This window comes from Pistacia vera, unplaced genomic scaffold, assembly GCF_008641045.1.
Source record: "Pistacia vera cultivar Batoury unplaced genomic scaffold, PisVer_v2 Contig78, whole genome shotgun sequence".
Taxonomy (NCBI): Eukaryota; Viridiplantae; Streptophyta; class Magnoliopsida; order Sapindales; family Anacardiaceae; genus Pistacia; species Pistacia vera.
This window is the reverse complement of record NW_022196645.1, coordinates 2,288,786-2,360,874: the sequence shown is the minus strand read 5'-3', so window position 1 is coordinate 2,360,874 and position 72,089 is coordinate 2,288,786. Positions and strand designations below refer to the sequence as shown.

General features: G+C 37.1%; 2 protein-coding genes across 2 annotated transcripts; both read left to right on the top strand.

Annotated features, from left to right (window-relative positions):
• The first annotated feature begins 14,080 nt into the window (after window positions 1–14,080).
• LOC116116708 (uncharacterized protein C6C3.02c-like) lies at window positions 14,081–16,328 on the top strand. The gene is made up of 5 exons (XM_031402767.1): window positions 14,081–14,221; window positions 15,014–15,064; window positions 15,220–15,303; window positions 15,432–15,610; window positions 16,089–16,328. Exons 1-5 carry the CDS (start codon window positions 14,200–14,202, stop codon window positions 16,185–16,187), a joined length of 435 nt encoding a protein of 144 aa, XP_031258627.1. The 5' UTR covers window positions 14,081–14,199; the 3' UTR covers window positions 16,188–16,328.
• Window positions 16,329–37,832: 21,504 nt separating this feature from the next.
• On the top strand, window positions 37,833–47,496 carry LOC116116652 (pentatricopeptide repeat-containing protein At1g63400-like). The gene is made up of 4 exons (XM_031402705.1): window positions 37,833–37,973; window positions 38,310–38,362; window positions 46,619–46,721; window positions 46,912–47,496. The coding sequence occupies exons 1-4, from the start codon at window positions 37,833–37,835 to the stop codon at window positions 47,494–47,496; spliced, it is 882 nt and encodes a 293-aa protein (XP_031258565.1).
• The last annotated feature ends 24,593 nt before the right edge of the window (window positions 47,497–72,089 follow it).

Genomic DNA, 72,089 nt, shown 5'->3' with positions numbered 1-72,089 from the left:
GGCCAATTGTAAGGCTCTCAACCATGAGGTCCTTGGTTTGAATCTTAGGTGAGCAAGAGACATATATATATATATATGAGGTCCTTGGTTTGAATCTTAGGTGAGCAAGAGACATATAAATATATATATATATATATATATATATAGCCCAAGCCGGTGCCGGGGCTAGCGTCTATTAAGAAGAGGATAACCGGCTTATTTCGCTCTTAAATCCATTTAACCTTTCTCCGGAACGACTTTGAATACCGATATGGGATCACCTTCCCAAATCAACTGCAACTGATTCAAGAACAGCAAGAACAGTTGCTCACTCGGTCGTAGGGAAAAGAGTAAGTGATAGTCATCCATCGCCTTGAGCGGAGCCTGGTTTGGGATCGAGCTCTTCTACCCTTCCTAAGGATCATGGGTCATGAGATTCAAATGAGTTCAAATCAAATTAAAATAGGCCATCTGCCTTGATTCAACTTCTCCCAAGGGGCAATCAAATCAAGCCTTTGAAACTAGGTCAGGTCAAATATAGGCTCCGTTTGGTTCACAATTTTGTGTTTTTGGGAAAAGTTTTTTAAAAAAAGTTAAAAAAAAAGTTGAATTGGGCGGGTATTACGATGTAGGATTTACAAATTCATAAAATACCCCCTATGTTTGTTTTTTTACAAAACACCCCTTATAATAAAACATTAAAAGTTAACAAAAATACCCCCAATCCACCCTCAAATACGGACAGCCGGCCACCACCGCCGGAGGGTGGCCGGAGTCGCCGTAACAAAAACATTAAAAATATTTAGGGGTATTTAATTGAATTAACAAATTTAGGGGGTTTAAAAAATATTGAATAAAGTTGAATAATATTGTGAGTTTTTGGGTATTTTACTGTTTAACTTTTTTGGGAATACTAAAAGTAGTATTCCCAAAATCCAACCAAACGAAGCCATAGCTATTTACACCTTTGAAAGTTGTCCAATCAGTTTAGTTTAGAGAGCCTAGATTCTCTTCTCCCCGTACGGATCCATGTTCTGCCTTCTTTCAGTCCTATCTTAGCCACTTAAGGTTTCACATCTCTCAAGTCCTGGTTAGCTATTGACTTGGCTTTGTTCACTCAACAATTATTGAATCTGGATCTGAAAGTACTGAACTTCCTTTTGAGCTAACTACATCAGCTATGCCGACAACAACATATTCTCTAGCAAAAGAAATGACCCAGACTAGATCTCTTCTACCAGGAAATCCTGATCCCACATTTGAGAAAGCTTAGCTATGCCCACAGCTCTTTCAAAGGAAAGCAGTCTTCTCAAGAAAAAAGTCATAGTCACACCGCTAATAGGCGAAAGAAGAGATTCCCAACTATCTAATAAGACTAATAGTTGTACCGATATATATTAACTCGATTTGACTAGCTCGTTGACCGATTGGGTTGGATGTTGACTGATTTGGTTTGATCTAGTTGACCATTGACTGATTGGGTTCGATGTTGATTGCGTCGGTTTGACCTTGACGAGTCTATTTGACCCATTGACTCACTTTGACCTGGTCATCTTGACTCGGTTTCTGTAAATTTTAAAGCCAGATTTTTGCAATTTCACAGTCCTTTTTGGGTCAAAATTCCAGTGTTTAAGAGAGAAAAATAAATGTGGACTTATGGCCTATGCCAGCGGCAGCACATATGTTCTTGCCGTTCCAAATCTCCGTAATAAATGGTGGTCGAATTTGCCCAAACGACGATTTCTCCCAAAACTTTAAACCACCATACCTTTGTAATCCAAACTCCGTTTTTGGCAAATAATATATTGATAGAAAGCTCTTTCAACAAGTATTCTAGTGACACCAAAAGCAAAAAAATATATGTTTTATACTAAAAGCTATGCTCTATTTATAGTTATGGGTTTTAATAAAAAAAAAATTCATATACAATTACGGGTTTCTCATGTAATATACTCCAAATTTGCATTTAAAAAATTATAGTATATATCACAGATCACCAAGGCATAATACACTAAATAAAATCATGGCAAAACAACATGTAATAAATTAAACAGGGATTATGAACATGCTCTTACACCAATGTTGGAAAATAGAATAATGTAGTCAGACAGATTATCAAAATTAATTCCCAAGATCTTATGAACTTGTACCTAATTGCAATCACATTGTTTGCACAAAATGTAATGAATTGCAATACAAATTCACATCATAAATACCTCTTGTAGACCCAAGTTGTAGTATAGCTTTGCATAGAAAAATTTCCCAACCCAAATCCTCCAAATTGCAAAAACAATCAAAGAAATATTTCTATATTTCTTCTTCTTCTTCTTCTACGTATTGTCATTTACAATTCTACAAATGATATATATGTGCAGTTACCTTGAAGTTATCAAGGTAACTGCTTGGAGTTAGGTTTGTGTAGTAATTGTTGAAGTAGTTAACACATTTTTATTTTAGATAAAAACATAGGTGGGTCCCATCATGGGTGTCCCACCAGAGGTGTTTAACATGATCCAAGTGCTTCTTCTCTCAAGTTATCAATTGATTCATTATTTTCCAAGCATGAATTAAGTATATTAAAGGTATAAGGGCAAGGTTATGATGGAGTTAGTAACATGATAAGTGAATTCAATAGGTTAAAAAGTTTGATCATGAGGGAGAATGAATTAGCATATTATATTCATTATTTTGCTCAATAGCTTCAACTTACACTTGTTGCTATTGCAAAAAATGATGTTCAAGTTAGAAGTCATTTTTAACACGGTAGTTGATCTAGTAAATGTTGTTGGAGTGAGATATCCTTCAAGAACGTCAAATTGCTCATGTTTTTGAAGCATTAGCAAATGATAAACTTACAAGTGGACGTGGATTGAATCAAGAAGCTATGCTTAAAAGAGCAAGAAATACACGTTGGGTTTCACATTATGGTGCTTGCATCTTTGATTGTTATGTTTCCATATGTGGTAGATGTTCTTGATAATGTTGTTGAGAATGGTTCAGATCCTAAACTAGAGTTTATACACTCTTTTGATTTCATATTTAGCTTACATTTAATGAAGACTGTGTTAGACTTTACAAATGAATTATCAAACGCCTTACAAAGAAACGATCAAGATATTGTTAATGCAATGAAATTAGTGAAGTTATCAAAATAAAGGCTACAAATGTTAAAAGATGATTGATGAAATGGTTTGTTAACTGGAGTTTCTTCATTTAGTAAAGAAAATGGTATTATTGATTCAAATATGAATGACAATTTTCAAATGAAAGGGCGACCGCGATGCAAAGTTCATCAAGTTACAAATTTACATCATTATCAGGTGGAATGTTTTTATGCTACCATAGATTTACAACTCAAAGAGCTTAACAATCGTTTTAATCAATTGAATACAAAGTTGCTTCTTTGTGCGTGTTTAAATCCAAATGATTAATTTTTTGCTTTTGACAAGAAGAAGTTGATCCGTCTTGCTTAGTTTTATCCATGTGACTTTTCACCAGTGGAGCCTGTTACAACTGCAAGTGTTGACAGAACATTTTCTACGATGAAGATTGTGAAAAATTGACTGTGAAATCGAATGAAAAATCATTTGTCAAATGATTGTCTATTACATACATTGAGAGAGAGATATTTGATGGCATCGTCAATGAAGCAATTTCGCAACGTTTTTAAAATATGAAAAATTGTCGGGGGCAATCATAGAATTAATAATTTAATTTTTACTTCAGTATATAATTTGAAAGTTTTTTATAGATAATTTGTGAGTATTGCTAGAAAAAATAAAAAAGAGAATTAGTCTATACATGAGTTATGGATATGTTCAACATATACAGTGAAATAATTTTTGATAGAGTATTTATATAAAGTTCAAAGAAAACATGGAATAGCTAAAGTTTCCCCAAAACCTAATTATTCTATAAAGCTCATATATATATTACTAAAAATTAAGGGTTTATTTATTTGGAATATCCTCTAAAATTAGCGAAACCACTTTAGAAATATCATAAAACACTTAAAAATATCAAAACCCTACTTAGGTATTTAATAGTTTTTAATATTCATTATGATATTTTAACTTAAGCATTTTTCAAAGGGTGTATTAAATTAACCCAATAATTGATTGAAAGATGAAAAATGATAGACGGTTTAAAAAGAATCTATATATTAATATAATGCTGAAGCAAACTGCTTCTTCTGACGCCACGTAGGATTGATATATGATCGCCATGTAGGATGTTCTTAATTGGTCCACGTGTTTGTTGTTTATTGGGCTTGCTCTAATAGTCGTGGTTTCAATTACCAGTAATAATTTCTCAAAATAATATTTTAAAGATATTCACTAAATGTAACTATTTATCACAATCTCCTAACTATTGATATTCTACATATGTACATTTAATCTGAAAATGATAATATTCATCAACCCTTCAGTTATCACAACAATTTAGTGGAAACTATGCACTAAATATGTTCAATAAATGTAACTATTTATGAGAAACAGTCTCTTGCGATTCTGCCTTTTCGCATTTTGTTGTTCCTAATATTTTAAATATATTCACTAAATCTAACTATTCATCACAATCTATTAACTATTGATATTCTACATATGTACATTTAATCTGAAGCAGACTACTTCTTCTGACGCCACGTAGGATTGATATATTATCGTCATGTAGGATGTTGTTAATTGGTCCACGTGTTTGTTGTTTATTGGGCTTGCTCTAATAGTCATGGTTTCAATTACCAGTAATAATTTCTCAAAATAATATTTTAAAGATATTCACTAAATGTAACTATTTATCACAATCTCTTAACTATTGATATTCTACATATGTACATTTAATCTGAACATGATAATATTTATCAACCCTTAGTTATCACAACAATTTAGTGGAAACATGAACTAAAATGTTCAATAAATGTAACTGTTTACGAAAACAGTCTTTGCTACTGCCTTTTCGCTTTGTTGTTCCTAATATTTTAAATATATTCACTAAATCTAACTATTTACACAATCCTTAACTATTGATATTCATATATGTACATTTAATCTGAACATGATAATATTCATCAACCCTTCAGTTATCACATCAATTTAGTGGAAACTATGCACTAAATATGTTCAATAATGTAAGTATTTACAGAAACAGTCTCTTGCTATTCTGCCTTTTCGCATTTTGTTGTTCCTATATAAACATAACAAAACACAATTTGAAATATCACACGTCTTTGGATTAATATCTTTGCAAGATAGTTATGACAGTTTTGATATTTTTTGTTTAAATATATTAATCATTGCGAGATGAGGATATTGATTGTCAGGTTTTCTAGATTGTGGGAATGTTTTAGTTTTGAAGGGACAACGAGCTGATTAGTCTTGATATGATTCTTATGATGAAGAGGTTTATATATTTTTGTTAAATTATATAATTTTACCAACATTGAAATTGTGTAAGTTCGTTAACCTTTTTTATTTGTAATTATTATAGCATGATGTGATGCATGGGACTATACCAAAAAATAGAGTTGTAAAATTAAGAACCGAATTCGTGAAGGCCATATATATCTGATTAAAATGTGAAGGTCATACCATGTGCTGCTACTTACAAGCCTGTTGAAGGTGCTTATCGTTTACAATTTCTCAGAATACTTGCATCGAGGAGATCAAGGAAGTAACAGTTGCTATTCCATAGTTTAAATTTCAATTTGCTGGTATCAATGACCTGCAAAATAGAAAAATGACACATCTTTGTTATCAGGTAACCTTTTATTACTATTCATGTTGTACATCTATATTATCTACTGTAATTCTAAATACAGTAAATGGTTTACATGTTATAGGTATTTTGAATGGAGTAGGTGAGATTGAAAAAATCGTATCAACAAACGTTATAACACAGATATAATTTTGCAGATTGAACAATAAGTTCTTTTCTGAATATCGTAATAATGTGGTACAATTTGATTATCTTCCATCGATGTTATTTTGGGAGACATTTAGAGTTTCATTATGGGAAGAAATTTCGAAAAAAATTGATGAGAGCTTGCTAATGGAGATGACAAATCAGTTGTCATATTATCACATTAACAAACGTTAAAGAGTTTCAAGGTATTTTAGGCTTTTGAATTGGATGAAATTTATGGTTCAATATTCGTGATTTTAAATGTACAGGTAAGATATATCTTAATAGTACTTCGGAATCAAGAATCTATATCAATCTGGAATTGACGTCCATCTTTTGCAGAGAAGTACGTGTTTTAGCAGCCTTTCTACAATATTTTAAGAAATAATTATACAATTTATGTCTCATTTGCTGTATGATTTGCAGTAATGAAAATATTCCAGTTGTTAATTGCAAAAGAAAGCTAAATGAGATATCGGTTGAGGAGGAGATGTTTCAAAATACAGTATCTTGAAATATCTTACCACACCTTATGTGGTATAACTGGGATCGATTATAGAATATACAATAAAGGCAAAAATAATGAGTCAATGCAGATTTGGTTGGTGTTATTTATTTGCAGTGTTTGTAAGAAGAAAATTCCTGATATGACAATAGCAATTTCTACTGTGTTAATACAACAAGGAGATAAAATTTCCACAATGAGGTGAATCAGTTTTTTATTAAAATTAATAATTGTTGTAAGACAATGCATTATAACGTTAACATTTGATATTTATTAATGAATATTGTTTGTTATAACAGGTATAAAGTTGATATTGCAGTCACAATGACACTATTGAAGGGCTTTTATAATGTTTGATCAGTATGCCAGAAATTGGTTGTCATGTTCCCAGTTATTGAAAACCTAGGAAAACAATCATGAAAGAATTCTAGATGTTGTAAATGCTTTTTGTGGAAAGATTTTGTTTTCAAAATTAAGTTGTTAGAAACTGTTTGAAACAAGGATATGAGACTTATATTTGTATTAAAAAATTTTCCATCAATGATAACTAGAAAATGATTACAAGCTACAGCGATTGGAAGAGGTCAGTATATTTTATTTTTTATTTAAGTCCACATTTAAAAATTCAAATGATAGCAATAGTTGCTTAACATTACATGCCACTAATAGTTTATACAAAAATTACAGGCTTGAAGAGGAAGATGGAAATGATTCATCAACAGCAGATGCGATTCAACATCAGGCTTTAACACCAAAAATTACTAACAAAACATCAACTACCATCATCCGTCGAAGAACAAGAACATGCAGTACATGCAATCTTCTATTTCAGGTACCTCAAACATAAGTAAAGAAAGGGTGAAGGAATAGAACACCAAGAGCCAGAATACAATGAACAGGCAGAAAATATTATTGATGAACCTTCAGCTGTTGGTAAAAGATATCAAAGCTCTAGAAGGAAAATTGAGATTTTGAGAAAATTGTTGTTCTTTTCTTCTTTTTTTTTGTGTTTTAAATATATCATGTAATATTTATTACATAACACGCAAAGTAGATATTCGTATCTATTTTTAGCAACATTTTTTGACAGAATACAAAATTTCAATTGTTAGTGAAACATAAATATTACAACAGTTTCAAAAATCAAAGCAATTAACAGTTTTTTCCTGCGAACTTTATATAAGTTAATGTTTGAAGATTATTGACATCAGCAGAGATATTGTCTTCCAGCTTGGCTTCTTCTAAAAAATCTACACCGACTTCTGGAAAAACTCGATTTAAATGCTTCACACAATTAAAAGTTGACTACCTCTCTTTCTTCAGATAAATCATGTAACAAATTGTTAATATATCCACTATATATAGGATTCAAAGCAACGAATCCTTTAAGTGATACAACGCATCTCATCAAATTCATGAAATTCAACAATACACCTTATCATATATAATGCTCGCATTTATTCATGCATATTAATTATGAATATTATTTATATATTATTACCCTTTCACGTTCTGTACCCCTCCACATTCAATAGACAATTAATGAAAGATATATAATCATCAACATTTATCATGAAGTGAAGATTTTCTCTTGATCTAATTTAATAATAATAAACAGTTAACATTTACAAAACATTGATATATCTGTTAGTAAATACAAATAGTATAAACCAATAACATCAAACACTTGCAGCAATTATAGCCTAACCAATAGCATGTAGACACTTGCTTTTCGGGTTTTGATAAACATGTCTGTCACAATATCAGCAGCTTGATCTCTCTGTCTTTGTTTTTGTCAAGAGCAGGTTGTAAGTCTGCGTTTTCATCCAGTAATCTTTTTCCTGTTTCTTAAGGACATCAAGCTGTTCCTGAGCTCTTGCACAGATTTTCCAATGACTTTTATAATTTCCTGTTTGTCTTTTAATTCATTTACTGTTTTCTTCGATTCTTTTTGTACACAAAATTAGTCCCCAGTAACTTTTCCTTCTCAAGTTCTAGAATCCTCTGATTTCTTTCTAATTGAGTAATCACATTGGGTGATCTAGCCATCGTTGCTTTATTTCTAAAACCCAAGAAACCCTGTCAACAAAATATTATATTGTAATTAGAAGACAATATAATTAGAAACCTATAATAAAAAATGACGTAACAGACTCCACTCCATAACACTTGAACTATTAATATCATTATGCTTTCAACACAACTTTCAGAAACTAAAAGTCTAAGAAACCTAGTGAACAGAGAATTAACGTATGCGTACAAAACAAGTAAAAATACGAAGCCTGTAAATACAATAGTATAATAGACTCTATCCCCATAAACCTTTGATTATCATACAATATAAATGTATACTAAACATATAATACCAGAATTGTACTATAAAATGGACAACTATATTGACTAATTATACGCATAACGAATAATTTCAAACAATAACCTAACAAACTGCACCCCATAAACACTTTGAACTGTTTATATTATAATGCTTTCAACTTCAACCATTTCAGTTACCATGGGTAACATTCAAAATATAATTATTGTATTGATTAAATCATGACAAACAAACTATTAAATGCATATTTTTGTGCTCACAATTTAACGGTCATAAATTTTTCTATTTTAATTCAAACATGAGAGGAATACAATGAATCTGCAATTCACTGAGGGTCACTTGGGAAAATGAGGCAATTTAGATTGACTTTCCAAAGTGAATTAGTTAGTGGACAAGAAAGCAAGGAAGAGGGGTAAAGATATACTAATATTAGTAATAATTATGAATGTAAGGGGTACAAATACATTAATATTAAAATTAAATAATAATAATAATTAATGCATGATTATATGTTTTGTTTGATGAATTTAGTCTGATTCATTGTTTATCTATATTTATATAATGCTGAAGCATACTGCTTCTTCTGACGCCACTAGGATGATATATGATCGCCATGTAGGATGTCGTTAATTGGTCCACGTGTTTGCTGTTTATTAGGCTGCTACAATAGGGATTATTCACATGCATTCATAATAGCTGAAGCATATTGCTTCTTCTAACGCTACGTAGGATTGATATTGATTGCCATTAGGATGTCATTAATTGGTCCACGTGTTTGCTGTTTATTGGGCTTGATAATAGGGATTATTCACATGCATTCAATTGATGTATTCAATACAAATCTTTCACATTCTTTTAATTTGAGATCTTTCACATTCCTTTTAATTTGATAAAGATACAACATATCTTTTCACATTCGTGAAATTCATAATACACTTTATTAATCCATTAATATTCAACGTTCATTCATGCATATTAATTATTATTATTAATTAATATTAATATTTTTGTACCCCTTCACATTCAATTAATTATTATTAATAATAATATATCTTTACCCCTTCACATTCATTAAATTTTTTTATAAAACGTATTATCATTTAACATTTAATATAAATCTGAATATAATGCTGAAGCATACTGCTTCTTCTAACGCCACGTAGGATTATATATGATCGCCATGTAGGATGTCGTTAATTGTCCACGTGTTTGCTTTTTATTAGGCTTGCTATAATAGGGATTATTCATATGCATTCAATTAATGTATTCAATACAAATCTTTCCACATTCCTCTTTAATTTGATAAATACACACATATCTTTTCACATTCATGAAATTCAATAATACACTTTATTAATCCACTATATTCAACGTTCATTTATGCATATTAATTATTTTATTAATTATATTAATTTTTTGAACCCCTTCACATTCATTAATTATTATAATTAATATATTTTACCCCTTCACATTCAATTAATGTTTTTTATAAAACGTATTATCATTTAACATTTAATATAAATCTAAAAATTTTAAACTCATTCAATAACAATAAAACATTTAAATCAAAATAACCATAACCAATAACATGCAAACACTTTCTAAAAAATATCAAAGTCATATTAATTAGCAATAATCCAATTACATTGAAACATACACAACAGTTGTTGTGATCATTAATTATCATATAATATTACTTAATGACATCTAAAGCTATATAAGTAGAGAATTCAACAATCCATACACCTTCAAATATTCTTTCATTTCAACACGATACCATTAACAAATGGAAGATAAAAGACCAACTATTGTCAATCCAAATCCAAACAAACAGAAGCGTGCGGTAAATAACATGAACTGATTGCTCTTATATTCCTTCTACATATGTACTTTTACATGTCGATTTTTGATTTTTAGCAGGTCAAGCACAACGTCAGATGGTTCGCTTGAACTGGAAGGTATTCTACAAAACCTTAAAGTCATGCTGGACAAACTCAACACTGCCAGAGTCATGAATAGAGATATAATGAATGCTTTATTAGAAATAACAGGCTCAACCATACATGTAATATTCGATTTACGAAACGTGAATCCCTGATTATTGCCAAGAAAAGAACTTGGTATTCCTCAAGGAAAAAAATAGAACTATATATATAATAGTTCTATTATCAATAAAATCAATAAAAGTTCCAGTTTATTGTTTCCCACTGATGATGATACCAAAAGCTAATATAAAACTATTTATTCTACATATTAACGCATAATTCTACATTACTATTTTACACCTTTTAATCCATTTCTTAAAGATTCCATTTCATTGTATAACTAATGGGTTGGATTTAAATTTTAATAGTTTTTTAATTAAGTAGTGAATAAGTTTCTCAACAATTGAACTTAAACTTATTCTATATATGTTGAATGATTCATTTCTTTGTATAATTCAATGACTTAGATTTAAATATTGATTTTTTTTATATGTTCCTTAAATGAATGAGAACTAAACGTCTACAGTTGTTTTTGTTCTCAGAATGATCCAAAATTGTCTTTTTACAGATTGGCTATATGGCGATATGTGGATTGGTTCCAGTCCGGGTTTGGAGGGTGTTGAGAGATAGATTTAAGTGGGGATTTGTCAACAAGGCTGATTAGTAGGCAATTTGTGGAAGTCAAGAGTCATGTGTGATGTTTCAGAGGAGAGTTTTGGAGTTCAGTGTTCATCTTCGAGAAGGTTGTTTCTCGAGTTGAATCTAAGTGTTTTCTGTGGAGGAAGAAGAGTCAGGGCATGTTATGAGGTTCAAGATGTTGTTTCAAGATTCTTGATCGTGTTAGCCTTGACCTTGCTGAGCAGGTAGTTTGTGTGAAGAATTCAAATGTTATTGGAAATTTGATGGCGGTGTTTGATTTTTTTTGTGATGTAACTGAATTGAGATTTCCTGTAGGTTGATGAGTTGTTTTTGAAGCCATTGTGAATGATTCTAACATGTTTCATTCTTTTTTGTTTCCTTCCATTATTTTCTTATGATATGTTAGACTAAGGCGTGAACTTATGATGTTTGTGTGAGATTGCAGCCCTTTGTATAACCAAGAGTTGTGCTAGAAAACTAGATGAAACGTAAGATCAATTGAGGAGTGAGTAACTTCTATTGCTACTGGTAGTGCTTTTGGGAACCAGCATGGTTATTAGTGATGGCATTCTAACTCCGTCAATGTCTGGTATTATTTCTTCATACATTACAATATTTTCCATGTGAAGTTATAGATTGATTATGGTACACATCATAATGGTATGGTTTTGTCCATAGATCTCCATCAAATTGGATATGATATGTTTTGGCTACTGCACAATGTATTAGCTTCCGAGAATGCACAACTTTCCCTTACTTTGTCACATTTAATGCATATACAGTATGTGTTTATGTGTGTGCATGTGCATGTTGTGTGATGGGATAAATGAGTAACATCTTTTATTGTTTTTTTTTTTTTTTTTTTTTTTTTAATGAACTTGATTAGTTCTCAAACCCAGCAGGTAACATGATGGAAAGCAGAGACCATATTGAAAGGTAATCTTTTCTTTTATAGAGTAAAAATTTGATGATTTATGTGCCAACTTAGTGTAATCTTAAAAGCACTTACTCTTTAAGTTTTCTTAATGTCTAAATACAGTTGAAATTTTTTTTTCCTTGGTGTTTTTATGCAACCAGACTAAATTTAGTAACTCATTATTTTCTTTGAGTATAAACTCAAACTTTTTGCAGAAAGAGTTTTTCAAATATAAATTTTTAAGTTTTTAGTGAACTTTTGCGTAGAACTTAAGTTTGGATTAAAACACATGCGGATGTTTGACAAATTCTTGGATATTCATATTCATATTTGGCTAATTTGACTAACCTCTTAACTTGAGGACAAACTAAGCTCCAGCATCAAGCTCTTTGGAGAATCAATGATGCCTATTTCATTATCAGTTTTTGATATATTCATGGAGCTTGGAACTACAGTTCCCATCTTTCTCTCTGTGCTTGACTAAGAGTTGTTCCACTTACAAGAACAACCTATACACCACCTATTGAGCAACCAGAAGTGGTCATTCCAAGTGTAGCCAACCATTGCCCCACTCACAGGTGCTTACTTTAAACCATTGTTTGTTTATGAAATTTCATATTATTACTGATTTATTTGTTAAAGTAAATTGATTCAGTTTTGATTCCTTTATTATGCAGCCAACCTTTGGCAGTGATGGTCACGGTGAGCATTGATGGGGGTGACATTCGGAATAATTTAATGAACACTTCATTTTTGGCGTAGACACAGTATGAACCATTTAAAAAAAAAAATATATATATATTGTCCATTTATTTTATTTTTCTGTGTCTTATAAACAATGTTATACTGCAAAGTGTTTATCAATGAAGAATATTTTATTATCAAAAAGCTGCAAACTTACATTCTTAGATAGGTTATACATGTTTTTGTTGTGGACTCTGTAGCCAGTAATAGTTTGTGTTTTGTGGCGAATAGAGTTTGTGTTGGATGATGAAGGATGACAAGTTTTATTTTATTTTATTTTTGCTCATTTCACGGTGCTGGACAGCCTTTTAAAATGGTGAAAGATTAACTGTTGGACCTCAAAGTAATGGTTATATTCCATGTAGGAACTACTAATTTTAAGAAGGGCAAAATTGTCATTTCAATTATATTATTATGTACCAGATTGTTGTAAGAAAAATGTTGCAACTCTTCTTTTGCTTTGAAAAGGGAATATATTCCTATCACTAAAATGTTCTAGTATTATTTCATTATTCAATTAATTAATTTATTTGCATCAAAACCACTTTCATAAGTTGCGGGACTTTCAACTTCTATGTATTGAATTCAATTAATTCAATTCTTATTGAATTACAAATTAGCCATTTTAATCTTCCGTCACTTGCATTTTATCAAATTAAAAGAGGAATGTGAAAGATCTGTACTGCATACATTAATTAAATGCATGTGAATCATCTCTATTTTATAAACACCAATTAGTAGCAATACGGAGACCAATTAACGACATCCTAAATGACAATCATATAACGATTCTCAGCAATCTATAAACATAAAAACCTGATTAAAAAAAAAAAAGAACAATAACAAAATGTTCTATTATAATCAATATTTGACATATTTTTTTGTGAAACAATAGTTGTTTATAATTTCTTAAAATATAAAAATTCGATAATAAAATAAAAACAATATAATAAATAAACTCGCGCAACGTACGGGTGTGCCATCTAGTGTTACATCATAGGGTGCTAAAAGGATTATTAAAAACAGACTAACGTGATATTGACACGTCATTAGTACCAGTGGTCCTGACCACACCGGATTATCGACAGGATTATATAAACAGATCTTCAGGTATTCTTCGAGTCCTGATAAGCAAACACTCAAACATTTTCTCTAGAAATTTCTATCTTTCGTTGTTCAGCCGACGCTATTAAACAACATGCCTCGCCGAAGCTCCGGAGGTAAGTGGCCGTTCAGATCTATTTTGATTTTTATGTTCATTTGATTTGGTATTTTTGTTTGCTGCGAAATAATCATGAAAATGTTTTGGGGTTTTTTTTTTTTTTAATTTTTTGAAAGGAAAAAAGTGAATTAAGTCTAATTATTTTGTTTAGAATGATAAAGTGAGTTGCTTTTAGGGTTCAGAATGATAAAGTTTGCTGCTTTTAGGGTTTAAAATGGCAAAGTTTGATGCTTTTAGGGTTTTCAATGACAAAGTCTATAGTTTTTTTTTTTTTTTTGGGGTAAACCCAGTAATTGCCGAACTCGAACACAAGACCCCTGGGTATGGCTAACTCCAGTGGCTGCTATCCGAAGTTTATAGCTTTTAGGGTTTAGGATAGAAAATTTTGTTATTTTTAGTGTTTAGATATTTGTTTGTGATTGGGATGTTAATTGCTTGCAAAACGATAGGGGTAAGCGTTTAATATTGTCAAGCTTTGTCGTATGGTTAATGTCTAGAGTATATTTATAGGTTAGTATAGAAGTATTTGGGTGTGTTATTTGAGATATTTTATTTGGTTATGATATTCTGCATTGAATATTGAGGTAACTGGGTCCAAGATTTGATACTGTGGCTGTAAATTTTTCTTGGTTTAGGTTATTGGTATGTATATTAAACCCTGTTTGTTTAAACTATAAAAAGGCTTTTGGGTCTAATGTTCTTGTGAGAGACTGCTCAAGGTTGTATGTGTCTACTGCTGTGACGGGATATTCTTTATTGATTCTAATGGTGATTTTACTTTCTTCTGTAGGAAGATCTGCACCCCGCCCTGCTCCCCGACGTAGCGCACCCCCTACACCAGGTGCTTTTTTTGTATATTTCAAATAAACACACAACATATTGTTTGTAGTTTACAGTGTGTAAATAAATGTACTTTTTCAATGTGTTTTTTCTTACCATATTTTAAAATTGGATAAGCACTTGGTTTTAATGCCTGATATTTCTTGTTTTATGCAGTTCAACGTGCCCCTCCTCCAGCTCCGGCTCAAAGTGGTGGTGGTGGATCGCTGCTTGGAGGCATTGGCTCAACCATAGCTCAGGGTATGTTAAGATTATCAGTTTTGTCAGATTTTTTACATATACAATTTTATGAAAAGGTTTCTATGACATGTTAAATTCTGATTTGAGTCATAGCAATTCTGAACTTTTGTCCTCTGTCTGTGTTTCAGGCATGGCTTTTGGTACTGGAAGTGCAGTGGCACACAGGGCTGTGGATGCTGTCATGGGTCCTCGAACCATCCAACATGAAACTGTGGTCTCTGAGGCTGCTGCTGCTGCCCCAGCTCCAACTACAAACAGCCTTGGCAGCCCTGATGCCTGCGGTATTCACTCCAAGGCATTCCAAGATGTATGTATATTTTCTTCATTCCGCTATTTATTATTAGATGTGTTTTGATATGCAGACGGTTTAACTGTTTAAGTCTGTTTCCTAGAAGAACTTAGTGAATAAGTTGGAAGCAAAAGAATTACTTTGCTTCTAGTTAAACCAATGTATTGAAGTTTGCTGCACAGGTTTTGAAAGCATAGAACTTACAGGAGTTAAATCATTTTCTTTGGCTAGAAGAATTGAAACCAATTTTTGAGTTTGTTTGTTCTTGTTGGTACTGTCAATAAGTTGATTTTTAAATCAGTGTGATACTTCTTTGTTTTCTTATTTGAGGTACCGTCTAAGTTTTACTTTTTAAATTTCTATAATTGACTTGCAAAGTTATGTTTATATTGGTTTTTATTAGATTTACTTTTATTGCTTCCGGAATAATCTTTTGATATATATATGATTTGGGTCATTGAAGTATTCTAACTAGTATCCCTTTGGTTTTTTGTAGTGCATCAACAACTTTGGAAACGACATCAGCAAGTGTCAGTTCTACATGGATATGCTTGCCGAATGCAGGAAGAACTCGGGCTCGGTGTTGGGTGCATAAATGCTACCCTTTTGCTTTGCCATTTGATGTTTATTCAGCTATGAACTCTTATGATATTTTGATGATGATGTAGCTGTAATCCGGACGTGGTTGAGAATCTACAGTTAATAATTTTTTATTGGAAAGCCATTATTGAACCTTGATACTGTTATCAAAACGTTGTTATTTTTAAAGATCAATGGTGCTTGGATAAAAGATTCATATGATTACTGCTTGTGGCTTATATGTATTCTTGAATTGGACTTTAAGATGTGTATACATTTTCTTGATGTTTCAAAATCTGAAAGGTTTTTAATGGGGTTTGGGATTGGGTTAGGCTAGACTCTTGGATTGCAAGATATGAAATGGCATAAACATTTATAGCATTCAACTTTATCCAGAAATGACTTATAGGGTGCGTATGATTCAGGGAATATCAGGCATGTTTGATTTATTATTTTTATCCATATTCTTAATCCTATTCTTCAAATAATGTTTGGCACATTATTCAAGAAATATTATCTTATTTTTTTAATTACTTTTAGACCCCATAAGGTTATTAATTTTATCAAATACATCCTGAAAAAAAGTTTAAAAATTATCAAAAACACCCTCGTGACCCATACTTGCCAGATTTGGGCAACCATCGTCGGTGGCAGTCGGAATCTGTACAACGGCCTACCTGTCGACCAGAAATGGTTGGAAGTTCACCGATCTGGCCGTGAACGACGGCCAAAGACTTGACCATCGTTGACCGAAAACGACGGCCATATACTTGGCCGTCGTTTTGGCCTTTTTCGACCGTCGCGGCCACAACAGGTCGTAGATCTGACCTTTTTCGGCCAGATCTGTGGTGGATCTGGCCGGAAAAGGCCATAACGATGCATTACGACGCAGATCCGACCGGTCTGTGTCGTAACACGATTTTCTGACCAGATTCCGGCGATGGTGGCCAGAATCTGGCACTACAGGTGGTGGGGGTGTTTTTGTTATTTTATATATTAGGGTATTTAATTAAATTAGCAAACCTAGAGGCTTTTTCATAAATTTTTAAATTTTATCTTGTAATACTCCCTTATCCAACTACTCAATATTATTCCCAAAATCCTATCTAAAATAATAAATCAAACGCACCCATCAATATTTAGGAAAATGTGTTTAGTTAGGTTAGAATAAATTGGTAGGTATGTTATATTTATATATTTAGTTGGGAGTAGAGTCGACAGTGGATTGTGCTTTGCTTAAAAATTTAAGGTCTGTCGTGTCATGGGCTATGTCGTGCCAAGGCTATTGTTTTAAAAACCGGACCGGAGGGCAACCCGCTCTGATGGTTGGGTCACGGTTCAATCGGTCCAATCGATTGGACTGTCGGTTGAACCAGTGACGTCATCACGCATCATGAGAATCCTTTTCCCTACTTTTCATTTGTCTCATCTCTTCCTGTGACTCTTTATTTCTTCTCTAAGTTTCATGCATGTTATTGTTTGTAGCTTGAATCATTTGAATCAAGTCAAGTTGTATTCTTGCTATGTCATCATGCAACATCCTGTCTGTCATAGTCCTTATTCCATCTACAAACATACAATAGAAGTAAAACATAAACATTCAAGTACGGAATTCAAATACATAATCTGGAAATACATGCACATACAATAAGTATTTAGCAACAAACATACCACAAAATTGGTTGATAGTTGTACATAAAATAACTCAAGTAAAACATAAAGTATATCAATAAAAGTTCTGCTAACTACATAAGTACATATACGAAATTAAGCTCATAAAAGAAGAAAAAATCTTTCCTTCTTTTATGAGCTTAATTTGAGTTTCCTTTTTGTGATTTGCAAAATGCACTTCATGATTTTACTGCTATCAATTTCGTCCCGATCTCACTGCTTCCAAAACCAAACTTCAAATGGGCATGCAAACTTCAAATGAAAGGATTATCTACATGATAATTTTGGTTAAAGCAATATTTACTCACTGGCAGATTCTCTTTCACATCCCATAACTGTAGTGTGCTGTTTGTAGATGCAGAAGCAAGTTCATCATTTGACAAGAATTTCACATATGAAACAACTTTCTTATGCCCAGAGGTCACTTCAAAAAGTCTTTCTGCTTTTAGCCAGCAAAAGAAAAACAAAATCAGGAGCAGGAGCAGGAGCAGGGTGAATTCAAATACATAATCTGGAAATACATGCACATACACATACACATAATCTGGAAATACATGCACATACACATTGCTCCAGATAAAGTTTGCAAGGAAATCATTATTGATTATTGAAGGTGGATCGAGGAATGGCGTGTTTATTACCTGGATCGAGGAATTGAGCTGTCGTCAATGAATGGATCTGTCGCCGTCAATTTTCAGTGAGGAAAGGAGCTATCATCGTCGATTTCCGACGAGGGAGGAAGACGTCGTTGATTTCTGGCGAGAGAGGAAGACGTCGTCGTTGATTTCAGAGAGTTCAGTTGCGATTTGGGTGGAATTTCAGAAAGAAATTTTCGTAGAGAACAGAGAAGAAGGTGAGAAATTTTTGCAGAGATAAGAGAACAGAGATGAAGCTGAGAAATTTTCGCAGAGATGAGAGGAGCCAAGAAATTTTCGCAAGAAACTGAGAGAGAAGAAGATGAGAAACAGAGAAAGGGCTGCGTCTGCTGCGATGGGGTATTAGGGATTTAGGGGTTTCTCGACCGGTTTATCCGTCGGTTTGGTTGGATCGACAGTTCAGTGAAATTATTCGGTTTTGAAACGGTTTAAAATGGCTTATTACATTATAACTGTTTTGGTCTTAACTCGAACCGGACACGTGACCGGTTCCTGGTCCAACCGATTGGACCGGCCGGTCTGGTCCGGTTTTTAAAACAGTAGCCAAGGCTAGTAGAAATTCGTGTCTTGTTATGCTGTATTGGGCTTTCGACGTACTAAATTTGAAGGCTCACGGCACGACCTGTTATATATTGTGCTATGTCGTGGGTCGGCTTGCATGCTTTGTGGGTCGGCTTACAATTTTTTTTTTTTTAATATTTATAAATTTGATTTCTTATTAATAATTATTATAAAAATATATTATATGTTATATTTTGTGACATTTTATATTTGTATTATTTAAAAAATATATATAATCACTATGAAATATTAATTGAATTTCAATACTTTTTATACTTATAATTATAAATTACAAATACAAATTTAGAAATTAGGATTAAGAATTATTATATATCTTCATTTTTATTAATTTCTAAATTCTAGAATTAGGCTTTTGTCATGTCATGTCGGCCCACGTGCCTTTTATAAGGCCCACGACACGGTTGCATGATCGTGGGCCATACTGTGCCGTGCTTTTTTCGTGTCGTGCCTTGTCGTGCTATGGGCTGGCACGGTCCACTGTCGGCTCTAGTTAGGAAGAATAAATTGGTAGGTATGTTATATGAATTATTAAACTACCCATCCATTTTAATATTATTATTATTTTAAATTATTATTTTTTTAACACCCGACATTTATTAATTTAGCTAAACATCATCACCATAAAAGTTTAAAAATTAATTAAAGCATTCTAACTACCCAATAGGATAGCCAATCATTGGTCACCACTGTCGGACGGCAATCGGTAGTTGCCAAAACGACGCATGATCAACTGGATCTGGTCGGCCGTGCACCGATATGGTCGTTTTCGAATAGATTTAGATCTACGATGACCAGATAGTTTTGGCCGTTGTTAATAGCTAGATCTCGACCAGAATCTAGTTGTCAACGACCAAATCTCTAGCAGCAGATTTGACCATTTCTGGCTAGATTCATGGTGGATATAGCTGGATACGGCCAAATTGATGCATGACCGACTAGATCCAGTCGTGTGTGCGCTATTCCGATCACGTCAGTCAGCGGTGGCTAACGAGGGTTGCTAGCAGGTGGTGGTGGTCTTGGGTGGCTTGCAATTTGTTTTAAATATAAGGGCATTACTATCCAAAAACTTAATTAATTAAAGGTAAAATTGTAATGACAGGTTCATGTAAATTAATTTCTAAATAAGGGCATTATTGTTCAAAAATGTTATTAATAAGGGGTAAAATTGTAATAACATTAACATTACCAAGTAATCTTAAAATACCTAAGAAAATGGAGGTAATCAGATTACCATTTATTTAACCAACAATAATTACTAATTTACTATTGGTTTTGGAAAATTACCGGAATCTTAAGTAAAACCTTTGTATAATCATAATAGTAGGACAAACTAATTTTATTACTATGAAGAGATTATAACTTAATAGAGATGTAGTTAAAAAAATTATTGTTTTGATTTAGTTATTTTGTAATTCACGTTTTAGTAGTATGTATTGGGATTTCAATTCATTATTTTAGTAGTCATTGCTGCAATTAGATAAAAAGAAAATAATCTTGAGGATGACAGTAGGAAATACAAGAAGTTTCGTCCCAAGAAGCTCTAAATATGCTTAAAAAGGAATAAATATTTCAACTTCAACAAGAAGGTAATGCTAGGGAATTATTTTGTGCCTGCAAATTAAAAGATGTACTAACAACTCTTAAGCATAAATCATTGTCTCAAATAACTTTAGATAAATATTTTATTTCATCTTAAACCTTTAATATAGTGTAACATTTTTTTTTGTAAACAAATAATTATTATTATGTGGAAGCAACTTTCTTAAGACGGGAATTAGAAATATTGTAACTTATTACAATGTGAAGATTATTCTTATTTATAAGTATCCCAAGTTAGGATTGTAATGTTTTATTATTATATAGAGGTTATCAGTACGGTGGTGATTGGCTAAATCATGAAATATATCATAGCTATGGTGAATCAACAAAGGATTTATCAGTCTTGGTTATGAGAGAATTTATCTCACTGCACAGTTCGGTTAAATGGCAGCGACCATAAATCTATGGCTACATTGGAATTGAGTTGTCACTCAAATCCGATTTTATTTCGGTCGTTAGTTCGATAACCAAACACCAATTACATCAAGGGCACAATCTAAGGATGACACTTACCTCAGCCTTGAAGAGATAATATATGATGAAATGATTGGATTGCACAATATGTTAGGATTTAATTAAAGATATAGGCGGTGGAAAACAAAAATGTACCGATTAAAACCTAAAGTCCCAAGATCCATATATGAGAAATACATTGTTTACATGTTATAGAACATAAGAACCCATTTAAGGTTTTAGATTCTTACCCACGTTGATGACTCCACCGCTTGATCATTGAAAAACGCTCACACTTCAAGGATAAAAGTGAACCCACGATGTCCACACAAAGGCAAGAATCAACACACAATCACTTTACTAGTTTGATTTGTGATGTTTAAAGAAGAAGGGAGTAAGAAAATTCAAGAGAGAAAAATTCTCTCAACTCTTTCTCTTGGTTGGCAATGCATGAAATATTAGGGAAATTCAGGGAAAAGTGCCTTTTATAGGCACACCCTAGTTTCCCTAATTAGAATATATTACCAATATACCCTTTCACAATTAAATAATTAGTTTCTTTGATTTCCGAAGAAAATCACTAACGCGCATTAGGCCATTATTATTTGTTTATCTAATAATGATTTTTAGTATTTAATAATATATATAATATATATATATATATATATATATATATCTATAGCTATATATATATATATATATATATAATGACGTTTTATTTATTTACAATATATATTTATATAAATAATCAATCTTACATATTAAATCCAATACGGAATTAGATCCAGACAACAACTTTCTAGCAAATTTAATTGCTCCGTAAGATTTACCAAAATACCCCTTCTTCAATAAATGACAAAAATGCCCTTCACTCATTATCTTCTTTAAATTGCCTTTTAAATGTGTAACCCGTAGGCTCCTCATCATATCGGTAGTGAGTGATATCATAATCAACACCCTATTAATCATTTCATTACACACAGACTAGGATTGGCCTCTAGCAAGGCATCATGGACACACGACATATTCGGATCCAGCGTATTCGCCACCTGTTAACAGTATGGTTACCATACAATCAAATCATTTCATCATCTATTATCTCATCAAGGTTTGAAGTATAGAAATAATGTCAGCTTCAAGTATAAACCACCTTGACATATTTAGATTTGGTTATCAGACCAATAGACCAACCGAGCACCAACTTGATTCCACTGTGGCCACAGATTCAAGGTCGTTGTCTCTTATCGAATATCTCACCGAGATAATTTCTCCTGCACCTATGAGTGATGAATCCTTTGTCGATCTACCATAGCCATGATGTACTTCTCAATGCAGCCAATCACTACCACACTGATAACCTTATATAGGATTATGTTTGGCTAGTGTCAAACTACACCAATAGTTACACATGACGCTCCAGTAATCTCAAGTCTAAGGACCACATGCACCACCATTTGTTGGAGGATATATTCCATGGACATTGAGGTTACCATCTATATGGAATCCTCTTATGGGCCAGTCCAATGAACTCGTGAATAACAAGCATCCATGTGTCACACCAAGTTGTCATCAAACAACTTTGACATGTAAGAGCTGTCTATACCTTCCAGTAGGATCGTTCAACGCTATGATAACCGTACCGTATTATTTGTGCCCTAAGTGAGGATAATACTAGGATTATGGACGTTTCTAAAATGACCACCATAAGTGATCATAGGGATCTCACAATCAAGACTTATCACTGTTTGATTCCCTCATCACGGTTCAACTACTCTAAGAAAATATATTAATACATACATATGAGATATGCTTTACATAATATAAACTATGCCTTTTATAGATTGAATAATCATGATCCATAGAGTCAATATACGATAATATGATTGGCTCTAGAACACCTACTCTAACATAGTAACCGTACCGTTGATAGGTATCAGTTGTTCGATGATCTCTACTTGTTGGGTGGCCATGATGCCTTGCTAGAGGCCAATCTTGGTCGGTGAATAATGAGACTATTATTGGTGGTTAATCGTAATATTGCTAGCAGGTGGTGGTGGTCTTGGGTGGCTAGCAATTTGTTTTAAATATAAGGGCATTACTGTCCAAAAACTTAAATAATTAAGGGTAAAATTGTAATGATAGGTTCATGTAAATTAATTTTTAAATAAGGGCATCATTGTTCAAAAATTTTATTAATAAAAGGTAAAACTGTAATAAAATTAACATTACTAAGTAATCTTAAAATACCTAAGAAAATGGAACTAATTAGATTACCACCTATTTAACCAACAGTAATTACTATTGGTTTTGGAAGATTACCGGAATCTTAAGTAAAACCTTTGTATAATCGTAATGGTGGGACAAACTAATTTTATTACTATGAAGATGTTATAACTTAATAAAGACGTAGTTACAAAAATTATTGTTTTGACTTAGTTATTTTGTAATTCACGTTTTAGTAGCATGTATTAGGATTTTAATTCATTATTTTAGTAGTCATTCCTACAATTAGATAAAAAGAGAAAGGAAATAATCCTGAGGATGATAGTAGGAAATACAAAAAGTTTCGTGTGAAGAAGCTCTAAACATGCTTAAAAAGGTAGAAATATTTTGACTTCAACAAGAAGGTGTTTATGCTAGCAAATTATTCTATGCCTGCAAAATTAAAAGATGTGGTAACAACTCTTAAGCATAAATCATTGTCCCAAACAACTTTAGATAAAAAAATTATTTCATCTTAAACCTTTAATGCAACATAACAATTTTGTTTTTTTTGCAATATACGTATAATTATTATTATGTGGAAGCAACTTTCTTAAGACGGGAATTAGAAAAATTATAACTTATTACAATGTGGAGTTTATTCTTATTTATAACTATCCTAAGTTGGGATTGAATGTTTTATAATTATATAGAGGTTATTCTTATATAAAGTATCACTATAGAGATGTTTTACTGCATATGGACAAGTTTGTAATTTTGAAAAATTTGTGGGTCGAGTTGATATCATTATAAATTGAACGCAAAATTCATTAGTTGAGAGTTGTTTAAATCTTAATAAAATATATAAAAAATAAATTACTTTGAAGCAATAGTCGACACTGGACAATAACTCAAAATATTATCTTTAGATTAAATTTCAATTTTACTCTGTAATATACATTAAGTTTCCATTTTTAACCTTCACACGGTACATTTAAACCCTAATAAGTGAACCATTTTCGAAATTATGAGGCTGTTTTATAAATTTTTCAAAACGTAAGGGTTGTTTTAATTTACTAAAAATATTTCTCTCCTTAATGAAATTGTATTTTGCAAAACTATAATAATAAATATATGATGCAAAACTAGTCCACACATGACATTATTTTAAAAATTAGCTTGATAATCTAACCGGTTAATACCATGATGTATCATTGTTCACCTAAATTCTAAAATTTAAGAGACAACATCTTCAAACTTTTTAATTTATATTATTTGACACTATAAACTCTTGATTTTGACCATTTAAAATTTTGAAGAGCAAATAGATAAGAATATCTTAAAAATCATTATCAATTGATTCCTAATTCATTAGCAAGGATTTTTTAAATACTATAATATTTATAAAAAAAAAAAAAAAGGTTAAAGCAACAATCGATACTTAACGAATGAACCAAACACTATCTTTCAACCAAATGTAAATTTAAGCCTCTAATATTATCGTAGATTTTCATTTTTAACTTCTATGAGGGGTGTTTAGTGAACAATTTTCAAAATTGTGAGGTTGGAAGTTGTTGAAGCTTGATTTTGACACCAACTAATCGCACGTGGGAAATGCTGAGTTGACTCAAAAGATACACGTGTATATGGGGATATTGGGTTGAATAAGAGATGAAGAATAATGTTTAAAGTGGTTCAGGTGCTTAAACAAGCGAATCCTATGTCCACTGATATTGTATTAATATATGAGATCAGGTCGCGTTTAGCGAGCTGATTTATAGCTTAGAGAATACAAGTGAATACATGAGAGCGAGAGAGAATGTATGCTATTTCAGAGAAAAATTAGCTAATCCCACAAACGGGAGAGGAGCCCTCTATTTATAGTGGGATGAATTGAGGTAATGATTACTGAATCTATGAGTGGGTCAGGTTGCCGTGCAAATCCTTCTTTGTGTCCCGTTGCTCACCTGCTCAAGTAATTTCCTTGACCTCTGCGGGGATTGGACACGTGGACCTTTTCCAGCCTTTCCCAATCTGGTGCATACCCACTGCACTGGTGGGAGCATGTCGCTCACGTCAGCATGCGACGTGGCTTCGTCTGAATGGCTGCAGAGCCTACCTAAGCTCTGACCGCCCACGCTGACAAGGCTTGGCATCAGCCCTACTTTTTCAGGCATAACAGAAGTCCCTTAATTTTTTAGGTTTGAGGATCGAACCTTGAGAACTACACAATTATGCCTTGATTTGATGCGTGTCGGATGGACACTGGTTGATCCGACCTGGTTGCAAAGAGGTTGCGAAAACATTCCCGTGCAGGTTACCTGAAATGATCTTCTTTAAGGTCCGCGACCTGTTCTAGATCTTATTCAGTGCCATAACGATGATTCTAGTCTTCGATTGAGGTCCTCGACCTGATTACACTTGGTGAATTTTTTTGTTGAAAGCAAAGTCACGTCGCTTCGCGACTGACATGCGACGAAGGCAAACGGTCACGTCGCTTTGCGACTGACATGACGAAGAGTGTTTAATGTAACGACCTCTTCAGATGTTATCCATTGCACTTTTGTAGCTGATACATTAAATGAAACACCTTTTGCTCTGATAGACGTGTCCTACATGCAATAAGTGTTAGGAAACGACCCGGTTGCGCAGCGGAAAACAAAAAATTTACAACCACGGATCGTTCCTTAGAACCCAAAATCAAGGCACAGATTTTACAGTTTATGCATAATAAGAATCTGCAAAAATAAAATCCAAATTTTAGATTCATACCCACGTTTGGAGGCTCCACCAATGTTGCCCTGAATGTGTTTGCTACGATCCAAGTGTAGGATCGAACTGTAGAGGTCCACACGAAGACAATTAACAAAACCAAGGAGGGATTTGCTAGATCCTCCTTGGCCTTAAGAAATCAAGAGAAAAACAAAATGTTTGTTTTTCAATGGAACAGTGAAAGGGGCGTGGGAGTGTGGTAAAAAGGGTGTCTGTGTTTTTTATCAAAAGCAAAATGAATTAAAAATTATTAAATCACACAAACACTATTCCTTTTATAGGCAAACCAGTTGCCCTATTCCCACATGGAATGGGCTTGGGCTCCAACCCAAACACCCCAATTGCCAAACACTCCCAATTGATATTTTAATTTATTCATCATTATCTAATTAAAATCATTAATATTTAATTAACATTTAACATAATGATGATTTAATTTAAATATGTGCGAACACACATTTAACCGTAATTTCACTTATTTAATTTTTAACAAATTAAATAAAAGGCTACGACCTCAGCAAATTTAATTGCACTGTGAAATTACCAAATACCCTTTCGCCTAAAAAGAAGAAAAAAGCCCTTCTTTCTTCTTGCTCTTAAATTATCTTCTATGTGTGTGACCCATAGGCTCCTCATCATACCGGTAGTGTATAGTATCGCGATTACACCATCAATCGTCTCACTAATACACAGACCAGATTGGCCCCTAGCAAGGCATCATGGCCACCCGATAGATTCATTCAGCAAAGTAGCTACCTGTCACGTATGGTTACCATACAATTCGATCCTTTCATCATACGTTATCTCGACGAAGGCATAGAAATAGTGTCACCTTCGGTTACTCTCGATATTATATTTTCAGTTTCTGGACCAATGACCCTATATAATCTGGATAGAGCAACAACTCAATCCCACTGTGGCCACAGTTTCAGTGTCATTGCCATATACTGATTGCGCCGTGAGATAACTTCTCCCGTACCCGGAGTGATGAATCCTTTGTCAATCCACCATAGTCTTGATACACTTCTTGTATAGCCAATCACCACCGTACGACAGCTCTAAATAGAACTGCGTTAGCTAGTGTCAAACTGTACCAATTGGTGCACAAGGCGCTCCGGTGATCTCAAGTCTAAGGATCACATGCACCACCTTCGTTAGAGGATTTGTTCCATAGACACTGGGTTACCATCAATATGGAATCCTCTGGTGGGCCAGTCCAGTGAACTTGCTGCGGTATTCCCCTACAACAAGCACCCATGTTGCACCAGGTTGTCACCAAACGACCTTGACAAGTGAGATCCTGCCTTTCGACAGCGTCGTTCAACCTATGATAGCCTTACCGTATATCTGTGCCCTTACTTCAGAATAATACTAGGGCTACGACGTTTTCTAGAATGGCCACCTTATGTGCTCATAGGGTTCTCACTATCAAATTTGAAACACTGATACCCTCGTCACGGTTCTACCATTCTAAGGACATATATCAATACAATTGCAATAATAATGATTTACGAGATATGAATAATGCATTTTATTATTGATTAATACTTATTACAAAAGAGTCATTCTACAATAATTGATTGGCTCTAGGGCATCTACTCTAACAATCCTCCACTTGCACTAAGCCATCATTCAGTATTTAATACCAATGATTTCAAGTGCCTTTCATGCTTCTGCTGCGACAGAGGCTTTGTCAGTGGACTGCGAGATTGTCGTCGTATGCACTTTACTAATCTACACGTCTTTCCTCTCAACTATCTCTCTATGAGATGAAATCGTCTGAGTGTGTCTGGACTTCTGATGAGACCGTGGTTCCCTAGCTTGAGCAATTGCTCTTGTTGTCACAATAGATATCTATAGATCAACAATCGTAGGAACCACACCAAGTTCAGTGACGAACTTCTTAATCCAGACTGCCTCCTTAGCCGCATCTGACAATGCAATATACTCAGCCTCATTGTAGAGTCCGCTACAGTGCTTTCTTGGACTCTTCTAGCTCACTGCACCACCATTGAGACAAAATACAAACCCTGATTGCGATCGATAATCATCTTTGTCGTCTTTGGAAACTAGCATCACTGTATCCTCTTACAGTGAGCTCATCTTCCCCTCCATAAACCAAGAACATATCCTTAGTCCTCTTCAAGTACTTAAGAATATTCTTGCCCGCCATCCAGTGACGCTCACCTGATCCGATTGATATTTACTACAAGTGCTCAAAGCACATGAGACATCAATCCGAGTACATAGCATGGCATCATGATGGATCCAATTGCTGATGCATATGGGATCCTCTTCATCCTATCTCTCTCATCTTGTGTTTTAGGACACATTCCTTAGAGAGATAAACACCATGTGACATCGGAAGAAATCCTCTTGGATTCTTCCATACGAATCGTTTCAGTACTTTGTCAATTATGCCACTCTGACTTAGGCCAGCAACCACGCGATCTATCACGATAGATCTTTATACCAAGAGATATAGGCTGCTTCCCCTAAGTCTTTCATGAGAAGCACTGGTAACCAAGTTTTACCGACTGCAAGTTCGGTATATCATTCCCGATCAGAAGTAGCATCAACTACAACACTAGGAATGCTACTGCGCTCCCACTCACTTTTCTTGTAAACACCAGGGCTCATCTTCGTTTTTTGATAAAACGAATTCTTTTACGGCCTCATCAAACGAATGTTCCAGCTCCTTGAAGCTTGCTGGAGTCCTAAAATGATCTCTGCAACTTGCATACCTTATTAGCTTGACTATCAAGAACGAAACCTCAGTGTGTCATATACACATCCTCCTCAAGGTTTCCGTTCAGGAAAGCAGTTTTGACATCCATTGCCAAATCCATAGTCATGATATGCAGCAATTGCAAGCATAATCCGGATGGATTTAATCATGGCAACCGGCGAAAAGGTTTTCTCATAGTCAATGCCATGAATGTTTGAAACCTTTGGCAACCACCGTGCTTTATAAGTATGCCGTTGCCATCCATGTCAGTCTTCTTCTTGAAGACCCATTTACACCTATAGTTTTACCCCTTCATGGTTCCACCAGAACCACACTTGGTTCTGGTCATGGAGTCCATCTCAGATTTCATGGCTTCAAGCCATTTAAAACTGGATCCGATATAGCGTCTTCGTAGGTTCTAGGTTCATCGTCGATAACTAGTACGTCCACCATGTGATTCACAAGATAACCGTATCTCTCGGGCTCATGGCGTACTCTCCCAGATCTACGTAGCTCCTGTGCTACCTGAGGGGTTCACTTTGATCCACAATTTGTGGAGTAACCCTCCTCATGATGCTCAACCACTCCTGTGGTACATCATCCCGTCTTCGTCTAGTATATCTTGTGGTTTCAGAACTTCATCGAGTTCTACTTTTCTCCCACTAGTACTTTTTAGAAAAAGTTCCTTTTCTAGGAAGACACCAGATTGAGCAACAAAGATTTTGCGCTCTTCTGGGTGGTAGAAATGGTATCCTTTGGTCTCATTTGGATACCCCACAAATATACTTTTACAGGATTTTGGCCCAGCTTGTTTGAAGTCAATTTCTTAACATAAGCTTCGCAACCCCAAATCCTTAGATAAACAGTTGGCTTTCGCCCACTCCATAGCTCATATGGAGTCTTATCACAGACTTTACGGCACACGGTTTAAAACGTGAGTCGCAGTCTCTAGGGCTAACCCCAGAATGATGCAGGTAATCACTAAAACTCATCATGGACCTACCATGTCAAGTAAGTCATATTCCTCCTTTCTGACACCCCATTGTGTTGGGGTGTATAAAGGGGTGAGTTGTGATACTATCCCCCATCTTCAGGTACTCAAAAAACCCCGAGCTTAGTATTCACCTCCTCGATCCGACCGAAGAGCTTTAATACTTTTGCCCAACATATTCTGTACTTCATTCCTGAATTCCTTGAATTTATCAAGGCTTCAGATTTATGTCTCAATAGGTAGACATAACCATATCTACTGAAATCATCAGTAAATGTGATGAAGTACTATACCCCCTCTGGCTTCAATTGTTAGTGACCACATACATCACTATGGTTGATGCCTAAATTCAGTACCCTTTCACTTTGTCCTGTGAAAGAAGACTTGGTCATCTTGCCTAAAAGGCATGACTCGCATACCCAAATGACTGGAAGTCAAAAGGGGCCAAAACTCCATCCCTTTGAAGTTTTGCAATGCGAGTCTTATTAACATGACACAATCTACAATGCCAGAGATATGTTGGTTTGATCGCTTTGTTTGCTTTCTTGGTTTCAATATTGAGAATATCTTTATTGTTTAAATCAAGAACAATATCCATTATATAACCTTGCAATTCCAAATAGATACCATTCAAACTAAAGGACAACAATCCATTAGATCTCAAAATGATACCCCATATTCAAAACGGATACTGAAATAATATTTCTAGAAATAGAAGGTACGTGATAACATTTATGTAGTTCCAACAATAAACCCTAGGCAAGATAAATAATAGTCCCTACAGCTAATGCAGCCACATGTGCTCCATTTCCAACTCGTAGGTCCACCTCTCCCTTGGCGAGCACTCTACTCTGCCTTAGTCCCTGCACATCAGTATACAATGTGAGTACCACATCCTGTGTCCATGACCCAAGATGTTAGGGAGAGAAGTTAATCTCAATCATGAAAGTACCTGAAGTCGTAGCCTCTGACTTCTCTTGCTGCGAGGAAACCGCTTGCAGTGTTCCTCCAGTGGCCAGGCTTGCCACAAAAGAGCAGACTACCTTGCCCTTTCCTATGCCCTCTCAGGACCAAGGCAACCTTTCTTTTAGGCTTGGCTTGTTTGGCCTTAGCCTTACCCTTGCCGTTACCGTTTGCTTTACTGGCAGCAACCAGTAAACAGGCTTGGACTTTTTCAGTGTCCTGCTCTACAGTCCTCAGCATGTTTAGAAGTTCTGACAGGGTTTTCTCCATCGTGTTCATATTGAAATTCATTATGAACGAGCAAAGAGTCAGGCAGGATTGCAGAATTAAATCCATTTGTAATTCTGCATCCAACCCACATCCCAAAGTCTCAAGCCCTCTATGTGCTCGATCATCTTGAGCACTGAGGACCAACTTGGGCACCCTCAGTCAGACGACTCCCAAACTGCTTTCGACACCTTGTACCTCTCATGTCGAGCTTTGTTTCGTAAAGCTCTTTGAGGTGTAGAATTATGGAAGAAGCATCCATATTCTCATGCTGCTTTTGCAGCATAGGTGTCATCATGCTAACATCAAGCATTGTACGCTATCAGCATCATCAAGGAACTTTTGATAAGTATCCTTAACTTCCTGAGTGGCATCAGGATCAGGCTCAGCCATGTATGGCTTCTCAAGGATATACAATTTCTTTTCTGTTAAGTATAATCCGAAGATTACGATACCAGTCTGAGAAATTGGATCCCTCCAACCTGTTTTCTTTTTCGATTATCGGTCGCAGGTTCATAATGCTCATTTTCGTGAATCTACAGTTGCAAAAAGATAAAGTTATTATAAAGTTCATTGTTATTTAATAAGTCTTTTATTAAACGATGCTCCCACTATTTTACTCAAGCCAATAGCCCTCACTATTAACTCGGGAACCCGTTGGCTTTCCTAGTGGACGAGAATCCCATCCTGCCCTTTCAAACCTTCGCTTTGGCGAACAAGCCAAAATGGGTTGATTAGGTAGGCCAACAAACTTAATCCACACCAATTGATATCTCCCACTATCAACCTCAAATGTGAAAAAGCCAACAAGCCAATCACACAATTCAATGGCTCCAACCATTGTCCCAAGTGTGATTCTCAGTATCAGTAGAGTAGCAACCTACATGTACCATGTACACATAATGTGTACTGCTCTCTAGCCTATGACGTTTATCAACCTTGCTTTGGCGAACAAGCAAAACCGTCATTTTAAGTCGACCCTCACCATTAGGAAGACTCCAATGAATTTAACCTCCCACTGTAGAAGTGTACCCTTCGCTTGGACGAACAAGGTTTCGACGAACAGTGGTTTGATTAAAACCATGGTGATAGAAGGCATTCGTGACTTAATATACTTGAGTGAGGGTTTGTTATTTAATGTCTCATCAGATTATTATCTTTGTTAGAATAACATTGTTTGGCATGTTATTCATTCAACCTTAGCATGCATTCTAAACAAATATTAAACGTGCCGGTACATGGCCTAACTAAACCGATCTCCTCGAGCCTAGAGGGATCGGTGGGTCACCTAGGGATCTTGTAACAAATATCTTGAGTCTTCAAGATAGTTGCTCGTCCTTCACTCCATCTCCAAGTACATTACAAAAACATCATTCTAAATTACAATAAAATTAATATTAAACTAATTTTACATCAACTAATTTTACATCAACAATTTAGAAACTCGATTTCATTCGAGGGAATGAGATGAGAAAAGAATGTACATTACGAAGAGAGAGAAGGCAGGACACGCAGGCCCTATTTAAAATATTACAGCCATACATACCCAAAATAATTTAAAACATTCACCCTTAGGTCTAAGGCTCATGTACCGCGCACCATGCAATATACAAACAGTAAAAAAGCATACATTTCAAAAACAATCAATTTTTGAATTGGGTGGTTTAATTAATTATTCCCCTCTTAATGTGCAGAATGTACATTGGCTTTATAGGTTATTAAAACTGTAGATTATCCCTTTCAAAAAATATAGAATGGGAAAGCTACATCCTTCGCCGCGACGAAGTTTTTATCTTCGCCGCGGCGAGCATTTACAGTATGCACTTCCTGCTGCATACTTCGCCGCGGCGAAGGTTTTATCTTCGCCCAGCGAGATTAAAATTAATTCTAGCCGCCACAGACTTCGCCGCAGCGAAGGTTTTATCTTCCGCGAACAAAAAACTGTCCAGAGGCTCCTCGCCGCGGCGAAGCTAAAGCTTTGCCGCGGCGAAACCTGGATCCCCAATTCGTACAGTTCGCGTTTTTGCATTTTTTTTTGTGTATAAACACGAATCCAAATCAAATCAAACGTCTACGTTCAACCAGATATTACCAACCAATATCACATTCATCACAACACATTATTAAACCAGTTATCATTTGAATCACTCATCAACATGGATTACAGATTTATCAGTTTTAACAAAATCTGGGTTTTTCTAGGCAGATTCATCAGGCAGCATGTTTCAATCAAACAATTCATGTATCAACCATTCAATACTGTAAATCTAGTACCCTAGTTTGATACCACTGTTAGGAAAGACCCGGTTGCGCACGGAAAACAAAAAATTTACAACCACGGATCGTTCCTTAGAACCCAAAATCAAGGCACAGATTTTACAGTTTATGCATAATAAGAATCTGCAGAAAAATAAATCCAAATGTTTATATCATACCCACGTTTGGAGGCTCCACCAATGTGTCCCTGAATGTGTTTGCTACCGATCCAAGTGTAGGTCGAACCGTAGAGTCCACACGAAGACAATCAACAAGAACCAAGGAGGATTTGCTAGTCCTCCTTGGCCTTAAAATCAAGAAGAAAAACAAAATGTTTGTTTTTCATGAACAGTGAAAGGGGCGTGGGAGTGAGTTAAAAGGGGCTGCTGTGTGTGTTTTTATCAAAAGGCAAAATGAATTAAAAATTATTAAATCCACAAAAACACTATTCCTTTTATAGGCAAACCAAGTTCCTATTCCCACATGGAAGGGGCTTGGGCTCCAACCCAAACACCCCATGTTGCCAAACACTCCCAATTTGATATTTTAATTTAATTCATCATTATCTTAATTAAATCAATTAATATTTAATTAACATTTAACAATAATGATGATTTAATTAAATATGTGCGAACACACATTTAACCGTAATTTCACTTATTAATTTTTAACAAATTAAATAAAAGGCTACGACCTCAGCAAATTTGCACTGTGAAATTACCAAAATACCCTTTCGCCTAAAAGAAGAAAAAAAGCCCTCTTTCTTCTTGCTTCTTAAATATCTTCTATGTGTGTGACCCATAGGCTCCTCATCATACCGGTAGTGTAGTATATCGCGATTACACCAATCAATCGCCTCACTAATCACGACAAGATTGGCCCCTAGCAAGGCATCATGGCCACCCGATAGATTCGGATTCAGCAAAGTAGCTACCTGTCAACGATATGGTTACCATACAATTCGATCCTTTCATCATACGTTATCTCGACGAGACGAAGGCATAGAAATAGTGTCAACCTTCGGTTACTCTCGATATTATAATTCAGTTTCTGGACCAATGACCCGTATTATAATCTGGATAAACACAACTCAATCCCACTGTGGCCACATGTTCAGTGTCATTGCCATATACTGAATTGCGCCGGAGATAACTTCTCCCGTACCCGGGAGTGATGAATCCTTTTTCATCACCACCATAGTCTTGATATACTCTTTATATAGCCAATCACCACCGTACTGACAGCTCTAAATGAACTGCGTTAGGCTATGTGCACCTGTACCAATTGGTGCACAAGGCGCTCCGGTGATCTCAAGTCTAGGTCACATGCACCACCATTCGTTGGGATTTGTTCCATAGACACTGGGGTTACCATCCATATGGAATCCTCTGGTGGGTCGTCCAGTGAACTTCTGCGGTATATCCGCCTACAAACAGCACCCATGTGTTGCACCAGGTTGTCACCAAACAACCTGACAGTGAGATCAGTCACTGCCTTCGACTGGGTCATTCAAACTATGATAGCCTTACCGTATTATCTGTGCCCTTACTTCAGAATAATACTGGGGCTACGGACGTTTCTAGAATGGCCCCCTGATGTGCTCATAGGGTTCTCACTATCAAGATTTGAAACACTTGATACCCTCGTCACGGTTCTACCATTCTAAGGACATATATCAATACATATTGCAATAATAATGATTTACGCAATATAGAATAAAATGCCTTTTATTATTGATTAATGAACATTATTACAAAGAGTCAATTCTACAATAATTGATTGGCTCTAGGGCATCTACTCTAACAATAAGTGCTAGCCATGGGCATTAAATGCGAGCCATGCTAAAACGACATTCCCTATCAAAGCATTAAATGCTTATGTGAGCACATTTAATGTGGAAGAGGGAAACGAGCCGTCGCTTGAGTGCTTCAACGGAAAAGAACGACGATTTGGTTTCTCGAAGCGTGACGGTCACTCTTCTTCACTAATTAGCGACACGTGGTCGCAATCAATGGTGAGAAGTGATTTTTGCTCAAACGTCATTTGGCTTCGGGAAAACCAAACGCCACTTCCTTCACTATAAAACCCCAGGCTCACCTCAGGTAATTGAACAATATTCACTTCTTCAGAGAAAGCAAGAAACTTTCGTGAGCCGTGATTTTTCGTCTTTTAGACTGGTGCGCGCTTGACACTCGGAGTAGGAGGATCAATCTTCATACTCAAGAGGTAAGGATGGTTCCTTTGCCACTTTATTTCTTTTTTGTTTTTGATAGTTTCCTTGTGGTGACAGTGTTTGCCGGTAGTTGATCGGAGATAAAATCTTCTCATAGGGTTTGAGCCATTAGAGGTGGCTCTTAAGGATTATTTTAGGGGTTTTCTAGGGTTTAAGGGAGGAAGCATTTACTTTTTCCTCCACGCCATCATATGAAACAGTGTATGACGACTGAGTGATTCTTGCATGTTGCTTTTTTCAGACCGCAGGAGAATGGACCCTTTTACGACCAGGACAGGTGAGGAAACTAGCTCGCCAGTACAGGATGCCCCAGTGGATCCCTCTCAGGAGATTCTGTCGGCAATCACCATTGAGGAGATTCAGAAGGTGGTAGACCAATATGCCTTCAGTGTAGAGGTCTTCCAGCAAGGACGTACACAGCTCGGAATTCGCCAGAAGGGATGGCTGCGATTTTCGAGAATATTTTTAAGAGTGGAGGGTTGATCCTTTTTCACCCTTTCGTTAAGTTAGGTCGATCCTAGATCACTTCAAGATCGCGCCGCTATAGCTTATGTCAAATGCATATATGATAGCCGTGGCTATGTATAACGCATGCGACGAAAACGGTTTGGGTGAGCTAACCGCGCTAGAGCTTGGTTGCTCGTACATCCTGAAGAAGAGTAAGGACAAGGATTCCTTCTACCTCTTGAAACATCCTATAATCAAAGCGGGAATACATAGCTACCCCAACAATGTTAGGGCGTATGAGACGAAGTTTTTCTTCTTTTGATACGATGACATTTGCCAATTTAAGGAGCCAAGTAGGTTCTCGTTTCTGTGAGCTCGCGAATTTCCTTTTAATCTTTGCTAATGAGCTTTTTGTTTCTTCGTAGTTAACAAGACGACTAGGTTATCAGCTCTCGAGGACCCTGACAGAATCACTGCCTTCGGCTTTTTGCTCGAAGAGAGTCGTGACGTGAGATTGCTTGTGACAACCACGAACTTGTGGAAATACGGTTTCTTCAATCTCGAAGCGACCTTAGAGACCATACCGAGTAAGCACCATAACCTTGGCCTGTTTTTCTTTATCCTGCATGCAACAAACTATTTTGCTAACGATGTTCGCATGTAGCGACCATGCCTCCTAAAGTGCCCAGATCACCGTGACCAAAGCAGTTCACCTTCCCCTGAGTAAGCGTTGCCAGACTTACTGGAGCGGCTCCCAGCAGTCCCCCCATCAAAGAGACACTGGCAAGTGCTACGGTCTGACCTGCAGGCGTTCCCCAGCCTTCGATTGTTCACCCGAAGCACAAGACTATGGCTCCAAAGTCCAAGAAGTGAAAGCAACTTCGGGTTGAGGAGTCAGAGTCCGAGCCGGAGGGCCTGGGCATTCAGCCCGAGAGGTCATAGCCTTACCAAGTGTTCCGCTCAGGAGGGCCTTCTGGGGCGCGATCGGTATCTCCATTACCCCAGAGGGTTCACGGCCGAGGCAAAGGGAGGATGCAGGTCCTGGAAGGAGGTCGAGCAAGGAGCCGGATGAGGGAATGCTACTTGCTGCAGGCATAGGCACGCCCATGCTAGACTCCATGGGGCAACTTTCAGATCATTTACAGCTGGTGGTTTTCACCCTACTGGAGTGCGGGCTCATGGAGGCGTTCGAGCAGTTTGTGGCCTCCAACCCCATGGACCTGATGTCCACATCCTTCCAGCACCTAAGCTAGGTAAAACGAGCAGCCCTTAATGTGGACTTTACATTTGCTTTTTTCAGTAGAAAGGAAACTAACTCTTAACTCTCTTTGTTATGCAGGCCTTGCTTTCCATGCATTTGTCCATACAGAAAGCTCAGCTGAAGGGCTGGTCGAGATGAGAGAAGAGAACACACGGCTTTAAACGGGACTTAGAAGCTGCTCAAGCAGAGAAAGACTTACCATCGTTCAGGCGAATCAGTACCTGTCCAAAAGGAATGCTGCTCTTCGCACGGTGGACTATCAGAAGGCCGAGCTAGAGAAGCGAGGAGAGGAAGTAAAAGAGCTCCAAAGGACAGTGGCCAGACTCACCAAGGAGGCTGGCAAGAAAGAAAATGAGCTACAAACGAACTTTGAGTGGGCCTTGCGAGCAGAGTGGGAAAGGGCGGAGCTATGGGAGACCACCAAAAAGCAGAGTGGGCGCTTGAGGCCAAACTCCAATTGACCCAAGGCCGGGTCACTTCGCTAACTGCAGAGATGCAGTAGTAAGAATTCGAGATTGAGAGGAGGGCTGCTGAGTGGACAATCCAGTCCATTTATACCCGTCAACCGAAGAACCCTAAGATGGATTTGACTGCCCTCCCTGAAGTGTACCAGGATTCCCTTAGCTCTATGGCACGGGCCAAAGATAAGGAAGCGGCTAGGGGACCTGACCCGAAAGAGAAGTATCCGGAGTATGTCCTAGAGGAGCCCACACCTAGGCAGGTGATTGGTGACCAGCTAGAAGATGTTGAGGTCGCATTCTAATGATAATATGGGCAGCTCAGCATTCCAAGCTCGCGGTACTTCGGAACCGTTCAGCTTTTTGAGGTGATAAGTCCTTGGTCTTATCACTTTGGCGATGCGGTACAGGCCTTCCTAATTTGGCCCCAAGACTCCCATGCTCAGTTCTCTTGTACCGAGAAGAACTTCCTTCAGGACGAGGTCGTCGACCTGGAAGTCTCTTCTTTTAACCTTATAGTCGAAGAACCTTTTTACGTGCTGCTGATAGGCTGCTATTCTTAGCTGAGCCTTGCTGTGATGTTCTTTAACTAAATCCAGACTTATGCGTATGAGCGCTTCATTGTCTGCTTCGCTGAACAGTTCTCTCCGAAGTGAACCCGTTCCTACCTCCATAGGGATCATTGCTTCGCAACCATATGCTAGCAAGAAGGGTGTTTCTGAGGTAGAAGTTCTTAGAGTTGTCCTGTATGCCCATAGGACTTCTGGGAGGTTGTCGGCCCAATTTCCCTTGGCTGCGCCAAGTTTGGCCTTCAGAGTGTGCTTGATGGTTTTGTTGATAGCTTCAACCTGACCATTTGCTTGCGGTTTTGTGACTAAGGAAAATTTCTTATGGATACCTAGCTCGTCGCAAAACTGCTTGAATTCCTCGTTATCGAACTGCTTCCCATTATCAGAGATGAGAGTATGAGGAATCCAATAGCGGCACACAATGTTCTTGAAGATGAAATCCTTAAGCTTTTTGGTGGTAATCGCAGCCAAAGGCTCCGCTTCGACCTACTTGGTAAAGTAGTCCACCGCGACCACTGCATACTTGACTCCCCTTTTACTAACAGGCATAGGTCTAATGAGATCGATTCCCCACATGGAGAATGGCTAGGGGCTGGACATGGTTATCAGTTGGTGGGAAGGAGCTTATGGTATGTTCGCGAACCGTTGGCACTTGTCACACTTTTTAACAAAGTTATAGGTGTCTTCTTGAATCAGGGGCCAGTAATACCCTTGACGAACAACTTTTTTGGCGAGGGTTCGTGCGGCCGTGTGATTACCACAGATTCCTTCATGTATCTCCCTCATGATATAGTCTGCTTCTTCATCAGTTACACATCGGAGAAGAGGGGCGCTAAACCCTCGCTTGTACAGTTGATCTCTTATAAGTGTGTAACGAGCAGCTCTGGTTCGCAGGGTTCTTGCCTCGACCTTTTCATTGGGCAAAGTCCCATCTCAGAGATACTGAATGATAGGGGTCATCCAGGAGACTAACTTGGTCACATTCAAGGCATGTTCGGGTAAGCTGAAACTGGGGGCCTCTATGAATGGAACAGAAATGCTCTCTAGCGTATCCGAGTCTAGCGATGAGACTATCTTTGCCAAGGCATCTGTGAGAAAATTACTGTCTCTAGGGATCTGCGTGATCGTGAAGTGCTTAAATGACTCGAGTGCAGCCTTAGCTTTCTTCAAATAGCCGATCATGTTTTCTTCCTTGGCCTAATACTCCCTCAAAATCTGGTTGACAACTAGCATGGAATCGCTGTGGATGCTGATCACGGTTGATCCCATTTCTCTTGCCAACCGTAATCCAGAGAGCAAAGCTTCATACTTGGCCTCATTGTTACTCGCTTTGAACCCGAAACGGAGAATGCCATGAATGCGAGTCTCTTTGAGACTTAGGAGGAGAAAGTTTGCCCCGACCCTTTTCCTGTTGGATGACCCATCGACATAGAGGCTTCAGGTCGATAGGTTCTGAACAGTTTCCTGGGTGACCTCGTTGGCTTATTGCTCGGATTCCTTCATTGGATGATATGAGAATTCTGAGATGAAATTGACAACAGCCTGCCCTTTGATGGTTGCTTTCAGTCTGTATTGCAGATCAAACTGACTTAGTTCTATGACCTACTTGGGCAATTTACCCGATGCCTCTGGCTTTTGGAGGACTTGCCTGAGCGGGTAGTTAGTAAATACATGGATTGTGTGGGCATAGAAGTAAGGTCGCAACTTTCTGGAGGCAATCAGCAGGGCATAAGCCAATCGCTCCATTTCCGGATACCATATCTCGGCATCCAGCAGACGCTTGCTCGCGTAGTATACTGGCCATTGAACCCTGTTCTCTTCCCGAACTAAAGCTGCACTGACTGCGTACTGAGAGACGGACAAATATAGGAGGATAATTTCTTATGGGAGAGGTTTGGATAGAAGATGTGGCTTTCCGAGGTGCTCTTTAATGCTCTGGAATGCCTATTCGCATTCGGGAGTCCACTCAAACTTCTTATTGGCTTGAAGTATATTGAAGAATGGCAAGCAGCGATCTGTTGCCCTCGATATGAAGCGACTGAGTGTCGCTATTCGCCCATTGAAACTTTGAACCTGTTTTTAGTTGGTCGAGATTTTCATGATGAGGAGAGCTTGGATTTTCCCGAGGTTGATCTTTATTCCCCTTTGGTTAACCACGTACCCTAGAAATTTTCCTGAGGAGACTTCGAATGAACATTTGAGAGGATTGAGCTTCATTCTGTACTTCCAGAGTATGCCAAACATCTCAGTGAGATGTGCTATGTGATCAGAAGAGACAGGCGACTTGACCAGCATGTCATCAACATAGACCTCCATCGATTTCCTGATCTATTTGGAAAATATTTGGTTAACTAGTTGCTGGTAAGTTGCTCCAGCATTTTTTAGGCCAAAGGGCATAACTTTGTAGCAATACAGCCCCCGATCTATAACAAATGAGGTATGCTCTTCGTCCGGTACGTACATCAGAATCTGATTGTATCCTGCGTAGGTGACCATAAAACTCAATAGCTCGTGCCCAGAGGTGGCATCAACGAGTTGGTCAATCCTTGGCAGGGGAAAGCTGTCTTTAGGACATGCTTTGTTGAGGTCGGTGAAGTCAACGCACGTCCGCCATTTACCATTGGGCTTCTTTACCAAAATCGAGTTGGCAACCCAGCTCGGGGAAAGCGCCTCCCGGATGGATCCATTTTGAAGGAGATCATTTACCTCGACCTTCAAGGCAGCATATTGCTCTGAATTCATTCCTCTTCTCTTTTAGCGGACCGGCCTGGCCTCATTATCGACATTCAAGGCATGGCAAATGTTATTCAGGCTGATCCCGACCATGTCGGCATGCGTCCATGCGAACATGTCGATGTTTACTCTAAGGAAGCAGGTCAGGTCGTTGGTGAGCTAGGGGCTGAGATTACTTCCAATCCTCAACACTCGACTCGGCTCGCTCTGGTCGACTGACACTTCAAATAAATCCTCAACCGGCCCACTAGAGGGCATTCTTGGATACGAGGATCCAAGTTATCCTCCGTTGGACCAGGCTGTGGTTCGATCCGACTGATCGCCATTGCCTGTTCAAGAATGCCATGTGGAGTGCCTTTTCCCCTACACTGCCTTTACATAGTAGTCGCGAGACACGCGCTGAGATCTGCTTACTTCCCCTATCCCCATCGGGGTGGGGAACTTCATCTTGAGATGGTAAATCGAAGTGACTGCTTTGAAGTTTCTTAGTAGAGGTTGCCCTAGGATGCCATTGAAAGCGGACGAGTAGTCCGCTACTAAAGAACTCAGTGATCTTGGTCACCTCGTCAAAGTCACCCAATGTGACCGGGAGTGAGATCGTCCCTTTGGGGATCAGATGATCCCCGGTGAAACCATATAGCGGGATTGAGGAGGGCTTCAGATAGGCCTCATCCAACTTCATTCTTTCGAAAGCTCGCTGGAACAGGATGTGAAAGCTCGCTGGAACAGGATGTTCACAGCGCTTCCGTTATCCACTAACATTCTGTGGACGTCGTAACGCCCTATCTGGGGAGTGATGACGAGAGCATCGTCATGGGCATGATGCAACCAGACTGCATCTTTTTCGGAGAAGGTGATTTCCTCCTCCCTATGAACCTTTGACGGTCGCAGCGTTGTGTTCATTACACGGATGGGGTCGTGATGGGTTGTGCGAGCATACCTTTCTTGGGCATCTCACGAATTCCCTCTGAGGTGTGGTCCCCCAAAGATTATCCCTACGCTGCAGATACCCTTACGACCATGACGCTTCTTACCCGGTTCCTCCTGATTTTTCTCCCGCACGGGAGCAGAGTCATCGACATACTCTTTGAAGTGCCCTTGCTTAATGAGGTCTTCAATCGCTTGCTTAAGGGCCCGACACTTATCAGTGTGATGCCCGTTATCCCTATGATAGCGACAGTACTTCTTACTGTTTCTAGCTAAAGAGGGATTTTTCATAGGCTTAGGCTTGTCGAGCAGGCCGGCCTCTTCTGACTTATTAAGAATAGCAGAGACTGATGCATTCAGAGGAGTGTACTGACTCTTGTCGCAATCGTGACGAGGAACTGGGGCGTAAGATTTCTTGGGCTCATACCGCTACTTCTTTCCTTTTTGCTGATCGTCATTAGCCCATCTACGATCAGCCCTCCTATTCTCCCCTCGACTAGGCACACTGCCCGAAGGACCGGGGTAGTGGCGGTTGAGCGCCGCCATAGAGTTTTCAATGTGGAGGTATTTTTTCGTAAGGCTATAGAAGCGGGTGAGGGAAACATCGTCCTCAGATTGAAGCTCTTTCCACAGGTTTGTCTGTGGATGAACTCCCATGATGATAAGAGCTCGAACGGACTCTTCGAGAGTGTGAGCTACCTTATAGAGCTCCCAGTGGAACCTGTCGATATAAGATTGGAGGGATTCATCCCTCTCTTGCATTATGTTGTTGAGGTAGGTCAAAGGCACTAAGAACTTCCTGTTTGCTTGGAAGTGTCTCAGGAATGTTGAGCTCATCTAAGGCCACGAACTAACTAATCCTGCTGGAAACGACCTAAACCATCGCTTGGCATGTGAAGTAAGAGTTACTGCCAAGCAACAACATTTTGCCAAGTCAGCGACTTGGTGGAGTTCCATGAGGTCGTTGAACTCATACAAATGATCCTGCAGATCAGAATTTCCATCGAATGCTCGCATATCGGGCATTCTGAATCTGGATAGGAGAGGGGTGGCTAACACAGTCGGAGAAAAGGGAGACGCCTCTATGACCTGCCCTTGCTCATCTGTTAGGATACGGTCCATATACGTAGCGAAAAACAAAAATCATAATACAAGGATCGTTCCCAAGAGCCAAGATCAAAGGTATAATTTTACAGTTTATATCAAAGTAGGAATCTACAGAAAAATTATTCTTGAGTTTAGAAACCATACACACGTTTGGAGGCTCCTCCAACTTTGTCTTTGAACGTTTTGCTATTGACCCAAGTGTAGGATCGAACCGACGTAGTCCACAAAAAAACGATCATAAAGAACTAAGGAGGGATTTGCTAGATCCTCCTTAGCCTTAAGAATCAAAGAAGAAATGAAGAGAAATTGATTTTAGGCAAAAATCAATTCTGGCGTGAGAGAGTGAAATGAGGGGCTGTGTGTTTTCTTTTCAATGAAAAATTAGTGTAATGAAAAACTCTTGCATTTTACAAAGAAACCTTTTCTTTTATAGTGATGTTTTTAATTGCCCTATTCCCATATGGAATAGGCTTGGGCTCCAACCCAAACACCCCATGTTTTCAAACACTCCCAATTAGATATTTATTTTAATTCATCATTATCTTCAATTAAAATCAATTAATATATATTTAATATATATATTAACATTTAACAATAATGATTATTTAATTAAATATATGTGAACACATATTTAAACGAAATTTCACTTATTTAATTTTTCTAATAAATTAAATAAAGGTTACGACCACAACAAATTTAATTGCACTATGAAATTACCAAAATACCTTTTCGCCCAAAAAGATGAAAACGCCCTTCGTCCTTCCTGAGTCTTAAATTATCTTCTATGTGTGTGACCCATAGGCTCCTCATCATATCAGTAGTGTATAGTATCGCGATTAACACTAATTAATCGTCTCACTATAAACAGACCAAGATTGACCCCTAGCAAGGCATCATGGCCACCCGATAGATTCGGATTCAGCAAAGTAGCTACCTGTCAACGATATGGTTACCGTACAATTCGATCCTTTCATCATACGTTATCTCAACGAGACGAAGGCATAGAAATAGTGTCAATTTCAGTTTCTGGACTAATGACCTGTATTATAATCCGGATAGAGCAACAACTCAATCCCACTGTGGCCACAGTTTTAGTGTCATTGCCATTTACTGAATTGCGCCGTGAGATAACTTCTCCCGTACCTGAGAGTGATGAATCCTCTGTCTATCTACCATAGTCTTGATACACTCCTTGATGTAGCCAATCACCACCATATTGACAGCTCTGAAAAGAACCGCATTAGGCTAGTGTCAAACTACACCAATCGGTGCACAAGGTGCTCCGGTGATCTTAAGTCTAAGGATCACATGCACCACCATTCGTTAGAGGATTTTTTCCATAGACATTGGGGTTACCATCCATATGGAATCCTCTGGTGGGTCAGTCCAGTGAACTTGCTGCGGTGTAATCGCCTACAACAAACACCCATGTGTTGCACCAGGTTGTCACCAAACAACCTTGACAAGTGAGATCAGTCACTGCCTTTCGACAGGGTCGTTCAACACTATGATAGCCTTACCGTATTATCTGTGCCCTTACTTCAGAATAATACTGGGGCTACGGACGTTTCTAGAATGGCCACCATATGTGCTCATAGGGTTCTCACTATCAAGATTTGAAACACTTGATACCCTCGTCACGGCTCTACCATTCTAAGGACATATATCAATACATATTGCAATAATAATGATTTACGCGATATAGAATAAAATGCATTTTATTGATTAATGAACATTATTACAAAGAGTCAATTCTAAAATATTTGACTGGCTCTAGGGCATCTACTCTAACATCGTCTCGCTGAGCCTTTAACTGATCCAGGGCTCACTGTAGTTCCTCAATCTAAGGCAGCGGAGCCATCTGGGGATTGCTTTCCACAACGCGGGTTCGACCTTCACGGTTGCAGTTGAGGAAAGACCGTAGGTCGGATTGCTGCTCGCCTCGGTCGACAGTCCCGGTTGATCTTAACACACGCTGGTTAGAGTCGTGTGATGGCATTGAATGGTCTGGGGAACCTTCCTAACCTTCGCAATGGTGCGAACCGACCCGCGGACGGTGGGAACTTCCTGCGCAACTATGATTGAAGTCGTCATTTTGGCGATAATGGGAATCTCCCCGCCTTGTACTTTTGTGGGAGTGCTCGTGCGACATGGCATGGGACAGCTCGGGCCACGACATGTCACTAAGCCTTTGTGCCACAGGTATTCTACCCAGGGCGTGGTCGGTGTTCGCTGGTCCCTCGGAGCCTCTAGGCCTGCTATGGGCCATTTGCTTTCCCTTTCTTTGACGCGCTACAATGCGCGTGGCATGGGCTATTGCCCTTTTCTGCGCTTTCATGCGACTTATTGGCATTTTTGGCGGTGGCACCGCCTCATTTGATTCGGGTGGCATGACTCGATCCAATCATTCTAGCCTTTGGCTGATCGTTTGGAGAGTATTGTTGAACCTCTCCAAGTAGCTCATGACTGTTGGGTCAAGCCGTGAGCTTGAAGTGATATCCCCCATGAGATTTTGTGGGACTGAGGGTATTTTGGGGGAAGTGTCCTCTTGTACCTAGGGCATCTCTTCATCACTATGATTGGTTCGCTCAGATTCAAATCGGTGAGCCATTTGCTATAGTGGGACCGATTAGTCAGAGATTCTCCTGATGAAGACAAGTACTAAATCAGGCTCTCCTTTTAGCGCCAAACTGTTGATGCTTGATTTTGACACCAACTAATCGCATGTGGGAAATGCTGAGTTGACTCAGAAGACACACGTGTATATAGGGATATTGGATCGAATAAGAGATGAAGAACAATGTTTAAAGTGGTTCGGATGCTTAAACAAGCGAATCCTACGTCCACTGATATTGTATTAATATATGAGATCAGGTTGCGTTCAACGAGCTGATTTATAGCTTAGAGAATACAAGTGAATACACGAGAGAGAGAGAGAGAGAGAGAGAGAGAGAGAGAGAGAATGTATGCTATTTCAGAGAAAAATTAGCTAATCCCACAAACGGGAGAGGAGCCCTCTATTTATAGTGGGATGAATTGAGGTAATGATTACTGAATCTGTGAGTGGGTCAAGTTGCCGTGCAAATCCTTCTTTGTGTCCTGTTGCTCACCTGCTCGAGTGATTTCCTCGACCTCTGTGAGGATTGGACATGTAGACCTTTTCCACATGTCCAATCCCACTGCATTGGCAGGAGCATGCTACTCACATCAGCATGCGATGTGGCTTCATCTGAATGGCTGCAGAGTCTACCTAAGCTCTGACCACCCACGCTGACAAGGCTTGGCGTCAACTCTACTTTTTCAGGCATAACAGAAGTAAACGAAAGCAATATACTACGAAACTTAAGGGTTATTTCTAAAATTTATCAAAACATTCGTCTCTTAATCTTAAAATGAATTTGCAATTGCATTTTTCATTGTCCTCATTTACCTTAAAAGGAACCCTAACCAAAAAAAAAAAAAAAAAAAAAAAATTTCGATTCATGGCTTTGAGAGCAACATTTCGTTCGTCTTCATTCTCTCAAACCCCATCTCTAAAAGTTAATGTTTCATGTTTATTAACTCCTTTGCAGAACCTCACAACTTCAAGATCCAAAAAGGAAGTTTTGTGTTCTTTCAAAAAACCCCTTGAACGATCCTTACTTGCTAAATTCCTTGAAGAAAATTGTCGATCAGGTAACTTCACATTCAATTAAGCCCTTTACTTTTTTGATTACATGATTCATTCACAACCCATTTCTCCAATGTCATCATTCAACAGATTGTTTGGTTATGAAGTGATTTATAAGGTGTTGAATTCAATTGGGTTGTCTCCAGACCTTATGATTTTGAACATTTTGATTAATTGCATGTGTAATATCAAAAGGGTTTTGGATGGTTTTGCTGTTTTTGGGGGATTTTGAAGAAGGGTTTCAGCCTTGATGCTGTGACTTTTACTTGTTTGATTAAAGGTCTGTGTGTAGAGAAAAGGATTATGGTGTCAAGGGAGTTGTTTAAGAAAATGGTTGCTGTTGATTGTAGGCCCGATGTGATCACTTATATCACTCTCATTCATGGTTTGTGTTGTGTGGGTGATTGGGAGGAGGGTAAAAGATTATTTATATTGATGATGGATCAAGGTGTGCGGCCTTTCGTGGTGACTTTTGGTGTGGTCATACATGAATGTTGCAAGAAAGGGAATTTGGACGAAACAAATAGGTTTATGGAATTGATGATTCAAAGAGGTGTTGATCCCGACATTTATACTTATGGCATTTTAATGAATGGTTATTGCTTGGTAGATAGAATTGGTGATGCAAGGGGGTTGTTTGATTCTATAACTAGAAAGGGATATAAACCTAATGTTGTTTGCTATAATACTTTAATCAATTGGTATTGCAAGAATAAAGAAGTCAACAAAGCTCTTAGTCTTTATCGAGAGATGATTTCAGAGGAATTAGGCTTGATGTGATTATGTATAACACCTTGTTAACTAGCCTTTTTCTTAAAGCTAAGGTAAAAGATACACATAATTTAGTTGGTGAGATGCGATTTAACAGTGTTTTTCCTGATTCCTGGACATATAACATTTTTATTGATGGACTTTGCAAGAATGGATGTGGTTTGCAAGCAGTGGATATGTTTAATACTCTAGTAAAGTTTTCAGTTAGCATTGAAGGTTTGAATTCCCTCATTGATGGATCATGTAAAACAGGGAGATTCGAAACTGCTTGGGACCTATTTCAGAATTTTTCTCTTCATGGAAACCTGGTGCCAAACGTTGTAACATATAACATTTTGATCAATGGGCTATGTAAAAATGGACAACTAGAAATGGCAAATGAGTTGTTGTCATATATGGAGGGAAAAGGTTGTGCTCCAGATTTAGTCACATTTAATACGCTTATCTTTGTTTCCTAAAAAATAGTGAGATACCAACAGTTGTCGAACTCCTTCATAAGATGGCAGACAGAAATGTTAGACCGAATAAACATACAATGTCCTTAGTAATGCACTTACTAACGAAAGACAAAAATATCGTGAATGTTTGAACCTGCTTCCTTCATTTCTTGTCCAAAAGCCAATTTGAAGTTTTCATGATAAAAATTTATTGAGTGGTTCACTTTTTAGAGCAGTATCCTTATCAGGAGAGCATTATTTGACAACATTGAAATATGAAACTGCAAAAGCTTCAGCTAGCTGCGGAAAGGCTCTGTCTTTGTTACCGTACGAAGAATGCAGTTGATATGACAACATTGCTGTCAAGAGAAATATGTTCTGCCGTCACGCATTCAGTTGTTGTAACGATGATGCATGAAGATTTGGTTGATATGGGATTCAAACTGTCAGTGGAATCTATGAAGCAGCATGGTCTAAAAATGGACATACGTAAGATCCCCTTTATCTTATGTAACGGTGTTACCTTTGTAAACCTTGAAGGACAAGGTCTAGTGCTAGCCATTTGCCATAAATAGGCTATTAACTATGCCATAAATATGTTTTTTAGATCTAAATCATTTTGAAATGTTTATAGATTTCATTGCATCATTGGTTTTGTCAATTGATTAAAATTTATTGCAAGCATAAATTGGTGGATGTACCGATTAGCCATTTACTTGCAGATTCTTGGTGGTGAAAATTGTTGGACAAAACTCCGGTAGTAATAATGTCTAATAGATAGTATTTTTGCTCTTCAGGTTGCTGCCTTTAGGATATATTCTTCCGATTCCAATAGTAAACTATCCATTCTGCATAATTTACACTGATAATTATCTGCTCCAAAACTATTTATTCTTGATTCACTAACATATTGCTGTTTTCTTCGTAGTTACTCTTACCAAACTCCAGAAGCTTGGACTACCGATGATGGTTTAAGAGTACAATGTTACATGCGTCTGATGGCCATATGGGCAATGCAATGGGCTCTAAGAAGGCTGAAACCTTCTAAAAATAATGAGATGAAACTAGAAGTGATTGAAGAATCTCTGTATAGATATCATGTCAGGTTATGTGAAGTTGCTTGCCTTCTAAAGGTACTAGATGATAAAGTGCGTAAAAGTCTTTTACAGTCATTGTTTGATTACACTTGCTAGAAAAAGTTTCTATAATTGATTGGTTCCTGTAATTTATTACTGTCATCAAATTTTGTGTACAGTAAAAGATTCATTAGAGAGAAAACAGAAATATTGGTGCATACTGTAGTGGGTGTAAGAAAACTATTTTGAAATGTTATGTAAATTATATTATTCTACTTTTTAGTTTTTCAATTCTTGTGAGATATTGAATATGGAACTACTATAAAATTTTGCAAAACAGATAGATGAAACTCTTTTTAAAATCATTATAAATTGATTCCAAAATTCATTTCTTTAAATCTATAAAATTTATCAAAAAAGATTATGCATTTGATCGCTCGTATAAATGGGTTGGCTTGTATTGCATTTTGGTTAACTAGAACTTCTTTCATTCTAGCTTAGGTAAGAAAAAACTCAAACTTGATGGCCAAAGCCTCATGTGTCGACACATTCCCATGGGTCGATACATTAAAATCCACCCAAGCATTTGATATCGACTATGCCTTTTTTAATATTCGCATCTTACGGAGGATGTGGTAATCATGTAATATTGTAGATGCTTTTTTTCGTTATGTATAACAAATAGCACTCAAAGCTAAAATTCCCTCTTCCATGGCATGATTTTTCTGTCAGTGATTGGGACTCCTTGACTTTGATCTTTGGAAGAGTAAACAAAAAACGAGTGTGCTTCCAAAAATATATTGGCAAGAAAATAACAAACCTCTGTTTATGGTGTCTCTTTGATTTTATCACTATTTTTTATGGTCTTCAGAGTGTTTTTTGTAATATTTCTATGGTATCTCAATCTCTCTGGCCTGTTGCACTTCCTCTCAAACTAGAAGGTTGAGTCCTTGTGACACAGAAAAAGGAAAAGAAAATAACATATCACCCATCAACAGATTAAGCTAAAAGAACCCTAAACTTGAATTTCTCATCTCTTATTAATCAGCTTTTCTAGGGAATCATAAATGTTTCTACGCTTTTGTAATTTGGTTCAATGTTTCATCGTGCCTGGTGGAGCTGAAGGCTTCAAAACCATATCTAATTATGCCCCAGTTTAGAAACACTAAGTAGAACAAACAGACACAGAACTTTCTGATGTTTTGTACCTTGGACTTGGTGAATGAAAAAAAACCTAGAGGAACTCACTCTTCCTGTAACATTATTTCCATGGTGAAGGGCAATGTTATTTCAACTCCATCTATAAATGGGACTATTCTTCAAGGGATTACCCGAAAAAAGCATCATCGAAATTAAAAAATAAAAAATAAAAAAAAGTTACAGGTGTAGTTACAATGAGTATTCTCCATTCCAATCATTCTTGTTTATGCACAAGTATACTATTAATCAAAATGGTTCCTATTGTAAAAGAAAGCATTAAATTCTTGGAGAAGGATCTCAAGATTCTAATTCCAAAGTAATGTATCATGTAAATGACATGCAATACTGCATAAGATGATAATGATAAAATTTTCTGGATACAAATTTAAAAGTATGGCATTAGTTTCAAATTAGCATTGTGATCTTTGATTTGAAGTTATCCCAAGAGGCATCAATGCTAAGGGTGAGTATGAGTAGTGAGTAGAATCGGAACTGGTGAGTAGAATTGGAGCCTACCCAGAACTGACCTTCATAGGGTCGGTTTCGATTCTAATTTTTTGAAACCGATACTATGCGGGTTGTGCAAGAACTAGAATTAGACCTGGAACCTGAAATTGGAACCGAGGCCGGGTACTGGGATGGAACTTGTCTTGGAACTGAGATTGGAATAGAATATTAGTAAAGAATGGGGGCTCTTAATTTTGCATATCAAAAAACAAAAATCCAAAGTAGAATGAAGATACACGTGGGTGATGTGACGAAGGGGGTGGAGGCCCCCACTTGGTCAGTAGACATATACATATATAATGATATTATAATGTTAAAGTTTTGAGGAATGTAATTAAGACTTAAAAAAATCAAAATAGATTAAATTCATTAATTATTCAATTAATTAAGTGTATAATTGGAGTTAGGATTAGAGGTGGGTATTTGGGACTGGGCCCAAAAACCCAGTCCCAAAATCCGGTCCTAGGATTGGTCCCAAAACGGGACCAGGCCTAAGGAGGAGGGCCCTCCTCCAGTCCCAGGCCTGGGCCTAAATTTTTTTAAATTTTTTCAATGTAGTCCCCTACATAATTACATAAAACCCCCTATCAATTTTAAAACAAACATAAATTATGAGGGCTAAAAAAAATTTTACAAAATTTATAAAAAAAAAAAAAAGGTTTTACTAACAGCAGCCAACGGTATATATAATGATATTATAATGTTAAAGTTTTGAGGAATGTAATTAAGACTTAAAAAAAAACAAAATAGATTAAATTCATTAATTATTCAATTAATTAAGTGTATAATTGGAGTTTGGATTAGAGGTGAGCATTTGGGACTGGGCCCAAAAGCCCAGCCCCAAAACCCGGTCCTAGGACTGGTCCCAAAATGGGACCAAGCCTAAGGAGGAGGGCCCTCCTCCAAGGCCCGGGCCTGGGACCGATCCCAAGCCTGGGCCTAAAATTTTTTGGATTTTTTCAGTGTAGTCCCATACACAATTACATAAAACCCCTTGTCAATTTTAAAATAAATATAAATTACGAGGGCTAAAATGAAATTTTATAAAATTTATTTAAAAAAAAAAAAAAGGTTTTACTAACCGTTGGCTGCTGCAATAGCCAACGGTTATATATATTTTTTTAACCGTTGGCTGGCAATGGTCACATGCCAACCAACGGTTATAATATAAATTATAACCTTTTTTATTTTTTTCATTCCCCTCCACCCCCCCCACCCCCCCAACACACACACCCACACACACACACACAACTACACTATAAATAACCCTAAAATCTTTCATTTTTTCCACACCAATCAATCTCTCATTCTCTCAATCTCTCTACTCCAAACCTCCAATCAATTTCTCATTCAATTTATATTTATATTTATAATTTATTCATATAATTTATTTATATTATTCAATTTTTTTTCTATTTTTCAATATCATCATAATTTCATATTATTATTTAATTTCTTTTCATTTTAATTATTTATTATTTTATCATAAATTTATAATGGCTTCCCCAAATGAGTTTTACGTTCCATCCACCGAAGAAATGGAAGGCTTCAATCCATTTTCACCATTTCCTCTAGAGGAAGCAGTTGCAATTCCACAACCACATTCGGTCGGGATGAGGTGTAGCCAAACACATGCGAGCTACGAGTCAACGGGCACGGGCATAGCCCAACCCCCTTGACCGTCAAAGAGGGTCGTGTCCGATGTATGACGATACTTCACCAAATCAAAACGGCCAAAGACAAATGGGGAGAGGGAAGAATCATGTGGGATATGTAATTTCTGTGGAACCATTATTGGCGCTGAGAAGGGGACTTCGACGATGCGATGACACGTGGAGAAGAAGCACCCCTAAATAATGCAATTGCCAGATGCATCTTCAAGCGGATTAGGTAGACAAATTCAAACTCAACTTAATTTTAATCCACAATCCTCAACTCTCTCAACATGGCAATACAATGCACATGTTGCACGAGAGGAAATAGTAAGATATATAGTTGCTACGGACTCTCCCATTTGTTTATCTGAAAATCCTTTTTTTATTCATATGGTTAAAATTGCATTTTGTCAAGCATATACCCCTGTTAGTAGAACTACAAGTAGAAGAGATATACTAAAACCTTATAACAAAATAAATAATAAACTTAAAAACGAATTTCAAAATTTTAGGAATATATCTGCGTGGTGAAGGCAAATTTTTTCACCTGAGATGTGCTTGCCATATCATCAATTTGATAGTTAAAGCAAGTTTCGATGCTATACATTCGAAGATGGAGAAGGTGCGCAGAGCTATCAGATTGATCGTCGGCAGTAGCAATAAAAGATGGCAAGAGTACATCAAATATTGTAAGCAAAAGGACCCACCGGTTCGACCTTTGAAGTTATGTATAGACATGCCTATCCGTTGGAACTCTACCTACTTGATGTTGGAAAAAGCTTTGCCAACCACGAAACAAATTACAGATTTCATCAACTGGAAGAACCATCTAGAGGAAGTTGTCAGCTATGATGATTGGGCGGTTTGTGAACTTTTTTATTCATTTCTTCAAATTTTTTATGATGCTACTAATACATTAAGTGGTATTTATTATCCAACTACTAATTTAGTGATAGATATTTTACTTCAAATTGCTAAAACTTTTGCTCAATATAGATATAATAACATTTTAAGTGAAATTGTTTTAAATATGGAAGAAAAATATAAGAGATATTGGTTAGATATTCCATTCTTATATGGATTAGGCCTTGTTCTAGATTCTAAGTTTAAATTACATGTAGTTAACTGTATAATTACTGAGATAGGCCAGCATTTAGGACATGATTATACGTCTTATTTGACTGACTTTAAACAAAAATTGGATAGCCTTTTTTCTTTATATGAGAACAGGTACAATGGAAGTGGAAGTGGAAGTGGAAGTGGAATGTTCAGGAGAGAGGATCTGGACCTTACTGCAGCCCTCCGTCAAGGATCGAGCAAGTGGACGTATGTGGAACGTGGCGGAAGTAGCAACTCCAGCTCGTACATACATGGACCAAATGAGCTGAATCGCTACCTACTAGTGGACCTGTCTTTTATGACGATAAAGGAGCAACATGATAATGATATTCTTCAGTGGTGGAACCAACATGAAAGTCGATTCCCCATTGTAGCCCAAATGGCACGTGACATTTTATATGTGCAAGTTTCTAAAATTACATCAGAGTAAACATTTTCAACGAGTGGTCAGATTGTTGAAGACAGAAGATGTTCTTTAACCGATGAGATGATTGAAGTGATAACGTATTTATGAGATTGGACTCATGCAGAAAGAAGACTACAACAGCACCCTGAAGATCCCGAACTACTTGAACTCTTTAGGAATACAGATTTGAATGATGTAAATATTGTTGACGATGAAAATGAATAATTTAATTAAAAAAAAGTATTTAATTGTTTATTTGTGAAGCGTGAATGTGTGAAACGTGAATTTATGTTAAAAATTAAAATTAACTATTAATTAATTAATTAATTAATTATTTTTTATAATTAATTAAATTTTTAGAAACTTATTAATCTACCCCTGAAAAATACTAAAAACCCCCTACAAAATTTGGTTTCACCCCCAAAATATAAAAAAAGATCAGGGGGGAAAAAAATTGTCTAGGCCCATAGGACCAGTCCTTAGGACCGGTCTGGGTCCTCATTTTGCTCATGGGCCTGGGACCATGAGCGACTGGTCCCATTTGGGACTAGTCCTAAACGGGCCCAAGCCCAGGCCTGCTTGGGACTGGTCCCTACCCACCTCTAGTTAGGATCCAATTAAAAGTGTTTTAATGTTATTAAAAGAATTATTTTTAAATAAAATAGTATATTTGATTGAATAATATTTACTTAAATTATCAAGTTCTAAGCATATCTACAGTAAATTAGTAATTGTTGGATGGTAAAAACATGCTGAATGAGAGCTTGACATGTGTCATTCAAAGTGGGATATCATCTCGAAGAAGAAACTTCTAAGGTATGGAAACAAGTAGACTCTCCCAAAGATAGGTGCCCACTTGTATGAAGAAAACTTCACCAATAAAAATGAAAGTTGGTTTCCTTTCCACGTGTCTGCTTGCATGAGGATTGTTTCCTCTACTAGGTTAACAGTGCAGCGCCACATGCCCAGTTTGGATGTGAATTACTTCACACCCAAGATTACCTCCACAACACTATAAAGAGGGGATTCTCACCCCACACAAAGGAGATATCAACATATTTTTACTACAAGAAGCACTACAGCGCCAACTTTAAAAGCAAAAGTTCTCCTTGTAATCACATCAATAAAATAACAGTGGATGTAGAAATTGTTTATTGCTTCTGAACCACTTTAAAAATCATTCTGGTCTATTTTCCATTTATTTATACGCATTTACTACTTTATATTTCATCGGCTCCACACATAAACCTCACTGAACCCAATGGTTCAACATCATACTTGCTATTTCATGGTTTTTTATAGCACTTTGCAGAAACTTCCCGAAAGCTTGCATACATCTTATTGGTGTGAAAAACTGCATCAACACTTTGGTGCTGGAAGGAAGGCCTTCGCAAAAGCTTTCTCTGTTCACCAGGAACAATATCCTATAGCTGTAACCTATCCACCAACATGCGTAATACTAGATCTAGCTCCAAACCCCTTGTGAATCAGGAAGGGGAAACAACAAAAAACTATTTGCATCTTATAACTGAAAGGAACCAACCTCCCAGGCTTGAGAATGGGGTTGGGAATCCCTAAATGATAGACATGTTGGGGACATTGGCCATAGTAGTCCAGACATTGGATGCCATGACAAATGTCTCAAGGGCAGAAGGGGAGTACAAAGATGTATATTAGGGGGTCAAATGCTATGGCCGCTTCATACAACATTCACGACGTCCCGGCATGTTCCAATAATCATCAAAAATCACAGGCGGCAAGCAAACAACTGCACTGTACGTTTAGAACCAATCCCAATCACACCATTCCACCTAGGGGGCTGATTCAACCTTGCGACAGGTAACAATGACGTGTAGGTACCAACCCACCCTCGGAGATTGTTGTGACCAGCTTACCGACACCAATAAACGGCAACGTGTTTGATAGATTTTTTTTTTTTTGGGGGGGGGGGGGGGGGGGGGGGGGGGGGGGAGAGGAAGATGCCATCAAACTCACGAGGTAACTACCCCCATCACTAAGAAGCGACCTCTGTCTATTGTCAGCGACCTCTATCTACGATTTTCAGAGGTTGTAGAAAGCAATTTCCTAGCTGAGCAACGACTAGAATATCTGCAGCGAGCTCTAGAAGAGCTCCTTGCAAAGTAGGAAGAAAGGACTGTTGGGCACGGGGGGTGTCCATTTTCTCTTGAGATCCTTTATGAGCCACTTCCCCCCAGATTCAGGATGTCCAATGTCAAGATCTTCAATGGTCATGACGACCCCCAAGACCACCTCGATGTATTCAACGACTTGATGGAATTGCATCAGGTCTTTGATTTGGCCAAATGTCGCTACCTGGCACCGACTCTCGGTGCAAGAGCAAAAAGCTGGGTTAGGTTGCTGCTCGCATGGTCAATCATGTCATGGCTGTAATTGAGTGCATGATTTCTTAGGCACTTCTAAGCGAACCGAAAGTTTTCCATGCCACGAAGTTACATTAGCAACATTTGTCAAGACAAAGAAGAAGCTTTGAAATCCTATCTGGAGCGGTTTAATCGTGAGTTAAGTCGGGTGGCAAATACACCCGAGGAGTCAATACGAACTCTGATCATAGTAGGAGTTCATTCCCAAACGGACTTGTGGAAAGATTTACAAGCTAAAGACCATGTGTCTTTAGCTCAATTCTTCTGAATGGCAAAAAAATACCTCAGAATTGAGAACTCGATTGCTGCATCACAAGGTTATGTTCCCAACATTATAACTGGGATTCGCATCCGAATCGGCGACCACCCAGGGGAAAGAAAGAGGATGTTGTCTTACAAAAATGCGAGGACAATCAAAGAGAAGTACACAAAAAGCCTCAGGTAGATTTCAAGAGGAACACCGCTTTGCTCCCTCAGCCACGTTATACACCCTTGGCTGCTCCAATAGAAGAAATATTTGCCATCATCGATAAAACAGGAATGCTACCAAAGCCCACAGAGATAAAGACACCTTGAGAGAGGCGTAATCCTAAGAAGTACTATCGGTATCATCAAGATATCAGACATACCATTGAAGAATGCTTTACTTTGAAGAACACAATTAAAAACCATTTCCGTAGAGGCCATTTGAAAGAGTACGTGAAAAACCAAGCGAGCTCAAGGGTAGATCGCAAAAACCAATAACAAACCAACGCGTTGTGATTGGAGATTCCAGAAGAAGATAGTTTCATTAGTGTCATCTTTGGCAGACCCCACATAGAAGGTAACTTACATCGCTCCTTAAACCTTTACGCACAAGAAGCAAGATTAGATCCTTACATAAATGTGAGCAGCCTTGGGTTGCAACCTACCAAATGTTAGCGAGTTGACGTTGAATCTGTTATCTTCACAAACGAAGATGCGAAGTGGGTCCACCACCTTCATGATGACACCTTAGTCATAACAACTCTCTTGGGGAATCACAAAGTCCATAGGATGCTTGTGGATAATGGGAGTGTCGTAAACATTCCATATTATCCCACCTTCGAGCAAATGGGTTTAAAAGATAGTGCCTTGAAGCCGGTAGTGATCCCGCTCTATGGGTTCACCAGGGATCATATAATTCCCCATGGCCTAATCTCACTCCTCATCACATTGGGGGAGGAGAATCAAGTGACAACGAGGGCCACTTTCCTTGTGGTGGATGCTCGTCTGCATTCAATATAATAGTAGGGTAACCACTACTACGGAGCTTGAAGGCCGCGACCTCAATATACCACCAGACAATCAAATTCCCTACACCTCGGGGGGTAGGGTGTGTTAAAGGCTTCGAGCAAGATTCGCGAGAATACTAGAATGAAAGGATTAATAAGCTTATCCCGGAGGATGTACATAGAAAAGATGCTAAAATGCTTCGGCATGCAAGACTCCAAAAGGGGATTTCTTCCTTACAGTCACGAAATTCATCTTTCGAAAGATTTGAGTCCAAAGATTGATCAGGAGCGCGAGTGGATGTGTGAGATACCTTATGCTTCAGTTGTAGGTAGTCTTATGTACGCTATGCTATGTACTAGGCCTGATATTGCATATGCTGTAAGTGTTACAAGAAGATATCAGTTCGACCTGAGGGAGAAGACTGGTCAGCTGTTAAGACGATCTTTAAATACTTAAGAAGAACTAAGGATCTAGTACAAAGTTATGGAGGTTTAGAATTGAAGATTTAGGGATACTCTGATTCTGATTTTCAATCAAACGTGGATGATAGAAAGTCTACATATTTGAGTTAATTTTCACATGTAATATAAGAGTAGTTAGTTGGAAGAGCTCCAAACATTCGACTACTACCGATTCCACCATAGAAGCTGAATACTATTAGTAAATCGATTAATAGAGGCAGCAAAAAAACAAAAAATTTTGGCCCATCGACTACTCTGATTTTGCCAAGATTAGGGTCTGATATATATATATATATATATATATATACATGCTTAAATTGAAACAATCATAAATCCAAACAAAGATTAGATTATACCTACGATTAGAGGCTCTTTCACTGTCTTTGAATGTGATTCGCTATCGATTCGAGAATGAAATCAAACTCCTGTCATCCACACGAAGACAACTAGAATTAATTCTTCGCTTTAAGAAGTCAAGTAATGGAAGAATGAGTGTAGAGAAAAGAAGAGAAAAAATATTCTCTTCAAAAGCTCTCCATGGCAGGAATGAAATTAGGTTATAAAACCTAATTTTTCTTGCTTTAAATAATAAAGCAAATTTCCATTCCACCCCCAAAGTTTAGCAACAACTCAAACTTAGGTGGAATTGCATATTAACCCTTATTTAATTATTTAGTTAAATATTAATATTAACTTTTATAATTAAATTCATAATTTTACTAAATTATTCCAATAACAAAATTGGACATAGGCTACAACCTCAGTAAATTTAATTACATAGCAAAATCACCAATATGCCCATTCATCTAAAAGATGAATATACCTTTCCAAAATTCACCATCCTTAAACTATCTTCTAATTGTGTGACCTGTAGGCTCCTTATCATATCGGTAGTGAGTAATATTGTGATTGATACCAATCAATCGTCTCACTACACACAGACCAAGATTGGCCCCTAGCGAGGCATCATGGCCACCTGATAGATTCAGATTCAGCGAAACAACTACCTATCAACAATATGGTTACCGTGCAATCAAATTATTTCATCATCTGTTATCTCATCGAGGTTGAGGTACAAAAATAGTGTCAACCTCAGTAATTCTCGATATCTTTGTATTCAATTATTGGACCAATGACCAGAATAATGAATTGGATTGAGCAACAACTCAATCCCATTGTGGCCATGACTTTAGTGTCATTGCCATTCACTGAATTGCGCCATGAGATAACTTCTTCTGTACCCAGGAGTGATGAATCCTATATCAATCCACCATAGTCTTGAGATACTCCTCGATGTAGCCAATCACTATCATATTGATAGCTTTAAATAGAACTACGTTAGGCTAGTGTCAAACTACACCAATTGTTGCACAAGGTGCTCCAGTGATCTCAATTCTAAGGATCACATGCACCACCATTCGTTAGAGAATTTATTCTATAGACACTGGGGTTACAATCTATATGGAATCCTCTGGTGGGTTAGTCTAGTGAACTTGCCTACAACAAGCACCCATGTGTTGCACCAGTGTAATGACTTCTTTCTACTAGTATACTTTAGAACATATACAATAAAAACATACATACTTAGCATATGAAAAATAGTTGGACCTAAATTTTTTTTTTTAATAAAATATAATTCTTTACATATACTAAAATAACAAGTACAAAAACTTAGTAACGGTGGACAATAATGCCAATTCTCTCCGCTTGACGACTTCCTTTCGACTGTTGCTCACCTATTTCCTGCAAAAACATGGAAAAACAACGGGGTGAGCATAAAAATGCTTAGTAAGTAAATCCCTTATCTCTTCTCATTCTTTGATTCTTTCCTTACTTAATTCTCTTCTTCTTTCTTTCGTTCCTAGTTCTTTCTCTGTTTCTAATTCTTACTGTTCTTTCTTTCTTTCTAATTCTCGCTGTTCTTTCCTTCTCTCTGTTCTTTCTTTCTATTCTTCCTTTTCTTTCTATTCTTTCTAACCATGGTGGAATACATGGTAATATGCATGAATGAAATGCATGTGCAATAATGCATAAAAATGAATTTTCTTTCTTCTTTCTATTTCTTTTCTTTTCTTTTCTTTCTATTCTCTTCCTTTCTTCTTGTTTGTCTTGTTCAAGCTTCTCTTTTCTTTTCTTTTCTTTCCTTTGCTTGTTCAAGCTTTCTCATTCTTTCTTATTCTTGTTCTTTCTTATTCTTTCTTTTCTTGTTCTTTATTCTTGCTTATTCTTTCCTTTCTTATTCTTATTCTTATTCTTTCTTATTCTTTGCTAATCGGTCTCGGTTGATGCATGGATTTAGAACCTTGACCGTGTGAGTGAGTATAGTTCTCATCTATATGCACTCTTGCGGACCGTACAAATTCTTTCTTTCTTCTTAGGCCACTCAATTAAGGTGGCGTGCATGTAGGAATTTCTTCTTAGCACTCACGGTTCCCTATCGTACAACCTATTCTTTTCTCTTCTTTAATACTTTTCTTTCTTTAATTCTTTAGTGCTTATTCTTTCTTTCTCTTTATTCTTAAAGTGTTTTATTCTTAAAATTCTTTATTCTTTCTTAAGCTATTACACAAATACAAATATATGCATATGGATGGCTCATGCTTAGAATTCTTACTTAAATGCACTCATGAAATGCAAATATGCAATGTTGCATAAAATTAAAGTTTCTACTCATACTCATGCTTCTCTTAGGCATTTCATCAAACAATAAATGTGCATATACAAACTTTACTTTAATTATAGTTCTCTTTGTTTCTTAAACCATCCAAAATGAGATCAAAATTCCCATGTATCCTCATAATCCCTACACGGCAAAACACTCCCAAAATTCTTCCCATTCCAACCGAATTTCAATCCATCATCATACAATCAAACACACTTCTCATACTCAAATATATCCAACAACATCCAACAACAAGCACAAATAATCATCAATCTCATCTCAATTTCTCAACAATCTCAACAATCATAACATATACATGCTTAAAGAAATCTCTACTCAATTGATTTCTTAAACCTTAACTTGAGTTGGAGTTTGAGTGGAATTTACTTACCTTATACTTGAGTAGTCTCCACTAAAGCTCTCTACTCTTGTTGGATTCAAACCTTCTCTTAACCCTAAGCATAAACTTAATAAGAATTCAATTTCGACACAAATAAAGCAAGAATTCTTACCCATTGTTGCCTAGGATCAAAACCTTATTAAATTCCACTCAAAAGCCCTCAAAATCCTGGGAAAATTGAGTGAAAATTTGAGAGAAAATGGAGAAGGAGAGTGGCGGTGGAAAGGAGAGAAATTAGGGTTACAAACCCTTAATATCTTATTTTATAAACATACTTTCCCATTTTGCCCTTACACTTTCTTAGAAATTCCATCTATGTCCTTTAGTCAATTACCATAATGCCCTCATTTTTATTGCATTTTACATGAATTGCTCTCTCTTTTCTTTCCCCACTTTTTCAACTAATTTTGAGTGAAAAGACCATTTTACCCTTAATGCAAGTTTTAAGGCATTTTCTTCATATTCTCTTAAAATAACTTTAACAAAAATCAACTAAGGGCTATAAAAACATAAATTAAATTACATACCTCCATGTGGGCGTTACAACCAAGTTGTCGGCAAATAACCTTGACAAGTGAGATCAGTCACTGCCTTTCGACAGGGTCGTTCAAAACTATGATAACCTTATCGTATTATCTGTATTCTTGGTCAGAATAATATTGGGGCTACAAACATTTCTAGAATGGCCACCTATGTGATTATAGGGTTCTCACTATCAAGATTTGAAACACTTGACACCCTCGTCATAGTTCTACCATCCTAAGGACATATATCAATACATACAATTATGATTTACATGATATAGTAGAAAACGCCTTTTATTGATTAATAAACATCATTACAATGAGTCAATTTTACAATGATTGATTAGCTCTAGGGCACCAACTCTAACAATGTCCCACTTGCACTATAGCCAGTCATTCATGTATTTAAGATTGAATGACCCTAAGTTCCCATCATGCTTCTGCTGTAACAGAAACTTCGACAGTGGCTTAGTAAGTATTCTGCAAAACTGCACATCCCCTTTCTGATAGATCTCTTAGATTAGATTGAATCAACTAAGTAAGTGTTTGGATTACTGGTGAGACCGTGATTCCTCAGCCACAGCAACGGCTCCATTATTGTCGCAGTAGAACTTTACTGGATCAGCAATGCTTGGAACCACATCAAGTTCAGTAATGAACTTCTTGATCTAAACCGCCTACACGGCTGCATTAAATGATGCGATAAACTTAGCATCAGTTGTAGAATCCGCTGCAATACTTTGCTTTGAGCTCTTCTAGCTCACTGTAGCTCTATTGAGACAAAAATACAAACCCGAATTACAAGCGAAAATCATCTTTATCAGTTTGGAGACTAACATCACTGTATCCTCTTACAGTGAGCTTATCTTCCTCTCCATAAGCCAAAAACATATCATTAGTCTTTTTCAGGTACATAAGGATGTTTTTGACACTCATCTAGTGTCGATCACTTGGATTTGATTGATATCTTCTACAAGTGCTCAATGCACATAAGACATCAATCTGAGTACACAACATCACATTGCTCACTTGCATCCTATTGATATCTACTACAAGTGCTTAATGCACATGAGATATTAGTCTGAGCATACAACATGGCATCGCTCACTTGGATCTGATTGATATCCACTACAAGTACTTAATGCACATGAGACATCAATCCGAGCATACAAGATAGATCCAATTGCCGACGCTTATGGGATCCTCTTCATTTTGTCTCTCTCATCATGTGTTTTAGGACACATATCCTTAGAGAGATAGACACCATGTGCCATCGGAAGAAATCCCTTCTTGGATTCTTCCATACTGAATTTCTTCAGTACCTTGTCTATGTATATACTCTGACTTAGGTCAAGCAACCTACCTGATCTATGATGATAGATCTTTATTCCGAGGATGTAGGCTGCTTCTTCTAAGTCCTTCATGGAGAAGCAATTGGATAATCATGTTTTTACCGACTGCAAATTCGGTATATCATTCCCGATCAGAAGTATGTCATTGGCATACAACACTAAGAATGCCACTATGCTCCCACTTACTTTCTTGTAAACACAAGGCTCATCTTCGTTCTTGATAAAACCCGAATTCTTTTACGGCGTCATCGAAACGAATGTTCCAGCTCCTTGAAGCTTGCTTGAGTCCATAAATAGACCTCTGTAACTTGCATACCTTATCAGCTTGTCCATCAAGAATGAAACCATCGAGTTGTTCCATATACACATCCTCTTCAAGGTTTCCATTCAGGAAAGCCGTTTTGACATCCATTTGCCAAATTTCATAGTCATTAGCTTGTCTATCAAGAACAAAACCATCGGGTTGTGTCATATACACATCCTCTTCAAGGTTTCCATTCAAGAAAGTCGTTTTGACATCCATTTGTCAAATCTCATAGTCATGACATGCAGCAATCGCAAGCATAATCTGGATGGATTTAATCATGGATTTAATCTTCTAGATGGTAGAAATAGTATCTTTTGTTCTCCTTAGAATACCCCACAAATGTACATTTGTAGGATTTTGGGCTCAGCTTGTTCGAAGTCAATTTCTTGACATAAGCTTCACAACCCCAAATCCTTAGATAAAACAAGTTAGGCTTTCACCCACTCTACTGTTCATATGAGTCTTATCTACGGACCTTGATGACATACGATTTAGTACACGAGTCGCAGTCTCTAGGGTATAACCCCAGAATTATGTGGGAAAATCATTAAACTCATCATGGACCTAACCATTTCAAGTAAGGTCCTATTCCTCCTTTCAGACACACCATTATGCTGGAGTGTATATAGAGATGTGAGTTTTGATACTATCCCACATTCCTTCGGGTATGTTTAACTCAACTTGTCACACTTGGCATAGTTGTTATTTTGAGAATATCCTTATTGTCTATTTTAAGAACATATTATTATGAAACAGTTCCATAAAGAATATTATTTATACTTAAGGACAACAATCCATTAGTAAAGTAATATTCTCACTTGTCTTAAATGGACACAGAAATATAATTTCTAGAAACTGAAGAAAAATCATAATAATCCACAAGTTCAAAGTAATAAGCCTGTAGGCAAAATCAAACAATATGATCCTATAGTTGATGTAGCATCACATGCTGCATTTCCAACTGATAGGTCCACCTCTCCCCCGGCGAACAATCTATTATGTCATAGTCCTTGCACATTATAACAAATGTGAGTACCATATCCTCTATCAATGACCCAAGATGTTGACGGGAGAAGTTAATCTCAATCAAGAACGTACCTGATAAAGAAGTAACATTCTTCTTCCTTTTTACTTCAAACGCTCTTCCTATCTACAACAATTTCTTCCAACGAATTTTGAGCCTTTTACTTCTCACTTGAGTTAGCTTCAACCAACGTCAATGTTTCAGACATTTTCATGCCTGACTCAGTAGCCTTCAACATATCCAGAAGCTTAGAAAGCATATTCTTCTTATCATCCTTAATAAAGTCATAGACAAATTGAGAGAAAGAATCTGGCAAAGACTGTAATGTTAGGTCTATTGCTAAACCCTCATTAAGTCTACATCCCAAAATCTCAAGCTTATTCATATACTCGGTCAACTTGAGTATATGATCGCCAATTTTGGTACTCTCTTCATCTTGCATCTGAAAGTGACTGAGACACCATATGCTTCTCATTTCTTTGGAGAGAATAAATAATAGAAGCTAAGTCCATATTCTGGCACTACTGTCACAGTAATGGTGTCATTGATGCAAGCACAATGTATCTTGTCATTTTTGCTTTTGTATCATGTGTATGCTTCCTATATTCATACCTAGTCTGATGGATAGAACTATTAATAGGTTATGGTGACAAAGCCTGCTCAACGGTGTATAATCTATCACTTGACTGAAGTATATTGTTTATACTTCTATACTAGTCAACGAAAGTCTCACTATTCCATTTGTTTCCCAGTTCGATGATTTGTTGTAGTGATGATGAGATCATATTGCTTAATTTTTAAGTGAATCTAAAAGTGCATAAAAAGTAAACATTATTACAATGTTTATTATTATTTAATAAAGCCTTTTATTAAATAATCACTCCCACTATTTTCCTCAAGCCAATGGCCCTCACTATTAACTCGGGAAAACCCGTTGGCTTTCCTAGTAGACTGAGATCCCATCTAGCCCATTTCAAACCTTCGCTTTGGTGAACAAGCCAAAATGAGTTGATTAGGTAGCCCAACAAACTTGATGCACACTAGTTGATAGCTCCCACTACCAACCTCAAATGTGAAAAAAGCCAACACGCTAATCACACAATTCAATGGCCTAAGCCATTGTCCTCAAGTGTGATTCTCAGTATCAGTAGAGTGGATACTACATATCGCCACGTACACATAACAAGTGTACTTCTCTACTATGCCTATGACGTGATTATCAACCTTCGCTTTGGTGAGCAAGCAAAACACGCCATTTTAAGTTGACCCATCACTATTTAGGAAAACTCCAATGAAATTTAACCTCCCACTGGTAGAAGTGTACCCTTCTCTTTGGTGAACAAGGTTCCGACGAATAGTGGTTTGATTAAACCCATGGTGATGGAAGGCTTACATATGACTTAATATATTAGAGGGTTTTATTTTACGTCTCGCCTGTTTTATCTTTATTAGCATGTTATAGTCATAACATACACCCTTAGCAAGCATTCTAATCATTTAAGGAAATGTGTCGGTACATGGCCAAACTAAAACCCATTCCTCGAGCCTAGAGGAATCAGTGGCTCACCTAGGGATCTTGAAATAAATATCTTGAGTCTCAAAGTATGATCGCTTCGTCCTTGCTTCATCTTCAAGTACATTACAAAATACATTATACTAAATTTATAGTGAAATTAATACTACACTACTTTTACATCAATAAATTTAGAAACCTCGAGTTACATTTGAGGGGAATAAGATGAGAAGAGAATGTATATCGAGAAGAGAGGTGAAAGACAGGGCAAGTTGGAGTAGGTGCCCTAGAGCCAATCAATTACTGTAGAATTGACTCTTTGTTATAATGTTTATTAATCAATAAAATACATTTTCTACTATATCATGTAAATCATATTTGTATGTATTGATATATGTCTTTAGGATGGCAGAACTGTGACGAGGGTATCAAGTGTTTCAAATCTTGATAGTGAGAACCCTATGATCACATATGGTGGCCATTCTAGAAATGTCCGTAGCCCCAATATTATTCTAACCAAGGACACATATAATATAGTAAAGCTATCATAGTGTTGAATGACCCTGTCGAAAGGCAGTGACTGATCTCACTTGTCAAGGTTGTTTGCCGACAACCAGGTGCAACACGTGGGTGCTTGTTGTAGGCAAGTTCACTGGATTGACCCACCAAAGGATTCCATATAGATGGTAACCCTAGTGTCTATGGAATAAATCCTCCAACGAATGGTGGTGCATGTGATCCTTAGACTTGAGATCACTGGAACGCCTTATGCACCAATTGGTGTAGTTTGACACTAACCTAACATAGTTTTATTTAGAGCTATCAATACAGTAGTGATTGGCTACATTGAGGAGTGTATCAAGACTATAATAGATCGATAGAGAATTCATCACTCCCAGGTATGGGAGAAGTTATCTCACGGCGCAATTCAGTGTATGACAATGACATTAAAGCTGTGGCCACAGTGGGATTGAGTTGTTGCCATATCCAATTTATTGTTTCAGTCATTGATCTAGTAACTGAATACAAACACATCAAGAGTTACTGAGGTTGACACTATTTCTGCACCTTAGTCTCGATGAGATAACATATGATGAAATGATTTAATTGCACGATAACCATATTGTTGATAGGTAGCTATTTCGCTGAATCCGAATCTATCGGGTGGCCATGATGCCTTGCTAGGGGCCAATCTTGGTCTGTGTATAGTGAGATGATTGATTAGTGTCAATCGCAATACTACTCACTGTTGATATGATAAGGAGTCTACGAGTCACACACTTAGAAGACAGTTTAAGGATGGTAAATTTTGGAAGGGTATATTCATCTTTTAGACGAAAGGGCATATTGGTAATTTCGCTGTGTAATTAAATTTACTAAGGTTGTAGCCTATGTCCAATTTTATTATTAGAGTAATTTACCAAAATTACAAATTTAATTATTAGAGTTAATATTAATATTTAACTAAATAATTAAATAAGGGTTAATGTGCAATTTTACCTAATGTTTGGTTGATGCTAAACTTGACGGGTGGAATGGATATTTTACTTATTATATAAGTAAAGAAAAATTAGGTTTTCCAACCTAATTTTCATTTTGCCGTGGAGGGCTCTTTGAAGAGAATTTTTTTTCTTTTTTTTTCTCTACATTTTCTTCCAAACACTTGACTCCTTAAAGCCAAGAATTAATTCTAGCAAAGTTAGTTCTTGGTCATTGACATACTGTCTTTGTGTGGACGATGTGAGATCGATTCCATTCTCGAATCGGTAGCGAATCACATTCAGAGACACTGATGGAGCCTCCAAACGCAGGTATAATAAAATTTTTGTTTGAATCTTTATTGTTAATTTAAGCATGTATATATATTGTTAGAGTAGATACCCTAGAGCCAATCAATTATTGTAGAATTGACTCTTTGTAATAATGTTCATTGATCAATAAAAGGCATTTTATACTATATCACGTAAATCATCATTGTATGTATTGATATATGTCCTTAGAATGGTAGAACCGTGACGAGGGTATCAAGTGTTTCAAATCTTGATAGTGAGAACCCTATGAGCACATATGGTGGCCATTCTAGAAACGTCCGTAGCCCCAGTATTATTCTGAAGTAAGGGCACAGATAATACGGTAAGGCTATCATAGTGTTGAACGACCCTGTCGGAAGGCAGTGACTGATCTCACTTGTCAAGGTTGTTTGGTGACAACCTGGTGCAACACATGGGTGCTTGCTGTAGGCAAGTTCACTAGACTGACCCACCAGAGGATTCCATATGGATGGTAACCCTAGTGTCTATGGAACAAACCCTCTAACGAATGGTGGTGCATGTGATCCTTAGACTTGAGATCACCAGAGCGCCTTGTGCACCGATTGGTGTAGTTTGACACTAGCCTAACGTATTTCTATTTAGAGCTATCAACACGGTAGTGATTGGCTACATGAAGGAGTGTATCAAGACTATGGTGGATAGATAGTGGATTCATCACTCCCGGGTATGGGAGAAGTTATCTCACGGCGCAATTTAGTAAATGGCAATGACACTAAAACTGTGGCCACAGTGGGATTGAGTTGTTGCTCTATCCAGTTTATAATACAGGTCATTGGTCCAGTAACTGAATACATAATATCGAGAGTAACCAAAGGTTGACACTATTTTTATGCCTCGGTCTCGTCGAGATAACGGATGATGAAAGAATCAAATTGTACGGTAACCATATTGTTGATAGGTATCTACTTTGCTGAATCCAAATCTATCGGGTGGCCATGATGCCTTGCTAGGGGCCAATCTTGGTCTGTGTTTAGTGAGACAATTAATTAGTGTTAATCGTGATACTACACACTGCCAGCAAGCTGAGGAGCCTATGGGTCACACACATAGAAGATAATTTAAGAGCCAGAAAGGAAGAAGGTCGTTTTCGTCTTTTTAGGCGAAAGGGTATTTTGGTAATTTCACAGTGCAATTAAATTTGTTGAGGTTGTAGCCTTTATTTAATTTGTTAGAACAATTAAATAAGTGGGATTACGTTTAAATATGTGTTCGTATATATTTAAATAAATTATCATTATTGTTAAATGTTAATATATATATATTAATTGATTTTAATTGAGATAATGATAAACAAAATTAAAATATCTAAATGGGAGTGTTTGGAAACAAGGGGTTTTTGGGTTGGAGCCCAAGCCTATTCCATAAGGGAATAGGGCAATTAAAATTACACTATAAAAGAAAAGGTTTAATTGATTGAGAAATAGATTCATTAATTTCATTTTTCAAAGAAAAGAAAAAGCTACAGCACCCAAAACACCCTCTTATGCCAGATTTGAGTTTTAGTTTTAAATCAAATACTCTTCATTTCTTCTTTGTTCTTAAGGCTAAAGAGGATCTAGCAAATCCCTCTTTATTTCCTTGTGATTATCTTCGTATCGACTACATCGATTCAATCCCACACTTGGGCCGGTAGCAAAATACGTTCAGAGATAAAGTTGGAGGAGCCTCCAAACGTGCGTATGATTTCTTAAACTCTAAGCTAATTTTCTGTAGATTCTTATTTTGATATAAACTATAAATTTGTGTCTTGATCTTGGTTCTTTGGAACGATCCGTGTTGTTATTAATTTTTGTTTTCCGCTACATCAATGGATCGTTTCCTAACATATATCATGTTAGAGTAGGTGCCCTAGAGCCAATCAATTATTGTAGAATTGACTCTCTGAAATAATGTTTATTAATCAATAAAAGGCAATTTTCTTCTGTATTATGTAAATCATAATTGTCTGTATTGGTATATGTCCTTAGGATGGTAGAACCGTGATGAGGGTATCAAGTGTTTCAAATCTTAATAGTGGGAACCCTATGATAACATATGGTGGCCATTCTAAAAATGTCCGTAGCCCTAGTATTATTTTGACCAAAGACACAGATAATACAGTAAGGCTATCATAGTGTTGAACGACCCTGTCAAAAGACAGTGACTGATCTCACTTGTCAAGGATGTTTGCCGACAACCTGGTGTGACACATGGGTGCTTGCTGTAGGCAAGTTCACTAGACAAACTCACCAGAGGATTCCATATGGATGGTAACCCCAATGTCTTTGGAATAAATTCTCTAACGAATGGTGGTGCATGCGATCCTTAGACTTGAGATCACCAGAGCGCCTTGTGCACCGATTGGTGTAGTTTGACATTAGCCCAACGTAGTTCTATTCAGAGCTATCAATATGGTAGTGATTGGCTGCATCGAGGAGTGTATCAAGACTATGGTGGATTGACAAAGGATTCATCACTCTCGGATACAGGAGAAGTTATCTCACGGCGCAATTTAGTGAATGGCAATGGCACTAAAGCCTTGGCCATAGTGGGATTGAGTTGTTGCTCAATCCAATTTATTATTTCGGTCATTGGTCCAGTAACTGAATATAAAGATATCGAAGATAACTGAGGTTGACACTATTTATGTATCTCAGCCTTGATGAGATAACAAATGATGAAAGGATCAGATTGCGCGGTAACCATATCGTTGATAGGTAAGCTATTTAGTTGAATCCGAATCTATCGGGTGGCCATGATGCCTTGTTAGAGGCCAATCTTGGTTTGTGTTTAGTGAGATGATTGATTAGTGTCAATCGCGAGACTACTCACTGCCGATATGATGAGGAGCCTTCGAGTTACACACATAGAAGACAGATTAAGTATGAATTGGTGAGAAACGAGTATTTTCGTCATTTATGATAGAAAGGATATTTTTTGTCTTTTGAGATGAAGGGGCATTTTGGTAATCTCACAGTGTAATTAAATTTGCTGAGGTCGTTGCCTATATTTAATTTCATATTGAAATTAAAATTAGTGAGATTATGTATTTAAATATTATATATATATTATTTAATATTAATATTTTTTAATATTAATATTAGTGAAGATAATATATATGAAATATGAAATTCATATTTGAATTTAAATATATATTCAATATTAATATTTGATGATATTAATAAAGATAATATATGAATATGAAAATCATATTTGAATTTGAATAAGATGCCATGTGGATTATTACCTTGTTTGGTAATGAGGATTTATTGTTCTAGTCATAGAATAGATTTATTCCTAACTAGATTAGGGTTTTAATTTTTGTTTCATATAAAAGGAAACTTAAAATTAAAATAAAATGAGAGAACACATTAATTAAATCCAAGCCACTCACCTCACTCTCTCTCACGTTTTTCACTTAGTGGAGAAGAGAATTTTTCTTGAAGAAAAATTCTACATCCTTTTTGCTTGTGTGTCTTGCTAGCACTTGAGACCGCAAGTCGATTGCCATCTTGTCTTCGTGTGAATACCGAGAGTTCACTCTTATCTTAGAGTGGGAGCGATTCATATCAATTGAAGGAGCCTCCAAATGCTGGTATGAAATCTAGAAATTTTATATTCAATATCATTTCATATGTAAATAACGTGAATCGGGTACAAGGTTCTTGGGTTTAATGTTGTTGTTGGGGATTTTATTTTTGTTTTCCGCTGCGTAAACCCCATCAGCGACTAACATATTAGACATTGATCTTGGCAAAATCAGAGTAATCGATGGGCGAAAATGTTTGTTTTTCGGCTGCCATTGTCCATCAATTTACTTACAGGGCACATAGGCTCTATTTAAAATTTACAATCATACATACCCAAAAATATACTTTAAAACATTCACCATAGGTCTAAGGCTCATGTACCTGATACCATCCAATTTTTCAAACAAGAATTATTACATACATTCAAAACAATCAATTTTGAATAGGGTGGGTTGATTTATAAAATTACCCTTTTGAATTTGCAGAATTACATATTGATCTAGCATTGTAAAAATGCTATAGCATCATTCACGTCGTGGCATAGTTTTATTATGCCACAGTGCGTAATAGGAACCAATATGCGCCGTGGCGAAGTTTTAATTCGTCGTGAAGCAAAACTAGCAACTCGTGCATTGACGGCGTATTTGTGCCACAACGCAATCACTCAATTTTACGATTCAGCGTGCTACTTTGTTTTTTTCACGCCACGACATAGTTTTATTACGCCGTGGCCCAGATGTGCATTGTGCGATTTTACGACGCTTTAACGTTGTGGCGAAGTTTTATTTCGACGTGGCTCAAATCGCGTGATTGCGCAATCACGTTACGTAATCCACTATGGTGAAGTTTTATTTCGACGTGGCTCAAATCGCGTGATTGCGCAATCACGTTACATAATCCACTATGGCGAAGTTTTATTTTGCCACGGCCCAAATGCTCGTTCTCAGTCGCTCGACATATCT

Excerpts from the sequence above, each read along its gene's own strand:
- LOC116116708 (XM_031402767.1), top strand. The coding sequence starts at position 14,200 with ATGCCTCGCCGAAGCTCCGGAG. Across the intron at positions 14,222-15,013 it reads GCCTCGCCGAAGCTCCGGAG|GAAGATCTGCACCCCGCCCT; the intron begins GTAAGTGGCCGT and ends TTTCTTCTGTAG. Across the intron at positions 15,065-15,219 it reads TAGCGCACCCCCTACACCAG|TTCAACGTGCCCCTCCTCCA; the intron begins GTGCTTTTTTTG and ends TGTTTTATGCAG.
- LOC116116652 (XM_031402705.1), top strand. The coding sequence starts at position 37,833 with ATGGATTTGACTGCCCTCCCTGAAGTGTACCAGGATTCCCTTAGCTCT. Across the intron at positions 37,974-38,309 it reads AGGAGCCCACACCTAGGCAG|ACTTATGCGTATGAGCGCTT; the intron begins GTGATTGGTGAC and ends AACTAAATCCAG. Across the intron at positions 38,363-46,618 it reads GCTGAACAGTTCTCTCCGAA|AACCTCACAACTTCAAGATC; the intron begins GTGAACCCGTTC and ends ACTCCTTTGCAG.